We start from the raw sequence: 55,026 nt of genomic DNA on the forward strand, positions 1-55,026 counted from the left end.
CTACACCCATCACATGCCCCTTTCCAGTTTCTCTCCTGGACCGTGTTCATAGGATGACCAGCTAGCGAGTGTGAAAAATTGTGACACTTTTTTTCACGGTGTGCAGTATAGTTCTCTATAGAAGATGAAGCCCCAACTATCAGGTCCTGTTGGGACGCCTGGTCACCTTAGCTTTCCCCAGCTGGGCACGACGTCTCCTGTCCTTGCTAAGAGGCCCTTGCCAGAGAGGAGTGTTGGGTGGCGGGCGCACTCTTCTCTCGTCCCACGGCAGGATTTGAAAGTGCCAGTGGGTGGGGAACATTCGGGGTCCCCCCTTCTAGCCCTCTCCCCTCCCCACGGGCGAGATGTCTTCTCTGGAATCCAGCAGCACCGTCACTTGAGATTCCTGGCCAGAGTTACCCCGGCTCATGAGGGTCATTTGTCCTTCCTCCCAAGATCTGCTGTACCCCACCTCCAGAGTTCTTCCCACCCTCACACTAGCCCACCATAACGTCATCCCCCCCCTTAACAATGTCCCTTCCTCTTCCATTCCCGTGTCGCCCCTCCGGGGGCTCTGACCTGTTCTCCTCTCCTGCACAGCCTGTCTCCCAACTGTCCCATGGCTGGTCTCACCCGCAGGTAATCGTCTCTCCTGCCTTCCTGAGATGCTGCCTCCAGGGTTGGGGGAGGGTCTTGGAGTGGGGGAACCTCCCCTCTGATCACGCTGCAGGGGTTGCAGGTGTTACACAGAGGTAGGCCTGTTGCATTTTCCTGCGATCTGACAGATGCAGCTCGGACCCAGCCTCCGGTGGACGGGACTAGAGAGCATCCCTGCCTGAGGCCTGTTTGGTGAGATGAGTTTGTGGGATGTCAGTTCCCAGTGAAACAGGGGCTCCCCAGGGTCGCTGACTGCTCCCTGCACTGACGGCCACAACAGAGGGCCTTGGAATTCCATGGGGAAAGATTGGGGGAGGTCCCAACAAGCCCCCTTCTCAGCATCTGTCTCTCCTTTAAGCTGCAGTTCTTCGGCTTCCCCCCCAGCGTGCTCCACTGGCCAGAGAAGTTTGCAGACACGGAGCTGTGGGGCGAGGGGAGCGAGTGGGGTTGGGATTTGCCAGTGAGATGGGCTGACTGAGCTACAGGACTGGGGAGGGCCCTACTGGGTCTAACCTGGGCCAGACTCCAGCACTGGCTGTCATAGAAAGCCCTCCGTGATTTCAGATGCCAGCCCCATCACTGACTGCAACCCCACAGGGCCCCCCTTCCCCACTGGAGGGTCTGTGACCCTCGGCCGCGCAGCGCCTCCCAGCAGCCCTAGGCCAGTGCACTCAGCATGACCATCTGCCCAGCCCCGGCGTGCTGAACGCTGGGTTGTCCGGCTGGACATGCTGGGCCCGCCGAGCTGGGCAGATGGATCCATCCAGGCAGGGCCAAGCCATGTCCGTAGCTGTCCATGGTGCAGGGGATACTTGAGAGCAACGGGCCATGGAACTTGGGCTCCCCTCTCAACGGACGAGTGGTCCATTCAGGGCAGGGGATGGCACATTTTGAGGGACCCTTTGGGGGGCACATGCCCGGGCTGCCCACAGAGCCGCCAGGCGCTGCAGAGCCGATACCTTCAAGCAACAATTGAAAACCAGGCTGCAAAGCCCACCCCAGTCATGGAGGAAACCCATCCCCCTGCTCACATCCGGCAGCACTTCTCACCATCCTCTCTCACCCCCAGCTGCAGTTCTGCACAGACGCTGTCTCCTGTGAGCCACACAGCTCAGGAGAGGGAAAGGGAGCTGGTTCACATGGGCAGCACGTGAACTGCCCATTTGGGGAGGCTAGTCCCCAGCCCACCCCTTCCACCCCCCTTCCCTGCCAGACTCCCAGCCCCCCTCCACATGGTCAGAGGAGCCCTGCCCCAGTTGCCCTCAGTCCTGGCCTAGTCTGGGGCCATGGGGGAAGAGTACAGAACCATGAATGGGCCTCGGGGCAGAGCATGGGCAGGGCCACACCTGGCAGTTTGGGGAGCCTTAGCCTCCCCTGGCCTGTGATAGCGATTTCCCGTGCTGGTGGGGCTGGGAGGACCAGCGTGGATCACGCGTGGGGTGAGCCAGTGGGATCGGCCTATGAAAGAGAAACACAGTTGTGCCCTGGGGGCCGTGCTGGGCGCTCCGGATTCGGACAGATTGGCAGCACTCGGAGCTTTGTGGAGACCGCTCACAGACAGGTGGGAATGAGCCACCCAAACAGAAAGATCCCGTAACCACCATGTCCTTGGCTTTCCTTCTCTCCCACCTCCACAGAGTTTCCAGACGTGGCTCCCCGGGCCCTGGCGCTGTCTGCGAACCCCCACAGGCCCGCCTACCTCCCCGGGGAATCCCTGAACCTCACCTGCTCCGTGCCCAGAGGGGACCAGGTGGTGCAATTCCAGCTGTGGAAGGACGGGGAAGCACAGCCCCCCACGGACAGCCGTGGGCAGCGGGTTCACAGCTTCCCTCTAGCACAGCTCAGGATGCAGGACGCTGGAACGTACACCTGTCTGTACTGCTTACGGCAATCCAAGGGACAGAGGCAATCCTGGAGGAGTAACCCCATCTCCATCTCTGTCTATGGTACCGTGAGCACCTGCTCTGGGGCTGCGGTTCTGCGGGCTGGTTATTAAAGATTGAGGGGGAGGAGGAGAGCAGTTTCCTTTTCTGTGAGGTGGTCACAGGCTGGGAAACTGAGCCCCGGGGTGGACGATATTCTCCCCAGCAGATGTCGGGGCAGAGATGCAACCTCCAATGGGTTACCAGCGGATGGGGGGGATGTTCCCACTGGGTTACGAGGGAGCGTAAATTTACCCGTGGTTTATCACAGGATATTTCATAGATGAGGAGCTCAGTCCTGGGTTGGCAGATGGGAGGAGAGTATACTGTATGTTCCTATGCTGGGGTCTTGCTACCACCTATTCCCTGCTGCCCCACTCCCCTGCAGCACTCATCCCGTCTCTAGTCCAGACCCCTCCAGCCGAGCAAGAGTCATCTCCTCCACCCAGCGTTGTCCAGCCCCTTTCCAGGCCTCCACCTCTCCCTAAATCTCCAACCCTGTCTACACATCACCCTCACCTGTTCAGCTCCCGTCAGGGTACAGATTCCCCACCCAAAACAGGGAGCGGACCTGGGAAGGGGACCCCAAGCCGCATGGGGGCTGCCTGGTTGGAACTGATGGTGGACATGGAGACAGGTTGGGTGTACAGTTGTAGGTACTGGTGAAGGGAACTTGGGTGACACATCCTGCCCAGACAGAGCAGTGCTGTGCGGATGCCAGTGAAGCGGGAGTTCCTGCCTCCATCACTGGTGATTCCATTGGGCTGCCAAAGCTTTTGGCAACTGTGTGATTGCCAGCCATGGCCCATCAATTCCTTGCTAAACACGGCATCGGAATTTGTCGGTTTTCCACCCAGCGGAGGAAGATGGGAGACTCAAAACCGGCAATCCTCTGCTTTTCAGCCTCCCTCGGCACCCATGTTTCACTGCCACACAATAGCTCAATAGTCCCTGTTGTTCAAAGGGGGGAACAAGGAGATCCAGGGAATTACAGACCAGCCGGCCTAGCTTCAATACCTAGAAAGATACTGGAGCAAATTATTAAACAATCAATTTGTCAGCACCTGGAGGATACTAGGGTGAGGAGAAAGAGCCAGCAAGAACAAATAATGCCAAACCAACTTCATTTCCTCCTTCGGTAGGGCTCGTGACCTAAGGCATAGAGGGGAAACCGTAGACGTGATATATCTTGATCTGAGTCAGGCTTTGACACAGTGCCACATGACATTCTCAGAAGCAAAGCGGCGAAATGGGGTCTAGATGAAATTACTATGAGGTGGTTGCACAACTGGTTGAAAGAGCATACTCCGAGAGTGGTTATCAATGGTTTGCTGTCAAACTGGGAGGGCGTATCTAGCGGGGGTCCCACAGGGTAGGTCCTGGGTCGGGTACCATTCAATATTTTCATTGATGACTTCAATAACGGAGTAGAGAGGATGCTCATAACATTTGTAGATGACACTAAGCTGGGAGGGGCTGCAAGCACTTTGGAGGGCAGGTTTAAAATTCAAAATGACCTGGACAAATTGGAGAATTGGTCTGAATTCAACAAGGTGAAAGTCAATGAAGACAAGTGCAAAGTACTTAACTTAGGAAGGAAAAAACTCAAATGTGCAACAAACTGGAGACTAACTGGCTAGGAGGTCGCACTGCTGAGGGGGATCGGGAGGTGATAGTGGATAACCTGCTGAAGATGAGTCATCAATGTGATGCAGCAGCACAAAAGGCTAATTTGATTCTGAAGTGTATGAACAGGTGTGCTGTAGGTGAGTCCTGGGAGGTCTTTGTCCCATTCTACTTGGCGCTGCTGAGACCCCAGCTGGAGAACTGTGTCCAGATCTGGACCCTGCACTTTAGGAAAGATGTGGACAAATGGGAAGAGTCCAGAGAAGAGCAACAAAAATGATCAAAGGTTTAACAAACCTGACCTACAAGGAGAGGTGACAAACCCTGGGAATGTTTTACACTTGAGAAAAGAAGACGGAGGGGGGACCTGAGAACAGCCTTCAGACATGTTACAGAGAGGACGGGGATCAATTGTTCTCCATGTGCACTGAAGGCAGGACAAGGAGTGATGAACTTCACCAGCAGCAAGAGAGATTGAGGTTAGATATGAGGACAAACTTTCTAGCTCTAAGGGGAGTTGAGCTCTGGAATCCGCTTCCAAGGGAGCTTGTGGAATCTCCATCACTGGAGGTTTTTAAGACCAGGCTGGACAAAGCCCTGTCAGGGCTGGTCTAGGTTTACTAGGCCCGGCTCTGCACAGGGGGCTGGACTAGATGCCTTTTTGGGTCCTTTCTAGCCTGACGTTAAATTCCCAAAACATGCCGTGGCTGCTGCTCTCTGAGTGTCCGTATTTCTCACAGCCACACACACAAATTCAACTGCAGCCATGTGTGGTTTCATCGCAGTCTCTCTCTGTCTATTATTCTGGTGCTCCCAGGCCCCTCTCTCTCCCCAAAACACTTCTCCCTGGTGTAAGGGGATCGACACCATGGGAAGCCCTTTTCAGTGGTGGCCGGCTGAAGTGTAACCAGAGATGTGAGGTTTTTGTAGGGTGAGTCTGGAAACTTACGCTGGGTGATTCACAGACTCGTCGATTCCCAGGCCAGAAGATCAGGCTAGTCTGATCTGTCCTAGGATGGAGAACGTCCTGTCCTAGGAGCTCATGACTGGGAGTCACGGAGGGCTCTCCAGAGCTTGGGGAGAGGGCATGGGGATGCATATGAGACTCTCGTTCAACATTGCCCATTGAACTTTGTGTTCTCCAGACCATCCCACAGCCCCGTCCCTGTCTGTGAGCCCTCGGCACCCCGTGTACCTCCCTGGAGAAGCTGTAACCCTCCAGTGCATGGCTCCCCCTGGAGCTCACCCAGCTGCAGGATTCCAGCTCTCCAGGGTTGGTGGAAGGAACCTCTCATCTGGAAGCAATGACACCCAGACCCTGAGCATCGCGGGGCTGGCTGATGCTGGGTCCTTCACCTGCCTGTACTGGATATGCACATCCACACGGTGCATCCAGTCCTGGGAGAGCCACCCCATCTCCATCAATGTAACAGGTGAGCTCTACGCTGACTCTCACACGTTTCCCCCTTGGGTGTAGGGATAGTTTATTTGGCCATCTTGCAGTCATGGATGCGAATTTGCTCTTGGTCTTGTTCTCCTTTTGCTGCTGTGTTGAATTTGACTCACTTTCTAATCAAGTTGCTCAGTTTTCCTCATCGAACTGGCAGCATTTCTCTCCTATTCTGTGGATTTTTTTCTTCATTTATCTTCCCTGAAGTCTCTCATCCAATTGGATTGGGACTAAGGTGGCTGCCCATCTGCTGTCAATATGGCAGTCCAATACAGCCACCCAACTGCCAACAACATGGCAGCCCAACTGCCAACAAGGCCTCCCAACATGGCCACCCGACTGCCAACAACATGGCTACTCAACTGCCAACAACATGGCCACCTAACTTCAGGTGAGATGGGTATTTAACTATCAAAGCCCCTGCTGACCCCTCCCCATTGGGCTCCCCTCAGATCTGCCTTCCCAGCCATCGCTGAGCATAGATCCCCCATCCGAAGCAGTGAGTGAAGGGCTCCCCCTGCTCATCAGCTGCATGGCCCCCGGTGACACCAGCGACTGGAGATTTCAGTTCTACAAGGATGGAGACGAGCTTGTTCCTGGGAATGTTGGGTTTGAGATCAGCACGAGAGAGCCCGGCACCAGCTCTGTGAATGTCTCCATGCTCAGCATCCCCAGGGCCAGTCTCAACAACACCGGGGAATTCACCTGCGGGTACGAGGAGAACGTGAGCGGGAGGTGGGTCCCGTCCCGCAGGAGCCAGGCTGTGAATATCACCGTGAACAGTGCAGCGACAGGTGAGTTTCCCTCTCCAGAGTGTCTGCTCAGCTCCGATACATAGAACATCCCTCTTGGTTCCTGACCAGTCCCTTGTCCCCTTTTCTCTTCTGTCACAAGCAGCCTGGGCCCAACCTAGAAACAAGCTGCTGCCATGTGGGATCCTCGTGGTTCTGGGCATGGCTCTGGCTGCCCTCGTCTGCTACCGCACGAGGAACAAGAGAGGTACGTCAGGGAATTATAGCCACCGGACACTCCCAGAGCTCTAGGTATTTGACTCTCCCTTGCACCCCAAAACTAAGCCAAGACCGGCATGAGTCTCCTTCTCTGCACCCTGGTGAGTTGTTCCTTAACTGGCCACATGGCGGGTGTTGAGTGACATTATCAGAGTTTCAGAGTAGCAGCCGTGTTAGTCTGTATTCGCAAAAAGAAAAGGAGGACTTGTGGCACCTTAGAGACTAACCAATTTATTTGAGCATGAGCTTTCCAGTGAAGTGAGCTGTAGCTCACGAAAGCTCATGCTCAAATAAATTGGTTAGTCTCTAAGGTGCCACTAGTCCTTATTATCAGAGTTGAGCTAGCTGCCCCCGTGGGGCTCCCAGACCGCTCACCAGCTCCAGCGAAGGAGAGACTGGGATGGGAAATGGGATTGGCGTGGGAGCAGAAGACTCGAGCCAAGTCCCTGTAATATTCCTAGCTCACGAGGAGCGGGCAAACGCCTGCTGAAATATCTAGGGTTCCCTCCAGCACAGGACTGGTGGCTCATCAGCGTGTGAACACGTGGTGGAAATGGCAAAGCACCTATAATAAGAAATGGTCATAGTCCTTGTTAAACTAAAAGACCCTTCTCTTATTCACTACAATATTGTAATGCCATTAGCAGCATCCAATACTTCAGTAGTGAGTCTATGGGGAACCAGTGTAAACACTGACTTGAAATGATGTTCTCTACCTCAAAATGAGAACCATTGAGGGGCAGGTCAATGAAAACATGTACACCCTACCAAGCATGAATGACTGTAAATAACAATGTATATACATTGGCAATCAATGGGTTGTAACCTGCACATTCAGGTGGGGGGGGGACCTGTTAGGAGTGTTCTGCAACATTTTATACATTCAAAAATAGGCCATTTTATCCCCCATTTTATAGTTGGGAAAATGAGGCACAGAGCGAGGACATGGCTCGCCTAAGGTCCACAGGAAGTCCATGGCAGAGTCAGGAATTGAACCTTTGTCTCCCAAGTTAAAGGACGATTCCCCAACCCCTAGAATATGCTTTCTTTCTACAGAGGGTCTTTTGCAGCTTGTTATGACTAAAAATAGTTTTAAATGATTTACAGGGTAGGGGATATGGTCTGAGTTCAGATCAAGTGTTAGGCTTTAAGGGTAAGACTAGGTATTAGGCTTGTTAGGGGTTATGGTTAAGGTTGGGGGAAAGGTTATGGACATGGTAAAGATTATGAGTATAATAAAGGCTAGGGGGTAGGATTAAGTCAGGAATTAGAACTAGGGTTAGATGTTAGGGTTAAGATTAGGTTTTATGATTGGGATAAAGGTTAATATTGGATTTCAGGGTTAAAATTAGATTCAGATCTTAAGGTTAGATTCATAGATTCATCGATTCCAAGACTGGAAGAGACCACTGATAATCTAATCTGATCCCCTGCATAACAAAGACCAGAGTACTTCCCCCAAATAATTCCTAGAGCAGATCTTTTAGAAAAACATCCTATCTTGTCTTAAAAATTGTCAGTGATGGAGAATCCACACTGATGGCAAACTCTTCCAATGGTTAGTTGACAAATGTATGCCTTATTTCCAGTCTGCATTTGTCTAGCTTCCACTTCCAGCCCCTGGATCAAGTTAGAACTTTCTCTGCTAGACTAAAGAGCCAACTATTAAATATTTGTTCCCCAGTAGATATTTATAAGTAAGTTTGAGGTTACAGGATAAGCTTATGGTTAGCGTAAAGGTTAGGGGTTAGTTTTAAACTCAGGTGATAGGACTACATACAGATTCAGCAGTATGGCTAAGGTTAGCTTTTAAGATTATGATAAAGGTTAATGTTTCCTCGTGGGGTTAAGGTTCATTTTAAATGTAAGAGTTATGATAAAATTCTCTCTGTAAAGGAGTCACATTTACTGCTAAGAATAAGGTTAGAAATTAGAGCCAGCTGCTAAGATGAATGCTAAGAAAAGATGATGGGACTAAATTTCAGTATTGGAATTAATGTGAAGGTCCTGGGTTCAGGTTAAGTTTAGGGAATAAGGGGAAAGATTTCAAAAACCTCAACTGTCTCCTAATTTCGGGGGTCGATGTTTCGTCAGTTCAACAAAAGTGAACCAATGAAATCTGAGCCCCCACGCCCTGGTCAGGGCAGTTTTCTCACCATGCTCTTCGTCTATCTGCGGTTTAGTTCCAGAGCCTTTGCAATATCTGAGGGGATCTGAGCCCGGGGAAGGCGATGGGGGATTGGACCCCAGGAGGTACTGTGAGGAATTGAAACCCAACAGTGTCAGAGTTGAGCTACCAGGAGAGGTAACCAGGATCTCTTAACATCAGAGTTTCAAACACCTCCACAATCCAGAGCCTCCTTGAGCCTGCAAATTCCTTGCAGAGAAAATAGTCGGGGGGGGGGGAAATGAGAGTAAATGAAATGCACATTAGCTCCATCAACCTGCCATTCCTGCTGGGGCCATAACCATGGGGGATAACTGTGCAAACTTCCACAGCTCCATCAGTTCCCTTCTATTCCACCTTCACCATAGTCACACTGAGCAGCACTTTGGGACAGGAAGTGCAGGAGAACCCCGTATCCAATAGACGCCGCTGGAGGGACTCAGACAGGCAGGGTGGATCAGCTGATTTGGGGATGTGCTCCGCAGCTAGTTGGGGGAGTTCTGAGGAAACATCCGTGAGTGGGGGAGGCAGTTTTGAGTGTGGAGATTGGGGCAGAAGTGGGATGTTAGAAACTGAGAGTGGTGGAACAGCTGCAAAGTAGGGGTGACATAGAGCATCCCCTAAGCAACAGAGCAGGGCAGAATGGAATAAAGAAGGGGTGCGGGCGGGACACGAGGGTTCACAACATGACTCATGGGGGGCAAGCACCAGGGGATAGTTAATGATCGGGATCAGGTTGAGGGGATGGTTTGATATCTCGTTAGCACCCTCTTGGGAGGAACTGTGAATTCACCTCTCCCCTCATGGCTCCCCTGCTGCCCCATTCCCTGTGTCCCTTCCCTCCTCAGGGCTCCGATGTGTACACACTCCTGACCTTCCCCTCCTCTGCACCGCCCTGAGCACCGGGGAAGGGGAACGGAGCATCAGGAACAGAGGGGTTGCTTCGCCACAAGGGGCTGCCCCAGGACGTCCAGGGAGCCACTCGGAGAGGGGCAGGGAGAGAACCCAGAAATCCAAATCAGGGGCCCTTTAACAATCAGGGCTCAGACACCCCAGCCTGGGCGTCTCCCCCAGTAGCCAATCATCCAGCTGCCCTCATACACACATGGACAGGGTCCCATCTCCTCCAACAGGGGGCAGCAGGGAAACACACACACACACACACACACGGAGAAGGTCTCATCTCCTCCAGCAGGGGGCGACAGGGACACACACATAATAGGTCTCATCTCCTCCAGCAGGGGGCGACAGGGACACACACACACACACACACACTTCCTACCATTCTTAATCTTTATCACTGTCTCTTTATTTTCGCTGCATTTGCTGTTCCATTAACATTCATTCTCCAAGGACAGAGAATAAACTCAATTTCAATTAGAAAGGCATGGCTGTTTCTGTCCCAAACTGTGCGGTGCTGTTGCTGGGAGGAGAAAGGAAACTCCGAGCCCCAGGGAGAAGCGGATCAGGAAGAACATCCTTCCCACCTAGGGGAGTTGGAGGGAGCTGCCCATTGGCGTTGGTGATCACATCAAGGGGAGACTGAATGGAAGGTTCAGCCAGGCCAGACAGCTGCTGTGGGGTCTGTGGCAGGGTTACCCCCTTTGGAGAGACAGGTCCAAAATGCAAAGAACCAAAAGGGAGATCCTGGGGAAAAAACAAGACTTTTTTTCTGGGCTCCGGGCTCCCCGGGAAAACTGTAACAGAGACTTGACAGCAATGAAAAGGCATTGACCCAGTTGTGAGTCTGATGCTGTGACATCTGAAATGCCCCACCCTCCACCCCCGCACCCTCTCCCTTTTGGATGTGCCACACCCACTGTTCTGCTGCTGAGATCCCAGCTCACTTCCCTCCAACCTCTACTCTGCACTTCACTTCCACGTTGGGGCAGGACCCTTCTGCCTCCAGCCCCCACCCCACCGGGCACAGCCCTGGCTGCAACTCCCGCTGCTCAGAGACTCATAGACTTTAAGGTCAGAAGGGTCCGTCATGATCATCTAGTCTGACCTCCTGCAGAACCTCACCCACCAACTCCTGTAATAGACCCCTCACCTCTGGCTGAGTTACTGATGTCCTCAAATCATGGTTTAAAGACTTCAAGTTACAGAGAATCCACCATTTACAGTAGTTAAAACCTGTAAGTGACCCATGCTCCACGCTGCAGAGAAAGGTGAAAAATCCCCAGGTCTCTGCCAGTCTGACCTGGATGGAAATTCTTTCTTGAAGCCAGTTAGGCTTTTTCCCCACCACTGCTCCCCTTGGGAGGCTGGTCCAGAACTTCACTCCTCTGATGGTTAGAAACCTTCGCCTAATTTCAAGCCTAAACTTGTTGATGGCTAGTTTAGATCCATTTCTTCTTCTGTCCACATTGGCACTTACTGTAAATAACTCCTCTCCCTCCCTGGTACTTATCCCTCTGATGTATTTACAGAGAGCAATTGTATCTCCCTTCAGCCATCTTTTGGTTACGCTAAACAAGCCAAGCTGTTTGAGTCTCCTACCATAGGGTAGGTTTTCCATTCCTCAGATCATCCTCATAGCCCTTCTCTGCATCTGTTCCAGTTTTAATTTATCTTTCTTAAACATGAGACGCACAATATTATAGATGAGGTCTCACCAGTGCCTCGCCTGATGCATCCTGGGACTGCATTCGCCTTTTTCATGGCCACATCACATTGGTGGCTCATAGTCATGCTGTGATCAACAAATGTACCCATGTCTCTCGCCTCCTCTTCCAGCTGATAAGTCCCCTCCTTGCCTACCTCTTGGCTGTCTCCATAAAGCACCAGGCCCTTGAAAATGAATGATGCAGCACCAAGAGGCAGCCGGCCTTGAATGGGACATCAACCTTCACTCTAGAGGCAGCGGTGGGTGACGAAGAAGATGAGGGCATTGATGATGAAGAAGGAGCCTCCCATTGCAAGATCTACGGCCAATGGGAAAGTGACGCACTGCGCTGTGGACAGAAGGGATTCACTCCTAAAATTTCAGGTGTGTTGGGATCTCTCCAAGATACAGCCAGCTGGAGATAATTCCCACTGCTTGACTTGGTAGGGTTCAACTGGCACCTCTCCAGCCCCCAGTCAGGCTCCTTCCCTCTCTGTCTATCCCACAAAGGTGGTGGCCTGTGCTATACAGGAGATCAGATTACACTGATCCAGGGGTCCCTTCTGGCCTTGAACTCTATGACTCTTCCCCATGAGGGGTACTGGGCTCCAGACATGCCACTATCCTGGAAGCCAGACACAGAGGGGCTGGGTTATGTGTGATAGGGCTGGAGACTATGAGTTCACCTGTCACTGTGACATTCCCGGTGAGTCAGAGCCTGGCTCCTGGTGGACGGGATCCATCTCCCACTCATGTTCTCCTAGTACCTGCAGGTGAATTCCCGAGTGCTGTTGGGACCGGCCCACAAGACGCTGAGCACAGAGACATTCATAGATCAAATCCCGGGCTCCACAGTGCCGATCTCAAACTCTACGTCCACAGGGACAATCTCAACTCTGTCCTGTAGAATTGAAACCTCCTCTCGCTGGCATCCCTGGGGGCTGCACCGGTGATCACTCACTCACCACTCTGGATGGGGGATCCATGCTCAGTACTGGTTGGGGAGGGGGATCTGAGGGGAGCAGCAACAGAGAGGAGTCAACAGGGGAACGACAACGCTCAGCATGGGGAAGAGGACACTGGGGGCAGCAGAGGGTGGGGGTGGGGAAGGAGCGACTATACTGTATAATGGGCAGTAAGGCAGCAGGGGCGGGGGAGGGCTGTCTATAATGTAGAATGGGCGCTGTGGGTGTCCGTAGCAGTCACGCCGAGTTGCACCGAGTCACTGGGGGGTGAGCGGAGGTGGCGCCCGTGGAGCTCTGAGCTCTACCCACACCAGTAGGTCATGTTGTCGCTGGGGGTGACATTCAGGACAAGCCAGGGCCCAGGCTACCCATCTCGCAGCACCCAGGGGACCTGGGGGACATAGGGCCCAGCAGAGACGATGCACTCAGCCATCACCATCTCCCCCTTCATGTAGAGTGGGTGGGGCAGGCTCAACTGGGAACTTGGAGACAGAGACAGGGTCACTGGAATAAGAGAGTACTTCCCTCCCCTGGGTCAGCTGCACATAGACGCAGGAGAAGGACTGGGTGGCATTTCCGGTGCCACTGGCTTCAAGGCGTGTCCGCCAAGTTGGCGCATCTCATACAAGTTGCCCAGGGGGGAGCTGGGGATGGTTGGGTCTTTGCCCCCGCTTCTGCCAGAATCTGGCCCAGGGCATCCCACCCCCATTGTCAGAAACCTTCTCCCTATGGTCAGAAACCTTCTCCCCATCACCAGCCTCCAGCGAGCCCTGCCCAGCTTGTCTTTTTGTTCTCCTGCTTCCTTTGGCCTCCATCATTCAGCCCCTCCCCAACCCCTCCCTGAATGGAAGCAGGCACCATCAGACCCCGCGTGCCTGGTGATTGGGGTGAACCAGCCCAGCTCCCTGAGTCCCCTCTGGTGGGACCAGATCCCCATGCCCCTGGCGCCCACCCACCCCATCCCTCAGCCCTTCCCTGCCCCTGCTACAGCCACGATCCAGCATCTCCCAACACGGGTGCCCAGAACCGGAGTCAGGCTTCCAGCTGAGCTTGGCCAGCCCCTGGGAACCCAATGGGGTCACCTTCCCCCGCAGACCTGGCCATGTTGGGGATTGGTGGGCCTTAATGGAGGACAGTTCCCACTAACCACTCCAGGGTGTGGCATGCAGGGGAGTGGGGGATGGTGTGTAGGGGGACAGGGTGCAGGGGCAGCAGGGGCTGGGGTGGAAGGGGCTGGGGTGTGTGGTGCAGGGATGATGGGGTACAGGGTTCAGGGGTGCAGGTGGATGGGGTGGAAGGGGCTGGGGTGTGTGGTGCAGGGATGATGGGGTACAGGGTTCAGGGGTGCAGGTGGATGGGGTGCAAGGGGCAGGGTACAGTGGTGCAGGTGGATGGGGTGGAAGGGGCTGGGGTGTGTGGTGCAGGGATGATGGGGTACAGGGTTCAGGGGTGCAAGTGGATGGGGTGCAAGGGGCAGGGTTCAGGGGTGCAGGTGGATGGGGTGCAAGGGGCAGGGTACAGGGTGCAGGGGGATACGGTGCAGAGGGACAGGGCACAGGGTGGCAGGCAGAGGGGGTATGGCAGTGCAGGGGGACGGGTATCAGAGACCGGACTGAGCTCACCTGTCATGGACATGGTGATGGGCCGGCTCTCCCCAGATGACACCTCTTGCCCGGAGCGCAGTGTCCAGTACACAGACATAAAGCCCAGCTATCCCCGTCAGCAATCAGCCCCACTGGCTGCTTGTAGAATCTGTACCTGGACACACCCTCGCCCCGGGGAGCTGAGCGCCTGAGGGTCACCCACTCCCCTGGGACGTACATGGTGTGCGTGAGAGGCAGAGCAAGCCAGGGGCCAAGGGGCAGCTCTGGAGTAGATGGACAGAATGGGGTGGGAAAGGGGGAAAGAGACAGCTTAGATGAGAACCCCCCCCAGATCATTTGCCAGTGAGCCCAGGGATGGGGCCCTGCCCCCCCAGTGAGTCAGTGCCCCCAACCCCTCCCCCATTCACTCCCTGCAGCCCAGGCGGGCCCAGAGTGGCAGGTGTCATGGCGCATGTTAGATCACCACTGAGAGCCCCACTTGGCCCTCATCCCCCCCAGTGCCAGCCTCACCAGGCCACACGCAGAGGTGGGTGCCTCCAACCAGCACTGCCAGCCATGGGTCAATCTGTGGAACCCCTGGATTCAGACCCCAGGGTCAATCCCCACTGCCCAGGACCCACCCGTGAGCATCATGTTGCACCAGTGCTTCCTGCTGGTTGGTTACGGGTCCATCACAGGGCAGATGGGGCAGGCTGGGGAGTGGTGGAACCAGAGGAGGATGGTTCTGGGGTCCCACAGGGCTCCATGCGGGCTGAAATGTCATGGTCGGGTTCACCTGAGGGGTAGGAAGAGGAGATCTCAGAGCTGACATTGGGGTGGGGCTATGGTAGCAGGGTCAGACCTCCATTCAGCCTGAACCAGCTGGCTCTTTCACTCCCCCGGTAATACACAGGGTACAGGGAGCTCAGAGAGAGTGTAGGGGGTGGCCAGGAGCCTGGAACAGAGGCAGAGACGGAGACATCTGGGGAGGGGAAAGGGGCTGGTGACACCCTGAAAACAGTGATAAAAAACCAGCCACATTTCCCTGCCTCGTGCACTCTCCCAGCCTGTGAACAGCAGATGGCAGGTAACCCACAGAACAGATCATCCTTCACCCTGACATCCTGCTACAGCTGGAGGCTGCAGTACCGCCTGCTGCCACTGGGGGATCCTGGTGGGACTGGGGGCTGCAGTACGTCCTGCTGCCACTGTGGGGATCGTAGTGGGGCTGGGGGCTGCAGTACCGCCTGCTGCCACTGGGGGGATCCTGGTGGGGCTGGGGGCTGCAGTACGTCCTGCTGCCACTGTGGGGATCGTAGTGGGGCTGGGGGCTGCAGTACCGCCTGCTGCCACTGGGGGGATCCTGGTGGGGCTGGGGGCTGCAGTACCGCCTGCTGCCACTGTGGGGATCGTAGTGGGGCTGGGGGCTGCAGTACCGCCTGCTGCCACTGGGGGGATCCTGGTGGGGCTGGGGGCTGCAGTACCGCCTGCTGCCACTGTGGGGATCATAGTGGGGCTGGGGGCTGCAGTACAGCCTGATGCCACTGGGGGGCCCCGGTGGGGCTGGGGGCTGCAGTACAGCCTGATGCCACTGGGGGGCCCCTGGCGGGGCTGGGGGCTGCAGTACCGCCTGCTGACACTGGGGGGATCCTGGTGGGGCTGGGGACCGAATACTGTCTCCTGCCACTCGGAGTATCTTGGTGGGGCTGGGGCTGCAGTACCATCTGCTGCCGCTGGGGGCTGGAGAGGAAGTAAGGAGATGGGTGAATTTTGGGGGGTGTCTGTCATCTGCAGCCCCCCCATTTACATAAGGCACCAGCTGGTGCTTGTGGGAGACCTGAGCAGAGACACCCCCCCAGCCCCCTCGTCCCAGGCACCACAAGAACGGGGCCTCACCGGTCCTTGCGATGGAGACGGGGTGGCTCTCGGGGGATTCTCAGCACCTGTTACACAACCCCTCCTCCCCCCCAGCTTCTAACCCCTCTGGGTCCTCACCCACCCTCTTTCCCCCCCATTCAGCCTCCCATTCCATCACCCCAGGTGGTTTCATGACCCCCAGACAAGTCGTGAAATCTCCATTTCCCCCATCTCCACAGGGAGACCTAGGGCCCCAAATACCTGCCCCCACCCCACACCGAGCTCCCCCCTGCCCTATCCCTGGCTGCAGAGGGGTGGACTCAGGGGGACCCCATATGGCGAGGCTGGGAAGCGCCAGCCGGGAGATGCAGAGCCCCACAGGGTCTGTCTGTGCCCAGCAACCCCAGGAGAGTCTGCTCAGCCAGGGCCTGGCTCTGCGGGGAGGGAGCAGCCCACCCAAGGTCTGTGGTCAGAGCAGACAGCTCCAGTGAGAGACAGGAAGTAGAGGAGGGGACAAAAGGCAGCAACAGCCCATCTCCCGCTCCCCACAGCCAGCCAGTTCCCCACTCCAGGGAGCCATGGGAGCCAGCGCCCCCTACAGGGGAATAGGCCCCGTGCCCATTTCCCACCCCGTGAGCCATCCAGGGCCCCCCTTCCAACTACACTGTACAGACCCCCGATCACAGACCGGGGATGAATCCAACCACACCAGCCGGGGGAGGATCTGCAGCCAGGCTGTAAGAGAGGAGGCAAGAGAGGGGTGAGAGCTCTGGGGTGGGATGGGTCATGGGGGGCAAGATCGAGGGGTGTGGGGCAAAGGACTCAGAATACTGGATTTACAGTTCATCCCAGTATGTTATGGGGAGGGTGAGAAAGAAAGAAAGAAAGAAAGAAAGAAAGAAAGAAAGAAAGAAAGAAAGAAAGAAAGAAAGAAAGAAAGAAAGAAAGATTCATTCAGTGTCTTGGCTTGGGACTGGACATGGAGGATGGTCAGCGGATGGGGCCAGGGCTGGACACAGAGGAAGGTTGGTTGATGCAGCCGGGGTTGGACAAGGAGGAGGGTCGGCAGAAGGAGCTGGGGCTGGACACAAAGGAGGGTCGGCAGATGGGGCCGGGGCTGGACACGGAGGAGGGTCGGCAGATGGGGCCGAGGCTGGACGTCAGGACACCTGGGTTCTGGTCCCGCAAGAGCTGGGCCTGGGAAGGTCTCAGGTTCGACAGCCTGTCAGTGGGTCGCAGGCCGGGCTCCTGGCAGGCTGCAGGGGATCCTGGGCTCCCAGGCCTGCAGATCCGGGCAGCCCTGCCAGGCCAGGCCTTCCCGCTGCCTGCCAGGGAACCAGCCGGCCCTGAAGCCCGGGATCCCTGGAGGCAGACTCTGGCACCTGGCAGAGCCCCCAGACCCTGGCAGCCGCTGGGTGAAACTGACACGATTCTTGTCAGTTTCAGTGTGTGTATTCACTAGGGGGGCCCTGATCCTCCTCTGGGCAGCACCCAGAGCAATGGGGGGCTTGATCTCGGCCAGGGTCTGGGCAGAACAGAGCACGACAGGGACGGCTGTCCTGGGAAACTCCCCATCAAACACACTTAGGCTCCGTGCTGCAGCTCCCTGCACACCAGCACACACTGTGCTGCAGGGCAATGGGGAAACTGAGGCAGGGCTTCGCCCAGCGGAGAATGACCAGCTGCAGAGCTAGAGCCCAAGGAGATACCGAGCCTCCACAAGCTGCCTTTGGGGAGCCGGGAAAAGCCCAGGGGAGGGGGACCCAGGCAGGTGTGAGGGGCGCCATCCGGAGTCTGCCTGTGTGGAACTGAACCAGCTGCAAATAGACTCCGGTCCTGTTAATTTCTGAGGAACCCAGGCGTCCGAGGTGCGGAAAGCTGATGGAGGGAGACAGGCAATGAGAGGGGCTGAAGGAGGAGTGCAAAGGGTGACTAGGAGAGAAAGAACAGACCCAGAGAGAGTGAGACAGGAAAGAGGAGGAGTGCGGAGGTCGTGTGGGATTTATTTATTGTTTCGCTGACACAGTCTGGTCAACCAAACCACAGCGTCTTAACAGCCTCGCTCAAGACGCGAAGACCCGCAGGAAACGGAGTCATTTTACAGCCCTCACCGACGGAAAGAAGAAGGAGACAAGAGTGAACAGGCCGGAGTGGGGAGAGGGGTGAGGGGTGTGAGTGGGAGGAAGAGATGGAGAGCGAAGGAACGTGGGCGACGGAGGAATAAGACAGAAACAAATTGTAGAGTGCAACAAAGAGCAGAGAGTGAACTAGGCAGGGGCTGAAGGAGGGGGGCAGAGGGGAAAGGGGAACTGAGGCAGGGCTTGAACCCGGGTCGGCGTGTCACTCACCCAGCACCGGGAGAAGGCCAGTTAGCTCCACACTGGGTTGAACTGGCCGAGCCTGGGAGCTGCATCCCCCGCGCCCGGCCCTGGCTCTCTGCTGACAGCAGCCAGGGCCCCGGGGCCGCTCTCGGTGCAGCGAGAGGAAGTACTGTCCGAGGGACGCAGCCACCGCCCTGCCCCAGCACCGAGGCGTCAAGCGCTGCGGGCTCAGAGCCAGGCCAACCGGCCCAGCCTCGGGGCTCCCAGCATGCCTTGCAGTGAAGAGGGCTTTGGGGGGTTGGATCCTGTTACATCCTGTATCCCAGAAATGCAGCCAGCTCTGGGGTGGGGCAGCTGGGGAACAGCCGCAGGGTAACACTGTCTAGGGCCCCCTCATTCCGGGGAGCAGGCGGTGCTCCCTAGTGCCATGCTGGGGCACAGACGGCAGCACTGACTCCAAGGGGACAGTGCCCCCTACTGAGCCCCTTGCCCCTCCCCACAGCACGGCCCCCCCCCCCCGCCGAGACCCCCAGCCCCTCCTCCAAAGTGCCAGGCAGGGTCTCAGTCCAGCCCCGCTCCCCACTTCCTGCAGCATTTCCAGGAGCTGCTATTTGGGGCCAGGGGGACAGTACAGGGGTGACGAGCAGCAGGTCTCCCCAGCGCCCAGAGCCTGCAGCCGGCTCAGCTGAACTCTGTGGCTTGAGGTCGGCTCTCAGCTCGGCCACGGCTCCAGTAACAGCCATGTCCCCTCGGCCCGGCCTCCGCGTGTCCCCAGGACGGGGACTGCACCGGCCACAGCCCGGCCCCTGGCCCCAAATAGCAGCTCCTGGAAACGCCGCAGGAAGTGGGGAGCAGAGCTGGACTGAGACCCTGGCCAGCGCTTTGGGGGGGCACCGTGCTGTGGGGAGGGGCAGGGGGCTCAGTAGGGGGCACTGTCCCTTGGAATCAGTGCTTATCTCAGTGCCGCAGTGTGGCAACGGGGGCGCTGTCTTGTCCACAGGAATGAGGCGGCCCTAGGCAGTGTCGCTCTGCGGCTGTTCCCCAGCCGCCCCACCCCAGAGCCGGCTGCATCTCAGCCCCCAGTGAGACAGCCTGTCCGGCGTTCTGTGTGGCTGGAGCTGTCAGCCCGGGCGGTGCAGAGCGGCTGGTCACTGCAAGGCATGCTGGGAGCCCCAAGGCTGGGCCGTGGTCAGCCTGGCTCTGAGCCCGCAGCGCTTGACGCCTCGGTGCTGGGGCGGGGCGATGGCTGCATCCCTCGGACAACACTTCCTCTCGCTGCACCGAGAGCGGCTCCGGGGCCCCGGCTGCTGTCAGCAGAGATCCAGGGCCGGGCGCGGGGGATGCAGCTCCCAGCCTCAGCCAGTTCAACCCAGTATGGAGCTAACTGGCCTTCTCCCAGTGCTGGGTGAGTGACCCCCCGACCCGGCTTCAGCCCCTGTCTCGTTCCCCCTTCCCCTCTGCCCCCTCTTCAGCCCCTGCCTCGTTACCCCTTCCCCTCTGCCCCCTCCTTCTGCCTCTGCCTCGTTCCCCCCTTCCCCTCTGCCCCCGTCCTTCAGCCCCTGCCTCGTTACCCCTTCCCCTCTGCCCCCTCCTTCTGCCTCTGCCTCGTTCCCCCCTTCCCCTCTGCCCCCATCCTTCAGCCCCTGCCTCGTTCCCCCTTCCCCTCTGCCCCTCCTTCTGCCTCTGCCTCGTTCCCCCTTCCCCTCTGCCCCTCCTTCTGCCTCTGCCTCGTTCCCCCTTCCCCTCTGCCCCCCTCCTTCAGCCCCTGCCTCGTTCCCCCTTCCCCTCTGCCCCCCTCCTTCAGCCCCTGCCTCGTTCCCCCTTCCCTTCTGCCCCCTCCTTCAGCCCCTGCCTCGTTCCCCCTTCCCCTCTGCCCCCTCCTTCAGCCCCTGCCTCATTCACTCTCTGCTCTTTGTCGTACTCTACAATTTGTTTCTGTCTTTCTCCTCCTTCACCCACTTTCATTCTCTCTCCATCTCTTCCTCCCACTCACACCCCTCACCCCCTCCCCACTCCGGCCTGTTCACTCTTGTCTCCTTCTTCCTTCCGCTCTGGTTCCATCCCCCAAACCAGGATACACTTTGGTGAGGGCTGTAAAATGACTCCGTTTCCTGCGAGTCTTTGCACCTTAAGCATGGCTGATAAGACTCTGTGGTTTGGCTGGACCCGACTGTGTCCACAAAACAATCAATAAATCCCACGCGACCTCCGCAGTCCTCCTCTTTCCTGTCTCACCCTCTCTGTGTCTGTTCTTTCTCTCGTCACCTTTGTTACCAGTTTTGCCTGTTACTTTGCGGTACACTCATTTATTAGGGTTACTTTTTTTGGGGGGGGGGGCGTTCTGTATTTCTATACAAAGCTCTACTTCTCCCTGCTGCAAGTCCCCTCGCAATGGAGCCATCCTGCAGGACCGAGGTTCCCCAGGGCTGGGTTCTTCCAGCCCCAGAATCAGATGAACACACACACACTAACAGAGCGCATCTGAGAGGACCCGGTTAATCAGCACTCCCGAGCTGACCCCTTATATGTCCCTGGACTCAGCAGGCTGGGTCGAGCAGCACTTCCAAGCTGCCACCCTCATACGTCCCAGGCTCAGCACGTTCCTATCTCCACTTTCACGTTACAATCGTTCTGGCAGGAACCCACTTGATGAGCAAACCCCCCAGGATTTGTGGGCACTACAGGGATCTTTCAGCTTAGGTACGAGGAGCGTTGCTGCAGAGCAAATGAGGAAACCAAAAAAAAAAGCCACCCATGAGGGTGTTGCCGGCACCCAGTGCCGAGAGGCTGAACAACAGCTTGAGTTGGTTTGTTACCCGGTGTGCTACACCCAATAATTACAACGGGGTGGAGAAGCAGAAAAGTTTATTTGAAGCTTTAAAAAGGTACAGGGAGATTTGAATTTCAAATCCTGTACAACAGAGCAGGAAGTTACACAGGCTTTTATACATTTTTTTTTTAGCATACTTATTTAATAGCAAGCTCCTTCAAGTAAGTATTCATATAGCCAGCCAATCCAGTTTCCAGCTAGTTTCCTGATTCTTTGTATTATTTGTTAAACTATACATAAAGCTGCTTTATTCAGCATTGTTCTTCCATATCTCCCCTGTTTGGCCTTGCTTAGTTTCAGGCAGTCTGACTCTGCAACATACTGTTGCAGATTCTCAGCATAACTGCTGTGTGTGCCTCCAGGCGGGGGGGCCAAGGACACTTGGGCCTAGTACGCAGAGCTGCTGCGAGTGCCTCCAGGCGGGGGGGGGCAAGGACACCGGGGCCTAGTGTGAGGGGGCTTCATCGACACTTGTGGTCTTCCATCCCCTCGAGTTACCTAGTGGCCATGCCCCAGTGTCCCCAACAACTCCCCCCTTTGAGAACACTCAACAGCCTTGGCTTTGAGTTTTCTTACTTGGGTTACTTATTTTTTTATAATATGATTTTGCATAAGCATTTTGTGATAGCCCTGAAGAGAATGGCTTATTAACTTTTGCAAAAGGGCCCTGACACATGATACTGCACAGCATAATACCAGTAATACAAGCAGTACAGAAAAGAGAAATTTTAATAGCAGGCTAAATAAACCACCAAGCCAAGACGACAAACCCCAGCCTGAAAACAAGGTTTGCAACCAATTGTTTTCTGGGGCAGTATAGGCAACCTGTGCTCCGGCTCGGGCATGGGCCTTAGCTTGTACCATTTTTTTATAGATTTTATAACTGCTATTATTTATATATATATAATATTGGGGCCCGATGAGGGCACAAACCCCTTTTTGGGATGCTAAGAGATAGTTTAAAGCCAGCCTGTTTTGGAGGGAAAACGTTTTGAGCTGCTGTATTTTTTTATTTAATGTTTTTATTGTTGATTTTAAATTATTAATTGTGTTTTTTAATTTTAAGGCCATTTTTTTAAGTATCCTTTGCAGCCTTACAGTATAGCGGCCTATGCATGCCAGGGCTGGCCCGGTAAATAGTGGTGCTATTTTTAGTACAGAGCACCCTACCAGCTTTTTGGTTGTGAGGGGATTTTTTATATTGCCCGCTAATGTTTTAGTTAGTTGTTGCAGGGTTTTTTTTTGTGACTTAACAGAGGTGTTTTGGGCATTTTTAATTTTTTTTTTGGGCAGTGTGGCAGTTATGGAAAGATGAGGAACTTTATGAGCTATATAACAGCTATTTGTTTAGTTGGCTGGCAGCACTGGCCGGATTAGGCCCTTTGGTAAGAGGACCTTCCCTTCTGGGGAATGGAGCCATCCCTCCTTTTCCTGGAGACCGAGTGTGTCAGTTAGCTGTCTCTCCTCCCCAGAGTACTGAGGGGTTGGAAGCTCCCCTGCTGATGGGATAAGGGCATGCATATGGGCATTCTAAGCCTGAGGGGATGGCAGGGTGGCAGCATGCTTAGCCTCTCTGTCTGCCCGGGCGTTACCTCTGGCCACATCTTGATCTTCCCTTTGATGGGCTTTGCAGTGTACCACTGCCACTTCCGAGGGAAGTTGTATGGCTTCTAGGAGCCAGAGGATTTGGGGCCCGTACTTGACTGGGGAGCCTTGGGCTGTCAGCATTCCCCTTTGCTTCCACAGGCCAGCATGAGCATGCAGCACACCAAAAGCATACTTTGAATCAGTAAAAATGTTGACCCGCTTTCCTTTTGACAGTTCAAGTGCACGGGTCAGGGCTATCAGTTCGGCAAGCTGGGCAGAGGTCCCAGCAGGCAAACCTTCAGCTTCCACAGTGTCATGGAGCGTCACAACAGCATAACCCGCCCTCCTTTGCCCATTTATTACAGTACTGCTACCATCAGTGTACCACTCATAATCTGCATTTGGGAGAGGTACATCCTTTAAATCCGGTCGGCTGGAGTACTGGACATCTATGATCTCTAAACAATCATGTTTCTGTTCCTCTGTTTCTGGCAAGAGAGTGGCTGGGTTAAGGGAGGGGCAAGGCTGTAGGGTGACTTCAGAGTTCTCTAACAGCTTAGCCTGGTACCGAGCAATCCGAGCCTGGGTGAGCCAAAGCCCTCCCTTTGCATCCAATAAGGCTCGGACCATATGGGGAGTATAGATTTGCATAACCCCTTCCAATGTTAGCTTCTTGGCTTCCTCAAGCAATAGGGCAGTAGCTGCGACCGCCCGTAAACATGCCGGCCAACCCTTTGCAACCTGATTCAATTGCTTAGAAAAATAAGCCACAGGACGCTTCCATGCTTCTAACAGCTGTGTAAGCACTCCTAGGGCCACCCCCCTTCGTTCATGTACATACAACTGAAACGGCTTAGAGAGATCCGGCAGGCCCAGAGCTGGGGCTTTCATCAATTTTCTTTTTAGGATTTTAAATGCTTTGTCAGCCTCTGGGGTCCAATAGAAGGGGTCATGATTTGCTCTTTTTACACAGTTGTACAGGGGTTTAGCCCACAGTCCAAACTCTGGGATCCATATCCTGCAAAAGCCTGCCATACCCAGAAATGCCCTGAGCCGCTTACGGTTACTTGGGGTAGGAACTTGACAGATAGCTTCCTTTCTTTCGCTTGAAAGCTGACGCTCCCCTTGCCGTATGTGAAACCCGAGGTACCGTACCTCTGGGAGGGCAATTTGAGCCTTACTCCGTGCTACACGATATCCCCGGAGTCCAATAAAATTCAGGAGGCTCACGGTGGCTTTAAGGCAGGGTTTTTGGCCCACAGTGGCAATTAACAAATCATCTACATACTGCAGAAGGAGAGCCTCCTTATTATCCCACTCCTGTAGGTCCCTGGCCAGAGCCTGGCCAAAAAGGGTGGGAGAGTTTTTAAATTCCTGGGCCAACACTGTCCAGCAAAGTTGCTTTTTAACCCTTTTTGGTCCTTCCACTCGAAGGAGAAGATCTCCTGTGATGGGGTGGCAACTGGGATGGTAAAGAAAGCATCTTTTAGATCAAGGACTGAAAAATGGGTATACTGTCCCCCTATAGAAGCCAATAAGGTGTACGGGTTAGGGACAAGAGGGTGCAGAGTCTTAACCCGTTCATTGACTGCCCTTAGGTCCTGTACCAGCCGATACGTGCCATCAGGCTTCTGTACGGGTAGAATGGGAGTGTTCCAGGCTGACTGACATTTCCGGAGAATACCATACATTAGGAATCGATTTATAGTTTTTTGTAAACCTTTTCTGGCTTCCCTCTTGATTGGATACTGTTTTACTTGCACTGGGCCTTTCCCTGGTATGAGCTGAATAGTAATAGGGGTCTGGTGGGTGGCCTTTTCTGGAATCCCTGATGCCCACACGAGGGGGTACACCTGGTCTTCCCACGGACTCCATTCTGGGGCTTGCATGGCTGAGGGCTCAACTGCAAGGGTCATGATCCAGGCATTCTCAGGGGGTAAGGTAAGGGTTATTTTGTCCTCAGTAAAATGCAGGGTGGCACCGAGGCGACAAGTAGATCCCGTCCCAGCAGAGGTGTTGGACACTCAGGGAGGTATACCAGCTTGTGGGATATAGTCCTGTCTCCCAAAGCACATTCCGCTGGGGCATACACTGGGCACTTGGTGTCCCTGCCTGTGGCTCCCACCACAGTAAGGGAATCTGCTACTGGCAACTGAAGAGGCTGATTTACGGCAGTTCGGGCCGCTTCAGAGTCTACTAAAAAATCTATTTTTGAGCTTCCCACCCGCATCTTTACTCGGGGTTCCGGGGGTAGGGTGGTCCGTCTCTCCTGACACCCCTATTCCTGCTCCACCATCGCCATCATAGGGGCACCCCCCTTTTCTTTCCTCTTTGGGCACTTATTTTTTTAGTGTCCCTCCTGTCGACACAGGGCACACTGGTTGCGACCCAATCGTCTCTCCTGCAGGCCCGGACGGTCGCGTCCACGGCCCCTTCCTCCCCGGCCACTTCTCTTAGTGCCGGCCTGTACCGCTGTTACCATCAATCTCACTTGCTTTCTCTCCTTCTCTGTCTCTCTCAGACTATAAGCTCGGTTTGCAGTCTCTAAAATTTGTGCCATGGTCATACCCATTAAATCCTCCTTTTTTTGTAACTTTCTCTTAATATCAGGGGCTGCTCTGCTCATAAAAATTCCCTTAATAATTGACTCAGTTGCCTGATCATCGGGGTCTGCATTAGTGTTCTGTCGAATGGTGTCCCGAATACGCTGTAGAAAGGCCCCTGGGCTTTCTTTTAAATCCTGCATTACTTCATATGGCTTTGCCCAATTATTATGTCGGACAGCCGAGTGACGGAGTCCATGCAAAAGCAACTCCTTATAGGAGGTAAGGCGGGTCATATCCCCATGATTATTTGGATCCCACCTGGGGTCTGCTCGGGGGACTTGTGCATCCGGGTCAGGGACATTAATACGATCCCGGTCGTACCGTTTTTGCGCCTCCTCCCTTGCCTTGGACACAACCTGTTGTCTTTCAACCTCAGACAATAGGGTTCGCAGGAGGACGTTACAATCATCCCAGTCCGGCTTGTAACTACTGAGGCACCCCTCAAAGACTGATATAAACCTGCTTGGGTTGGTGGAAAACTCTCCTGCCTGTGCTTTGAAAGCAGCCAAATCCACAGGATTAAAGGGCACATGAGTATAAACCTGCATAGTTGTGGCAGGACGCCTGTCTGATCCAGACCGGGCGACTTTAGTTTCAGTGATTAAGGGGTATAGGCCAACCATTGGGGACTTACAAGGTGTGGGTGTAGGGGCCGAAGGGGACACCGGCTCTGCCATTACAGTGGGGGTGGGGGTCTGGGGACTAACATTAGCTGCTACCGAACCAGTTGGAGTCAGATTACAGCGCTGTAAAATATCTGGTCAAGTACATAAAGTCAGAAACAAATGCGCATACATATGTTCATTCCATTTCCTTGTTCTCTGACAGAACAGGAGTAACTGAAGGATCGTGTTGTAATTAATTGACCCTCCTGGTGGCCACCACTCCTGGTCCTCTAGTTGATATTGAGGCCAGTCAACTGTACAGAATCGTTTTAATTGGCTCTTAGTCATCGGATCCGCACCAAATACCTTTCAGTTTGCTAGAATGCACTCTAGGGGCGTACACCGTGCCCTAACCTCTGAGCTCTGTCCCTGTCCCATACCTACAGGGTAACTCTGGGCGTCCCCAGGTTCCAACAGAGCATATAATCCGGATTTTAAAAGGTTCCTACCTTATCCAAGGGACCGGTTCTTCACCGCCGTCCTGCAGCTGCTCCTCCCCCACGTCTAAGGGACCGGTTCTTCACCGCCGTCCACAACTGCTTCTCCACTATATGAGTGCGTTGCACCGTTGTGCCCTCTGGGGTCGATCAAATCGCGTCTCCTCCGAGGCCCCCGATGAACTCACCGGTGCGCGCTGGGCGTCAGTTCTCGCCGCAATCCTCGACCTCCAGGAGGGGTCCGGGCAAGGCTAAATTGCAGCCTCGTCGCCCACCCAGGGACGCCAAAAGCTGTTGCCGGCACCCAGTGCCGAGAGGCTGAACAACAGCTTGAGTTGGTTCGTTACCCGGTGTGCTACACCCAATAATCACAACGGGGTGGAGAAGCAGAAAAGTTTATTTGAAGCTTCAAAAAGGTACAGGGAGATTTGAATCTCAAATCCTGCACAACAGAGCAGGAAGTTACACAGGCTTTTATACATCCTTTTTCCCAGCATACTTATTCAATAGCAAGCTGCTCCAAGTAAGTATCCATATAGCCAGCCAATCCAGTTCCCAGCTAGTTCCCTGATTCTTTGTATTATTTGTTAAACTATACATAAAGCTGCTTTATTCAGCATTGTTCTTCCATATCTCCCCTGTTTGGCCTTGCTTAGTTTCAGGCAGTCTGACTCTGCAACATACTGTTGCAGATTCTCAGCATAACTGCTGTGTGTGCCTCCAGGCGGGGGGGCCAAGGACACTTGGGCCTAGCACGCAGAGCTGCTGCGAGTGCCTCCAGGCGGGGGGCGGGGGGGGGCAAGGACACCGGGGCCTAGTGCGAGGGGGCTTCATCGACACTTGTGGTCTTCCATCCCCTCGAGTTACCTAGTGGCCATGCCCCAGTGTTCCCAACAAGGGGAGAGAGAGACAGAAAGAGAGAGAAGCAACCAGCTTAATCATGAGAGTTATTTACTGCCAGGTAATAACCATCGGGGAGCCAAACAAACAAAACCAGGAAAAAAATAATATTAAATCTAACTTAAACTTGATTATAAAAATCATGTTTAGAAAACTATAACTGGTCACACAAGTCAGGGTCAGAAGGCTACACCTCGAGAGAGAGAGAGAGAGCTGGGGTCTCACCACTCCATGAAGCTGGAATGGATCAGGGGTCCCAGGTGTTGGTGGTAGCTGAGGGTCCGGAGGGCTGGAGACAGGCAGAGCCCCCAGCACGATCAGTCCGGAGAAGATGAAGTCCCAGTGGAACTGCTGCAGAGTTTGGATCCAGGCATCAGAACACTTACTTGAGCGTGGGTAGGGGGGTTTCTAGGGAAAGAACAGTGGTTCAAGGGAGAAGATTAGATTTGTTTGTGTGTAAACTCATGGCTCAAGGGAGGATACCAAAGTTGTTTTGTTCAGGCTAGACAATGGGAGCTGATCATTCCTTGCTATGGGCGGTGTTCCTCGGAGGGAGCTCACAATGCAATTAGGGAGCTTTGCTATTTTGGATACCAATAAAGGATTGATTACTAGAATTGGTCTGATAACCACTGAGCTGGGTGTGTGCAGACATGGGTCCATTAACATCTGGAGCAGAGATCCCCCATCATGCAGTGCGCTTCCCTGGTTTTCTGGTCCCAGCGTTCAGTGTGGTTCTTGCCTTGGAATCTCCGTTCTCCATTCTGTATGCTAATGGAGATGCCTCCTTGTCCCATCTTCCACGCAAATGAGCCTAGGGGAGTTTCCCTAATATTAACACCCTTTCCCCAGGGGTTTAGGTGTGTCTCCCACTGCCTTTTCATTGCTTTTTGTAAGCCTTTCTTCTGATGCACATTTGGTTCAAGCAGAGGCTGGGGGGTGGTCATTCGTGTGTCAGACGGGCTGGGTACTGCGCCCCAGTTCCCCAAGAACACAGAGCTGCTAGGTAACACCTTCTGCACCCCTCCTTCGGCACCTGTTTGATTCCCTCTTGTGTCTGTTCTTTCTCCCCTAGTCACCTTCTGCTCCCCTCCTTCGGCCCCTGTCTCATTCCCTCTCTCCCTCCATCAGCTCTCCGCACCTCGGACGCCTGGGTTCCTCAGAGATTAAGAGGACTGGAGCCTGTTTTCAGCATGTTCAATTCCCCACAGGCAGACTCTGGATGGTGCCCCTCACACCCACCTGGGTCCCCCTCCCCAGGGCTTTTCCCTGCTCCCCAAAGGCAGTGGTCCCTTCCTTGAGCTCATGGGGGCTGGCACCCCCTTCTGCAGTTGGTTATTCTCCACTGGGTGAGGCCCTGCCTCAGTTTCCCCATTGCCCTGCAGCACAGTGTGTGCTGCTGTGCAGGGAGCTGCAGCATGGAGCCTAAGTGTGTTGTTTGATGGGGAGTTTCCTAGAGCAACAGACCCCATCAGACCAGGCTCTGCCCAGACCCTGGCCACAATCAGGGACCCCACCTTGTGCTGCGCTCTGCACAGACATGGATCAGGGCCCCCCTTGTGAATACACATAGTGAAACTGACAAAAATTGTGTCAGTTTCACACAGCAGGTCAGGAGGCCCTGCCAAGCAGGGGACTCTTCCCCCAGAGCTCCTGGGCTTCAGGGCCAGCTGGTTCCCCGGCAGGCAGCGGGAAGGCCAGGCCTGGCAGGGCTGCCCCACATCTGCGGGCCTGGGAGCCCAGGATCCCCTGCAGCCTGCCAGGAGCCCGGCCTGCGACCCCCTGACAGGCTGTTGAACCTGAGACTTTCCCAGGACCAGCTCTTGTGGGACCAGAACCCAGGTGTCCTGACGTCCAGCCCCAGCCCCATCCACCAACACTCGTCTGTGTCCAGCCCTGGCCCCTTCTGCTGACCCTCCTCCGTGTCCAGCCCCAGCCCATCCACCGACCTTCCTCCATATCCAGCCCCAGACCATCGGCCGACCTTCCTCCGTATCCAGCCCCAGTCCCTTCCGCCGACCCTCCTCCATGTCCAGCCTCTGCCCATCCACCGACCTTCTTCCATATCCAGCCCCGGACCATCCGCTAACCCTCCTCTGTGTCCAGCCCCAGCCCATCCACTGACCCTCCTCCGTATCCAGCCTCTGCCCATCCACCGACCTTCTTCCATATCCAGCCCGGACCATCCACCAGCCCGCCTCCATGTCCAGCCCCAGCCCCATTCACTGAATCAATCAATCTTTCTTTCTTTCCCCTCCTCCCCGTAACATACCGGGATGGACTGTAAATCCGGTATCCAGAGTCCTATGCCCCGCACCCCTCGATCCTGCCCCTTATTACCCATCCCACCCCAGAGCTCTCACCCCCCTCTTGTCTATTCTCTTACAGCCTGGCTGCAGATCCTCACCCGGCTGGTGTCATCCGAGGGGACCGAGGAACCCAGTTCATCACCTGGTCTGTGCATGGGGGTCTGTGGGTGTCATTGTTGGACTGGCTGGCTCGGGGGGGGATGTGGGGAGGGAGGGCATGGGGCCTTTCCCCTTTAGGGGGTGTCATGGAGTCCCCAGGCGATGCTCTGGAATTGCTCCCTATGAAGCCAGTCAGGACTCTGGGAAAGTCTCCTTTCTGGGAGCAGACTGTCTGCAGGACACACGGCTCACACAGCTTCCACCTTCCTGGGTCTGACCTCGGAGCGTTCAGCATCCTCTCTGCTCCTCCATGCGCTTCCCACAGCGAGTCTGCCCAGGCGGGGTCCTGGGGGGGCCACAGAGTCCTGCCCCCCAACTCCGCAGTCAGATGGGACTCTCACCCAGCCAGTAAAACAGAGGTTTATTAGACGACAGGAACATGGTCTAACACAGAGTTTGTAGGTGCAGAGAACAGGACCCCTCAGCTGGGTCCATTTTGGGGGGCAGTGAGCCAGACAACCACGTCCGCACTTCACTCCATGTCTCCAGCCAGCCCCAAACTGACTCCCCCTCCAGCCCCTCCTCCCCTGGGCTTTGTCCCTTTCCTGGGCCAGGAGGTCACCGGATTCCTTTGTTCTCCAACCCTTTAGCTCTCCCCTTGCAGGGGGGAAGGGCCCAGGCCATCAGTGGCCAGGAAACAGGGTGTCGGCCATTGTCTGTGTCCAGACCCCTGCACACACCTGCCCTCTAGGGCTCTGCAAGGATCACACCCCCTTATCCCACCCCCTAGATACTTAAGAACTGCACAGGGGAAACTGAGGCACCCCCACACTATTCAGAGGAAACATTAAGAGCAGTCCCGCTTCGTCACATCGAGCACCAACTCCAATATGACCCCATGGGGGGAACTGGCTGGCTGGGGGAGTGCCATCTCTTGTCCCCTCCCCCCATTTCTCGTGTCTCTCTCTCCTGCTGTCTGTTCTGACCACAACCACAACGGCTCCTTCTCTGGGACTCCCAGGTCATGGGGTGGGGAGTGGGGCTGGGGCCCTCCCAGCAGAGCCAGGCCCGGGATGAGCAGACTCTCTCCTGGGGATGCTGGACACAGACAGACCCTGGGGGTCTCACCATCCCCCAGCCAGCAAATGGCTGGGACCCCTGTCCTGGGGGGGCCGTACCAGGACTGCAGGCTTTGGCACTGACTGGGTGGCGGCCTCTCGCCATTGGACCTGGCACCACCCACAGGTCGTGAGTTCAAGGCCCGTCCGGGAGGAAGGATCCCCTAGGAGCAGGGTGGGGGGCCAGGGCAGAGAGCTCAGACACCGGGTGGAGATCCGAGGTGATCCTGCCAGCTGGACTTGAGGTGTCTGCCTTGGATTTACCTCCACCCACACCCGCTCTGTGCCCACAGATCTAACCGCATGCAACCCTTCTGCCCGTCAGAGTTGGCAGCAACAAGGGCCGGGTTCAATATCTAGGGGATCCATTCCAATAACACAATGCAAACCGGCTCGAGCCCCCACCCAGTGACCTGGGACAAATATATACCACCCCTGTTGGGCGCCTCCAAGAGGCAATACTTCCCCTCTCCCAAGCACAGAGTCTGAGGGTAGCAAAAGCCTTTTAATAACAGAGAGAAACAATGTGACATTATGTTGGGGAAACACCACCAACAGAATTCATAACACAACCCATGAGCAAAAAAACCCACCCCAAGCAAATTGGTGCGTGTCCTTTCCCTTGGGTTCTTGAGTCCAGCAACCCCAAAGTCCCAAAAGTCCAATGACCCAAAAGTCTCTGTCCCTGGTCAGGGCAGCCCCAGAGTTCGAAAGTTTATCTGCGGAGCTTTACCTCCCAACCTGGGTGCAGATGGGACGGGGGTAAGAGGCACCTTACATGATCTGAAGCTGACTGCCCCATAGCTCCATAGCTGCGCTCCGCTCCGCTCCGCCAGCCGCCCCACAAACTCCTTCGCTCAGCTGCGCTCCGCTCCGCCAGCCGCCCCACGAACTCCTTCACTCAGCTCTGCGGCCCACAAGCAGCTCCTGCCATCCACGAACTGCTCCGCATCGAACTGCTTCACCAGCCTGTCCACAAGGCACTCCAGCCGCGGCAAACTGCTCCACAATATATCTTCAGGCTCCCCCACTACTTAACACAACACTCAGTGATTTCAGCTCTTAGGTGAATTCAGCTAGTGCTGGTGCACTGTTAGCCCCAAGTGAGCTCAGCAACCTATAACTAGACTCCTAATGAAATCAAAATTAGCTCTGATATTCCACAGTGGAGAGAGGAGGAAGTGCAATCAGCATGTAAGGCCCTCACCAAGGGGCCCATACCACCAAGTATTAATACTTGTCCCCAGCCTCTCTCCATTCACAGAGTTTTGGAACCCATGACCCTTGCCTAGCGAGTGCTACTTAGTTGATGGTGAGTCCCTCCATCATAACAAAAGGCCACGTACAGTTCCAAGCACAGTTCCCATAATCAGGGTAATAACAATTTATTCTTCCTGCCCCAATAACAGAGACACTGGGGATCCCACAGCAGCCAAAGTGACCATTTGGGCAGCTATGGTCTCATTCTAGGCGGGGTGGGTGTGCCTATGCAAATGAGATCAGCCCCTGAAGTTCTTTTCCACAACTTGCCACACCTCACCACCAGATGTCAGGGTGGAGCTCATCCTGACACTGCTTACACAAACATGCCAGGCCCCCCCACCCCCACCCCCCAGACTCCTCTGTTTCTGAGGAAACCTTACGGCCAACTCTGCGGCTGCACCCACCGGGTCCCTGGTACCTGACAGGATCCTCCGTCACCCTGACGTGCTCGGCCCCCCTGCAGGCCGGGCGGCTGGGATTCTGGTTCTTCTATCATATAATGTCCGTGTGTGATCTAAGGGCCACCCCTCAGGCCTCCCACAGATACCAGATCCCCCGGCTCGGCCTGGAGCAGGCCAGCACCTACACCTGCAAGTACTGGGCAGAGAAGGACGGCCAGGAGAGCCCATCCCCCGAGAGCCGCCCTGTCTCCATCACAGTGACTGGTGACGCCCTGTTCTCCTGGCATGTAGGGTGTGGGGGCTAGGAGGTCTCTGCTCAGGTCTCTCATGCCCACAAGCACCACCTGGTGCCCTAGATAAATGGTGGGGCTGCAGATGACAGACACCCCCTAAAACCCACCAATACCCTCCCTTCCACCCCAGCCCCCAGTGGCAGCAGGCAGTAATGCAGCCCCATCCCCACCAGGACCCCCCAGTGGCAGCAGGCTGTAATGCAGCCCCATCCCCACCAGGACCCCCCAGTGGCAGCAGGCAGTAATGCAGCCCCATCCCCACCAGGACCCCCCAGTGGCAGCAGGCAGTAATGCAGCCCCATCCCCACCAGGACCCCCCAGTGGCAGCAGGCTGTAATGCAGCCCCATCCCCACCAGGACCCCCCAGTGGCAGCAGGCAGTAATGCAGCCCCATCCCCACCAGGACCCCCCAGTGGCCGCAGGCTGTCATGCAGCCCCCAGCGGCAGTGGGATGTCAGGGTGGGGAGGGATGATCTCTTCTGTGAGTTACCTGCCGTGTGCTGTCTCCTAGGCTGGGGGAGTGCAGCGGGCAGGGAAATGTGGCTGGTTTTTATCAGTTTTCAGGATCTCACCAGCCCCTTTTTCCCTCCCCCAGCTCTCTCCCCCTCCGCCTCTGTTCCAGACCCCCTGCCGCCCCCCACACTCTCTCTGGGCTCCCAGAACCCTGTGTATTACCAGGGGGAGCGTGTTAGCCTGACCTGCTCAGCTCCCAGCGGCGAGGCAGTGACGGGATACAGATTCTACAGGAGAAGAGGGGACCAGACCCCAGAGGAGCTCCAATCTGCCCCCGGAGCATCCCGGCTGGAGCTCAGGGCCGAGACGGGGAACCAGGGGCCCTACACCTGCCAGTACTGGAGAAAGGAGTCTGGGTTGGAGATCCCATCCACGGAGAGTAACAAGGTCTATATAACCGTGCAGGGTGAGTGCCCTTTGGCCAGGTATATAAAGGGATGTTTGTTACCCTCGCCCAGGGGAGATAGGGCTGGCGGGGCTGATCCAAGGGGAAGGAAGAGAGGGGGCCAGACCGGCTGAGCAAGGCTGATCTGGATTATGGTGGGGCCCAGTGTTTATACCAGAAGGTGCCTCACGCCAGTCTTAGACCTTGGAACCGGGGCCTGGGCCCCACAGCCTGGGCCCCACAGCCTGCCCCAATGATCCCCAGGTTCCAAGGTCTCCCCCACAATTCACTTCTGAGCAACGTTCAGCCCCCGCCAGCTATTGCTCTCCACCAGCCCCTCAGCTCTGCACCCTGCTGCCCCGCAGCATGGCTGGCACCCACAGCCCAGTGGGATGCTGCACCCCAAGTGCAGTGACTGAGTGCTTATGTCAGGTACACGTGGGGGGCCGGGTGTGAAGGGGGTTACGGGACGGTCAGTTGGAGGCACGGGGGTGGGGGGCAGACTCACTGTGGAAGGGGGCAGCTCCCTCAATTGGGGGGGGCCATTGGCTCTTCAGCTAGGTATTTCTCACTCCAAACTCTTCCTCATTTCCCCTCCCCCTGTCATCTCCTCTCTCCCTATCTCAGCCCCCCTGGCAGCCCCCACCCTCTCCCTGCACCCCCCACACCCGTTCTATCTCCATTGGGAGCGTGTGACCCTCAGGTGCTCAGCTCCAGGGGGCAAGAGGCTGCAGGGATACAGGTTCTACGGGGAACAGGAGAGGCTGATCCATGAAGAGGTCCCCGCCCCAGATGGGGGTGCCAGGCTGGAGATCGTGGCTGAGATGGGGAAAGCCGGGGTGTATACCTGTGCGTACTGGACCCTGCGATCTGGGAGACATATCCTGTCAGAAGGAAGCCGGCCAGTGTCCCTGTCAGTGCAAGGTGAGGCCTCTTTCCCCGGGAGGGATGTAATGGGATATAGGGGGTATCCTCTCCCCTGGGGTCTCTCCCCACCTCCCTAGCCCTGGATCCCCCATTCCCTACAAACCTCACCCCCAACTAGCCACCTGGCTCCCTCTGCCCCCCATATGCTTGGCAAGGTGTCCCCCTTTCCCCAAGGCAGCAGTCCCCCCAGCAGGAGCCACTTTCTCTCCTGGACCCTCTCTTTGTGCTTCCCTTCCTGGCAGAAGTGCTGCCTAGTGGTTAGACTGGGATCTGCTCCACTCTCGGCTGCATCACATGCCCCCCACCCCCCAGAATCGGGACAACGCCCCAACGCCCCTCCCGTGTCCAGTGCTGAGAGCTCTGAGGCTGGACGCTGAGGGCAAGGAATTGTTCCTCTCTCTTTCAGCCCCCCCGGCAGCCCCGTCCCTCTCCCTGAGCCCCCTGCACCCCGTGTACCTCCCTGGGGAGTCCGTCACGCTCACATGCTCCCCTCCGTGGGGGACGCCGGTGGCTGCCGGATTCCGGTTCTCCAGGGATGGGGGACGGAGGATCTCATCCGGAGGCAGCGATGCCCAAGCCCTGAGCATCACGGGGCCGGAGGACTCCGGATTGTACACCTGTGCATACTGGATACGCCTGTCTGGGCGGGAGATCCAGTCCCCGGACAGTCGCCTCGTCTCCATCACTGTAACAGATGAGCTCCATGTCCCCCTCTGACTCCTGGGACATGTGTTATGGGGAGATCCCCTTTCCAGCAGGGACTCCAGTTCCTCAAGCTCCTGGGAGGGATATTGACCCCCATACAGCCCCCTAGGGAGCCCCGGTGATCTAAAACTGAGCCGGTTGGGGGTGGGAGCTCTGGGCCGGGAGTCAGAAGGGTCCTCACATCTGCACAGGGAGCTCCCCAAACTAGTCCCTGGGGGACTAGAGCAGATGCCCTCAGAAACCCAGCAGGCTGGATTGAAACATGGCCAGGGATGGAGAAGCCCCTGCACCCCTCGATCAAACCCCAGCCCTAAAACCTGCACCGTGGTTCCACCCTAAACTCCTGCCTCTTCGACCTCTCTTCCAGCCCCCCTGCCAGCTCCCACGCTCTGGCTGGACCCCCCGCACAGCGTGTATCTCCCAGAGGAACGGGTCAACCTCAGCTGCTCGGCTCCCAGGGCCCAGGAAGTGACAGGCTACAGATTGTACAAGCGACAGCCAGAGCAGGGCTCTGAGGAGCTGCCAGCGTCCCGGGGGGGACCCCGGTGGGAGATCCTGGCTGCGGTGGGGCACGAAGGACCATACACCTGCCGGTACTGGAGGAGGGGGCCCGGACGAGAGCTCCCCTCAGGGCTCAGCCAGCCCATTGCCATACGCGTGACGGGTGAGGCTCTCCTGCTGGGTGCTGTCGGGGAGAGCGGGTGGTACCCAGGGTCTGCATGGGTCCCCCCTCGTGAGCTCTCCATCTGTCCTTCCATCAGGCCATGGCTGATCCCCACAAATCAGTGGTGAGGCTGTAGCACCAGAGACCCCCCCTTGAGCCACAGCCCTTCCTTCTCCCCCCCGCTCCGACGTGACAGGGTGGGCACCCAGCTCTCGCGAGCCCCCCCCTGTGGTTGGGTGTCTCTGTGCCCTTTCAGTTCTGGTAACCCCTTTCGGTGGTTCTCGGGAGGTGTTTTCAGCCACCCAGCCCTCCGGCCACGTCATGCACACGGTCTGCATGTTTACCAGAACAGATCCCTTCCGGGGTCCACCGTCCACCAGGGCCTGTCCCCGTACCCGTCTGGTGGTGTCTCTCTAGCCCTCCCTGGGCTCAGTCTTTAAGTAGTCCCAGCCCTGGTATGGGGCTGTAGCCCCAGGGCTTCCTCCCTGGAGACATGATCTTCCTGCGGCCCTCCCCAGGCTCATTCCCCACTCAGGCCCCGCAGCCAGCCAGGAGCTCCTTCTAGGGCTGCCAACTTCCTAATCGCAAAAAACCGAAACCCCCTGCCCCACCCCCTGCCCCACCCATTCTGCTAGGCCCCGCCCCCTGTTCGCTCCATTTCCCCCCTCCCTCCGTCACTCGCTCTCCCCTACCCTCACTCACCTTCACCAGGCTGGGGTGGGGGTTGGGGTGCGGGAGGGAGGTGAGGGCTAGGGCTGGGGATCTGGGCTCTGGGGCGGAGACAGGGATGAGGGGTTTGGGGTGCAGGAGGGTGCTCAGGGCTGGCGAGCAGGAGGGGGGTGAGGGCTCGGGCTGGGGGTCCGCACCCCAACTCCTATCACCCCTGCACCCCATGGCCCCTGCACACCTGTGTCCCTGCACCCTGTCCCCAGGCTCCCCTGCACGCTGTCCCACTGGGCCCCATATCCCATACCCCTGCACCTCTGTGCCCTGTCCCCCATCCCCCCTACATCTCATCTCCCATCACTTCTACACCCCATCCCCCATGCCCCCATGCCCCCACACCCCAACACCAGTCACCCCTGCACCCCATCCCCCATTATCCCTGCACCTGTTGCCCTGTACCCCCTGGGTTCCTGCATCCCATCCCTGGCTCCCCTGCACCCCATCCCCCTGTACCCCTACACACTGAACCCCAGAGAGGCTGGGACGAACCGCCTCCCCCGCCAAGCTCCACCGAGCCAGGTCTGGGGGGAAGGTGACCACATTGGGCTCCGAGGGGCTGGCCGAGCTCAGCTGGAAGCCTGACTCCTGTTCTGGGCACCAATGTTGGGAGACGTGGATCCCGGCTGGAGCTGGGATAGGGAAGGGCTGAGGGGGGGGGCACCCAGGGGCACGGAGAGCCGGTCCCAGCAGAGGGGACTGGGGGACCTGAGCTGGTTCACCCCAATCGCCGGCCGAGCGGGGTCTGATGGTGCTGTAACCATGAGGGGGAGGGGGCGAGCGATGGTGGCCAAAGGAGGCAAGAGAACAAAGGGAATGAGATGAGCCGGGCTGGGATCGCTGGAGGCCGGCCATGGGGAGAAGGTTTCTGACCATTGAGGGTGGGATGCCCTAGATCGGCCTCCAGTAGGAGCAAGCAGGGCAAAGATCCACTGTCCTCAGCTCCCCCCTGGGCTGCTCAGAGGCTGGGGCAGGAGGCCGAGATTGAGGTACGTTTTCCCCTCAGATCCCCCCAGGAGGCCCTCGGTGTCCCTGTCTCCGGACTATCTGGCCTATGTGGCTGGAGAACGGGTGGAAATTAACTGCTTGGCTCCCCCCGGTGCCTCCCCGGTGGAGTACGGGCTCTACAAGAATGAGGAGCCGGTAGGATCCCTGCTGGGAGACGCTGGGACTTGGCTGACGGATCTTCAAGTCAATGGCACCAGAAACGCCACCCACTCCTTCTCCTGCACCTACACGGAGCTGATCCAGGGGAGGGCAGTGCCCTCCTATGCCAGCCACTCCGTCTCTGTCTCCGTGTTCCTGGCGCTGGTCTCCCCATCCCTCCGGCTCATCCCGTCCCTGCCGCTCTACGTGACGGGGGAGACGGTGTCAGCCGAGTGCATCATCCCCAATGGGACCTATGTCCCCTCGGCCCACTGGGTGCTGCGAGACGGGGAGCCCCTTCCAGAACCGCCAGAGCCCCAGCTCCCCCTGAACGTCACCCCCAGCGACAGCGGGACCTACCGGTGTGGGTACAGCACAGAGCTCCATGGGCGCCACCTCCGCTCACCGCCCAGCAACCCGGTGCCACTGAGCGTGACTGGTACGGACCCCCACAGCGCCCGTTCTACATTATACTCAGCCTTCCCCTGCACCCTGCTGCCTTACTGCCCATTATACAGTATAGCCGCCCCTTCCCCACCCCCACCCTCTGCTGCCCCCTAGTGCCCATTATACAGTATAGCCGCCCCTTCCCACCCCCACCCTCTGCTGCCCCCTGGTGCCCATTATACAGTATAGCCGCCCCTTCCCCACCCTCTGCTGCCCCCTAGTGCCCATTATACAGTATAGCCGCCCCTTCCCCACCCCCACCCTCTGCTGCCCCCTGGTGCCCATTATACAGTATAGCCGCCCCTTCCCACCCCCACCCTCTGCTGCCCCCTGGTGTCCATTATACAGTATAGCCGCCCCTTCCCCACCCCCACCCTCTGCTGCCCCCTGGTGTCCATTATACAGTATAGCCGCCCCTTCCCCACCCCCACCCTCTGCTGCCCCCTGGTGTCCATTATACAGTATAGCCGCCCCTTCCCACCCCCACCCTCTGCTGCCCCCTACTGCCCATTATACAGTACAAAAAGAACAGGAGTACGTGTGGCCCCTTAGAGACTAACCAATTTATTTGAGCATAAGCTTTTGTGAGCTACAGCTCACTTCATCGGATGCATCGGATGTAGCTCACGAAAGCTTATGCTCAAATAAATTGGTTAGTCTCTAAGGTGCCACAAGTACTCCTTTTCTTTTTGCGAATACAGAATAACACGGCTGCTACTCTGAAACCTTACACAGAACAGCCGCCCCTTCCCACCCCCACCCTCTGCTGCCCCCTGGTGCCCATTATACAGTACAGCCGCCCCTTCCCCACCCCACCCTCTGCTGCCCCCTGGTGCCCATTATACAGTACAGCCGCCCCTTCCCCACCCCCACCCTCTGCTGCCCCCTGGTGCCCATTATACAGTACAGCCGCCCCTTCCCCACCCCACCCTCTGCTGCCCCCTGGTGCCCATTATACAGTACAGCCGCCCCTTCCCCACCCTCACCCTCTGCTGCCCCCTAGTGCCCATTATACAGTATAGCTGCCCCTTCCCCACACTCAGCACTGTGGTTTCTCTGTTGACCTCTCCCCTGTCCTGCTTCCCTCAGATCCCCCTCCCCAGCCAGTGCTGAGCATGTTTCCCCCGTCCAGAGTCGTGAGCGAAGGGCTCCCCCTGCTCATCACCTGTTTGGCCCCCGGAAACACCAGCGAGAGGAGGTTTCACTTCTACAAGGACGGAGCTGAGATCATCCCTGGGGACACAGGGTCTGAGATCAGCACCATGGAGCCCAGCACCGGCTCCATGAACTTCTCTGTGCTCAGCATCCCACGGGCCGGTCCCAATAACGCTGGGGAATTCAGCTGCGGGTACGAGGCGAACATGGGCGGGAGGTGGATCCCATCCCCCAGGAGCCAGGCTGTGAACGTCACTGTGACAAGTGAGGCCTGTAATCGCACCCCGCAATAACCCCTGGACCCCAACACCTGCTACCCCTCAGGGAGACCCTGGAGCCAAGACACTGCATGTGTTAGCGGGGCGGGGGGTGGCGACAGAACCACATGCGGCCCCAAGGGTGCACTACCTGAGCCTGACACCAGGTGGCAGCATTTCACCACGGGCAGTACCAGGAGCATCTGGCAGGCAAAAAAATTCCCTCCTTAAAGGGGAGGGCCCAAATTGTCCCCTGCCCTAGCTGGGGTCTGGAGCAGTTAGTGGGTCCCCAGACGCTGCCCTTCCCTTGTTCCTGGCTGTTAACTCATCCCCTCCTTTTACCAGCCTGGTCTCTGCCCATCCCCATGGTGGCTGGGAGCGGGGGGGCTGCCACGGCTCTGGCTCTGCTGCTGCTGCTCATCTGCCTCTGCAGGAAGAAGAAGGCAGGTGCGTGAGGCGTAGGGTGGGGAATGGGACCCAGGCATCTGGGACGGCAGCACAGGGCGTTCACCCCTAGGGGGCACCGCAGCTCTCCATGCCTGTGGGGGAATGGGACCCAGGCGTCCGGGACGGCAGCACAGGGCGTTCACCCCTAGGGGGCACCGCAGCTCTCCATGCCTGTGGGGGAATGGGACCCAGGCGTCCGGGACGGCAGCACAGGGCGTTCACCCCTAGGGGGCACCGCAGCTCTCAGTGCCTGTGGGGGAATAGGACCCAGGCATCTGGGACGGCAGTGGTCTCACCTTGGGGGCGCCTTCAGCGCTCTCAGCCCCCACAAGGAGTGATGTGGGATAGCAAGAGCCAGCTGCAAAGGACTGTGGGTATCTGGCTAGAGCAGGACCGCCACACAAGGGATCATGGGTAGTTGGGTACCACAGGACTCTGGTGCAAAGGACTGTGGGTAACTTGGCACAGCAGACTCCTGATACAAAGGACTGTGAGTGATTTGGCTTTTGGGGGAGGGAATCCCAGGATGGGGCTGAGACCCAGCCAACTTCGGGTGGGGGCAGGATGGGGGATGGGACCCAGGCATCCAAGAAGCAGGACAGGCACCTGACCCCTGGGGGAGCCATTCACCTCCCAGACCCGGGGGTGGAGAAACTGGGAGGGGGGCTGGGACCCAGGCGTCCGGGATGGCAGGGTGCTCCCCCTTAAGGGGCACTGCAGCTGGGGAGAGATGGGGACGAGAGACTCTGTGGAATCTGGCTTTAATTCAGTCTCTTTCCCTTCCTTCTCCAGCTACCCGCCGGCTCTCCACGTAAGTTCCTCCAGGTCCCCAGGCCCCTCCGTGGGGCCGGGAGCCATTTGTCCCTGGAAGGGCAAATCTGTTCCAACAGGTCCCTCCATCCCCTGAGATAGAACTCAGGAGTCCTGGCTTCTCCCCCACCCTCCGCCCCATAGGGCAAAATTCTCCAATTCCCCCCATTCTCTCCTCCTGTCCCTCGCAGCCCCCTGGTGGTCACATTGGGAATTGCAGCCACCACCCCCTGCGCCCAGCTAATCCCAGCAGTGCCCCCCCTCCAGGCCAAGCTCCATATTGACCCCCCCACACCCCCATTTCCCTTCCAGGTCCTACTGGAAGAGCCAGGAGCTGCGCCAGTCACGGATAATGACACGGTATGTAAGGGTCACATCCACAGTCCTGGATGGGAGCTGGGTGTTGAACTCAAGTGATAGGGGCTCCGGTCCATGGATCCAGGTGGCCGGGGGGTCAATCTATGGGGGTACATGGCCCATAGAAAATAAAAGGGGGGATTTCTGTGGCTGGGACACTGTGAATGATAAGTGGGGGCTGGGGCCCATGTGGGGCATTGGATCTGGGCCGGGTTTTGTTCAATATCTTCATAAAGGATCTGGAGGATGGCGTGGATTGCACCCTCAGCAAGTTTGCAGATGACACTAAACTGGGAGGAGTGGTAGATACGCTGGAGGGCAGGGATAGGATACAGAGGGCCCTAGACAAATTAGAGGATTGGGCCAAAAGAAATCTGATGAGGATCAACAAGGACAAGTGCAGAGTCCTGCACTTAGGACGGAAGAACCCAATGCACTGCTACAGACTAGGGACCGAATGGCTAGGCAGCGGTTCTGCGGAAAAGGACCTAGGGGTGACAGTGGACGAGAAGCTGGATATGAGTCAGCAGTGTGCCCTTGTTGCCAAGAAGGCCAATGGCATTTTGGGCTGTATAAGTAGGGGCATTGCCAGCAGATCGAGGGATGTGATCATCCCCCTCTATTCGACACTGAGGTGAGGCCTCATCTGGAGTACTGTGTCCAGTTTTGGGGCCCACATGACAAAAAGGATGTGGAAAAATTGGAAAACGTCCAGCGGAGGGCAACAAAAATGATTAGGGGACTGGAACACGTGGGATAGCTCAGTGGTTTGAGCATTGGCCTGCTAAACCCAGGGTTGTGAGTTAAATTTTTGATGGGGCCATTTAGGGATCTGGGGCAAAAATTGGGGACTGGTCCTGCTTTGAGCTGGGGTTTGGACTAGATGACCTCCTGAGGTCCCCTCCAACCCTGATATTCTATGATTCTATGACTTATGTGGAGAGGTTGAGGGAACTGGGATTGTTTAGTCTGCGGAAGAGAAGAATGAGGGGGGATTTGATAGCTGCTTTCAACTACCTGAAAGGGGGCTCCAAAGAGGATGGATCTAGACCGTTCTCAGTGGTGGCAGGTGACGAATAAGGAGTAATGGTCTCAAGTTGCAGTGGGGGAGGTCTAGGTGGGATATTAGGAAACCCTATTTCACTAGGAGGGTGGTGAAGCACTGGACTGGGTTCCCTAGAGAGGTGGTGGAATCTCCTTCCTTAGAAGTTTTTAAGGTCAGGCTTGACAGAGTCCTGGCTGGGATGATTTAGTTGGGGATTGGTCCTGCTTTGAGCAGAGGATTGGGACCTCCTGAGGTCCCTTCCAACCCTGAGATTCTAGGATTCTGTGGCTACAGACACCCAGGGGCTGATCTCAGTGGGGAACATCAAGGGAAGCAGGGATCATTTGGAGGGTGGGGGAGACTGGGGTGGATCTCAGGGGAAGATGGGGGGCAGGGAGACCAGGCTGGGGCAGAAGGGGGTCAAATAATGCACAGGACAAGAGGGAGGTTGGGGGGGAATCGGGGGGAGGATAAGGAAAAGAGAACAAAGGAGGGAACTGGAGTGTGACCAGAGGGAACGAGAGAAGGGAATGGAGCGAAGACAGGAGAAATCGATGGAGGAAATAGAGAGGAAAAGGAGGAGAGAAGGAAAAGGGGGACAGAGGCAGGAGAGAGAATGAAGGAGACGGAGGAGGACAAAAAGGATGAATGGCTAGGAAAGGAGGAGAGAAGAGAAAGTAGTGACCCAGAATCCTTTGCAGCAGCGTGGGGCATTGGGGGTCGTATGAGCTGACCTGTCCCCACCCCCATAGAGGACAGGGGACCCCAGCAGTCTCCCGCCCCACCACTGACCCTCCGCTTCTGCCTTTGCAGGTCGACCGACATCTCCGGAGTCAATATATGTGAGTAACGACTGCCCCACCCCCACTGAGGGCAGCCCCCTCACCTCTGGGCCTGGTGCCAGGGCCTCGGGTGCCCGTCCCAGCATCGACGGGCACGGTGGGGGAGGGAGGGAGGCACCGCCAGCCTCTCCTTTAAGAGGGGAATTTCTGACAGCCACGCCCTGGCTTCAGTGGGATATGATGTTGCCACCTAGAGGTGAAATGTGAGAACTGCACCCAGAGGAGGGAACATGGTGTCACATCCATGGGGAGACCCCAGGGTAAGGGGGGACCAAGCTGGCTGGGCCAAGGGACCGATATGGGGGGGAGGGGAGAGACAGGGCCAAGAGGCCGAGCCATGGGGCAGAGACGGAGCTGAGGGGCTGATATGGGGAGGCAGAGATGGGCCCAAGGGGGCGATATGGGGGTGGGCAGGGGGGAGCTCACTCTGACCCCCCCCTTGTGATTAGTTCTCCAGCAGACGACCAAGGGGGGCTGGCCCCAGGCAGCGTCCCAGGACTGGGGGCTGCTCCCCAAGCTCCCAGCGGAGCGGCCCAGGCCGGGGCGAGCGGCTGGGGGGGCAGCGCCCCTTAAAGGCCAGGAGGAAGACGACGCAGACTCCGGGGCTGAGTTTGAATTCCCAGTAAGGACCACCCCCACCACCCCTCTGCCCAGCCCCTCACTCCCTGCTCCTTGTCCCATGGCACCCCTTGCCCAGACTCCCACTCCCCAGCACCCCTCTCCTCAGCCCTGCTCCCTGCCCCATGGCATCCCCTGTCCAGCCCCACACTCCCTGCCCGATGGCACAGCCCTGCTCAGTGCCCCACACTCAGCCTGCTCACCACCACACAGCGCCCCCTACCCACTGCCCCACCTCCAGCCATGCTCTCTGCCCCACAGCACCCCCCTGTCCAGCCCCCCACACCGCTCCCCACCACACAGCACTCCCTGCCCAGCCCCCACCACAGAGCGACCCCTGCCCAGGGCCCAACCCCCCACCCTGCTCCCCATCTCATGGTGCCCCATGCCCAGCCCCCCAACCCCTACCCCTCTCCCCATCCCACAATGCCCCTGGCCAGTCCCCACTCCCACCCCACAGAACTCCCTGCTCAGCCTCCCACCCTGTCCCGCTCCCTGCCTGCGGCACCCTCTGCCCACACTGCCCAGTGCCCCACCCCGCTCCCTGCCCCATTCCCCACCCTCTGGTGCCCCCTGCCTCCCCCCACCCCACAGCGCCCCCTGGCTGCCATAACAGATCCACCTTCTCTCCACCCTTCCAGGACATTGATCCAACGTACACGCAACTCACGTTCTCCTGCTCCACCTTCCGCCAGGGCCAGGGGCTCTCGGCCTCCCTGGAGCACGTGTGCAGCACCCCCGACCTGTGACCACGGCACCCCCCAGCCCCAACCCCTGCCACTGGGGATCGCTCTCCAGCAACCTTCCTTCTGCACCCCCACCGGCCGCCTAGAGGTTACAGCGGCTGGGGGCCAGGACTCCTGGGTTCTATCCCCGGCTCTGCAAGGGGAGTGGGGTCTAGTGATTAGAGCAGGGGGGCGCCGGGAGTCAGGACTCCTGGGTTCTATTCCCAGCTCGGGGACTGGGGTCTAGTGGTTAGAGCGGGGCAGGTGGAGGGGCCAGGACTCCTGGGTTCTATTCCCAGCTTGGGGAGAGGGATCTAGTGGGGGGGGGGAAGACGTCTGAACTGTTGGGGTCTCTTCATCCACCAAAGGGGGCATAACTGAGTTGTTATCCCCACCCGCTGCCTTTCCTGGGGGAGCCGTTCATACTCCACTGGCCCCTTGTAACTAAGGAAGGAGCCCAGAGATCCGAGGATGGTTCGGGAGCAGACTAAACGGCTACGCCCCCAGCTGCCCCGGAAGCCGGCCTGGGGGGCCACTAATAAAAGTGTCTTTGCAATTTGATCTGGTTCCTTCCGCAGCTCCATGAAGGATGGGGGGGGGCAGCGCACGGGGTGCACCCAGCCTGTCCCGGCACTGGGGGATAGAGCTGCCTGCTTGCACTCCAGAGAGCAGGGGGTTGGGGCTGGGAGCCAGGATGCCTGGGCTGCATCCCTAGTTTGGGGAGGGAAGCGGGGTCTAGTGGTTAGAGTGGCTGAGACTGGTGGGACTGGATGCCAGGACTCCTGGGTTCTCTCCCTGGCTCTGGGAGGGGAGTGGGGGCTGGTGGTTAAAGGGGGGGCGGGTCTGGGAGCCAGGACGCCCCTGTTCCATCCCCAGCTGTGCCTCAGTTTCTCCCCTTATAGCACAAGGGGGAGCTGTGGGGTCTAACACATCACTGGTGGTGGTGACCTCACTTCCTGTCCCAGTACCCACCTCCCTCCCCGTCCTGCCCTGGGGGACCTTGGAGTTTGCCCCCCTCCCCGCCATGTGTCACCCTCCCCGCCTCTGAGCTGTGGAGTCCAGAGTCCAGGCTGGCTGGCGGCGGATGGACGGGGAGCCTAACGCCGGACAGACGCCCTGACCCCTAGGACAAGGACCCCCCCAAACCCTGCTAACGCCATGGACTACATCAGCGCCCTGGCCCCCTCCTCCCTGCTGCAGTGAGTGGGCTCAGACCCCCCAAACTGGAGGGCCCCTCCCCCACGACATAGGGTGTCAACTCCACCTACCCCGAGGAATGGGCCATTCCACCCTGACACCCCCCATTGGTGTGTCCCCGCCTGACCCACCCCACAGAAGAAGCCCCCCAGCAAGGGAATGGTTTCTCCCCCCTCCCTCCATGGGGGTGAGCTCTCGCCTCCTGCCCCCCCAAGGAGAATGGTTTCTAGGACCCTGAGAGGTAGCCTGTGCCCCCCAGGAATGGTACCCCAGAACAGGACATTGGACCCCCCCACCCCCTCCATATCCCACCAGTAGGACAGTGGGTCCCCCACCCCCTCAACCATGAGAATTGTCTGCCCCACCCCAAGCACCCCCTCACCCCACATGTTGTCCCACCCCAGGACAGTGCCCCCCACTCACCCCCTCATCCCCCAGGTCGGTGTCCAGCGCTGGCTCGGAGCTGACCCGTCGGGTCTTGGCCCCCCGTGCCCCCCCCCAACGGCCCTTCCGTGTCTGTGACCACCGGCGGGGGGGCCGCACAGGGTTGATGGCCGGGACCCTGCAGGAGCTGCTGGCCAAGGTGAGCCCCCCCATGCTCCCCCTAGTACCCCTGACTACATCCCTCCCTCTCCCCCCCCCGACCTCCCCATACTCCCTCCACTCCCAACTCCCCCACCCTGCCACCCCGACCTGCCATATTACCCCCACTGATACCCCCTGCTTCCCCTCCCCCAACTATCCCACACTGCTACCCCTGACTGCCTCGCTCCCCCAGACCCTCACCACTCCCCCTGACCCCACCTAACTCCTTGTTACCCCAACTCCCCCACCCTGCTACCCCCAGACCTCCTCGCTCCCCTCACTCCCCCGACCCCCACTCGCTCACCCTCAGCCCCCCATGCTCCCCTAACCCCACTCCCCCAGCCCCCCCATACCACCCCCCAGGCCCACCCTGCTGCAGCTCACCCAGCCCTGCCCCACTGTCCCCCAACAGCCAGCCTGCTCCTCCTCCCGCCCCCCCCCCTCAGCAACCTGCAGGACCTGGTGGCCAAGCTGAGCCACCCCCACCTTCCTGCTCCCCTCCCCCCACCTGCTCCCCCCTACAGCTCCTTGCTCCCCCATCCCCTGCTCACCACACTGACTCCTCACTGCTCCCACCCCTTTCCTGCTCCCCCATCCACCCGCTGCTCCTGTGCCCTACACCCCTCATTGCTTCCCCCCCACACTCAGGGTGCCCCCCCTCACCACTCTGCCCCCCCAGGCGATGGAGGCACTGCTGGTGGCGGGGCTGGCAGGGCTCGTGCTGGAGGAGGACGGGACGGCAGTGGAGAGCGAGGCCTTTTTCCAGGCGCTGCCCCCCGACACGGCCCTGATGCTGCTGGGCCCCGGGCAGAGCTGGAGCCCCCCACGGGTGAGTGAGCCCAGCCCTGCCCTCCAGACCCTGCAGGGGAGACCCCACAAACACACCCCAACCCCCACAATGGAGACCCCATAAGCCCCCACACACACCCTGGTCCCCCGTCCCCCTACAGGGGAGATGCTCAACACACCAACCCAGTACGTCCCCTAAGGAGACACCCCCCCACATACACCTCCAGGGGAGACCCCCACCTGCCCTGACCCACACACACACACACAGACCCACCACCCATCCTGCCCCCCATACAGCTCTGCAGGGGAACCCCCAAATCACCCTCTCCACGGAGACCCCCCCCATACAGCACACACAGGAGAGACACCCCCCCTCCCAAAGATCCCCCACATCCCTACAAAGAGAAACTCCCTATGCACATACACACCCCCGGAAGACCCCCCCCAGGCCCTCCTCCACCCCATGAGACACACATCACACCTGCCCAAGATGATACCCCACCCATAGGACACCTGAGCCCCCCCACCCACAATGCCCTTCCCCAAGATCCTCCCCATATACCCCCAAGCCCTAGATACAGCACCCCAGTGATACCCAACCCCATAGCACACTCATCTTGCCCCCACAGGTGAGATACCCCATATGCACACCCCCACCCAACTTCCCTCCCCACCCCAGGATCCTGCCCCAGGGGCAGCAAAGGGGGATGGGCACCGCTCACCCCCCTGGGGCAGGGGAGCCCCACAGAGGGAGGTGGACAAAGGGGGGGGAGGGATCCTGGGAATGGAGTGGACTTTGGGGGGGGGAAGTGAAAGGGCATGGCCAGAGCTGGAGGGGGGATTCTGACATCACTACCCCAAGGGGTGTGGCCAGAACTCAGGGGGTGACATCACTACAGCTAAGGGGTGGAGCTAATGGAAGTGGCCCACCCAGGGTGCAGGGAGTGCTGACATCACTAGCCCCACCCCCACAGTACCAGTGGTTGGCCGGGAGTTGGGGGGCCGCCGGGGGTCCCCTCGCCCCCTGACTCCGCTGTGCCACAGGGAGGGGCCCAGGCCTACAGGTGGAGCCGGGATCGGCCGCGCCAGGGGCAGGACATCGCCCGCATCACCTTCGACGTCTACAAGCTGGGCCCCCGCGACCTCTTCGGGAGCCTCAACGTGAAGGCCACGTTCTACGGGCTCTACTCCATGAGCTGCGACTTCAAATGCCTGGGCCCCAAGAAGGTGCTGAGGTGGGTGAGAGCCCCCCCTCCAGCCTGATCTCCCCAGCACCCCCCACTGGCAGGGACCCCGCCCTGCTCCCCCTGCACTCCCCCCTGATCCCTCCCCCACCAGCAGGCACCCCATCCCACAGCAGCCCCCCCATGAACAGAGCCCCCTTGCCTCTGCCCCCCCCCAACCCTCTGCTGGCAGAGCAGGCCACCCACCCCACCCCACCCCCCACAGCGCCTCCCACCCTGTGAGGTCGCTCCCCCTTCCCACCCCAGGACATCGCCCATTGGGCAAGGCAGGGGCGGCACAAATTTGGAGCCCCCCGCCCCCCCCCCAGGCAGCACCACCTCTCACCCCCTTCTCCCCCCCGCAGGGAGGTGTTGCGAGTGGCCTCGGCCGTGATGCAGGGAATGGGGCAGCTGCTGCTGGGAGCCTCCAGTTACATCCGGCGCCTCCTGGAGGGGGTGGAGACCTGGCACCAGCCCGCCCGGCTCAGCCACTATGAAGACTGAGGCCTGGGCCCGGCCCCATCCCTACCCCGTCCCGGTGAACTCAGTGCACCCGCGGAGCTGCTGCTATTACAATAAAAAGGCGATTTTAGTCCATTTCTAGTCCCCCTCTCTTTCCAGGCAAGAACAGGAGCCGAAGGGGGGCAGCTAAGGGGATAGGAGGGTTACCGTGGGGCGAAGGGGGCTGTCTCGGGCACGAGAGTCCCCCTACTGACTAACCGCCCCCACACACACTGAACACGCAGCACAGCATGTAGGGAAAGAGAAACCTTCCTAGAAAATCAGGGCTGTACCCCCCTCCGGGCAGTTGGGAGCAGACAAGAGGGAGAAAGGGAGTCCAGAGCAGCCCCTAGTGGGGGTGAGTCCTCCAGGATCTCTATGGTTCAGAACAAATGGTGGGTAGGGGCAAGGACCCCAACACAAACACCCCCCCCACTCAGTCCTCCAATCTCTCTATGGTTAAGCGCCAACAGGGACATCTGGCATTCAGTGCTCCAGGATCTCTATGGTTAGGAGTCAACAGGGACATAAAGAAGCCTACAGCATCCCCTCTGGTATTCAGTCCTCCAGCCCCTCTTGTCAGAAGCAGATGAGAGCATAACACCCCCACACAGCACTCCTTCTGGTACTCAGTCCCCCACAGTCTCTATGGTTAGGAGCCAAGAAAGGCATAAAAACGCCACAGCACCCCCTCATCTTCCACAATCTCTATGGGTAGAAGTAGATGGGGGCAGCACCCACTCTGGTATTCAGTCCTCCAGGATCTCTATGGTTGGAAGGCGAGTCTCTCCGGGAGCCAGAAGGGTTCCTTCAGCAATCCCACTGCCACCCCCCAGCGTTCAGTCCTCCAGAATCTCAGCGAACAGCTCCTTGCGCTTGGTCTCCGCCTCTTGGTGCCGGTCCCAGTCTCGCCGGCGCTTCAGGAAATGGGTCAGGGCGAAGTTCCGCACCAAATGGTGCCCAAAGGGGTCATTACGCAGTTGCGTCTCCTGCTCGGCTGGGGGAACAGATGGAGTGGGGTGAGAGATGGGTGGGGCACGGGTGCTTTTAACAGGACAGGAAGAGATCAAGGATCCTGTATCCAGTCCAGGGATTAGGATGGACTGGCCTAAACTGGGATTCAACCGGGACGCCAGGGTGGGGAGAGAAGCTAGGGTTGGAACTGGGGTGATGGGAGGGAAAGGGAGCTCCTACCCAGTTCCTGAGCAATCTGTCTCTTGGCTGGCAGGGTGGCCCGGCTCCAGATAGCGTCCAGGACTCTACTCCCGTGTTTGTTGCAAGCCAGAGACACGTAGTGACCCTGAGGACAAGGGAGGAGAGTCAAATGCGTAGCCCGGGTGCTGCAAGCTTCCCCACAACAGTGCCCCCAGCCCTGCACTCACCTGGAGCCCACGCAGCACCTTGCGCCTGGGCTTGCGGGGCACGGAAGGGCTGGCCAGGAGGGCGTCATAGACATGGCTGCCGGCAGGGCTGCAGGCCAGGGTCACCAGGTCACCGGGGGGGAGGGCGGCCAGGCTGCGCAGCACGGGGGAGGGGTCGTCGAAGTGCAGCAGGTGCTGGAGCAGCAGGGAGCCATGGAGGGAAACCGAGGCCAGGGCAGGTGGGGGATCCGGCTGAGAGAGAAGGGGGGAGAGCATTCCAGCCAGCCCCCACCCTCCAGTCACTGCTCCAGCAGTAATCCACCCCCTCCCCGGTTTCCCTCCTCCCCTTATAACCCAGTCCCTCCGAGAGCCAGCCCAGCCCCCCACAACTCCACCACTGCTGCTTGATCACTGCCCAGGGGAGTGACCCCTGCCCCCCCATCTTTCCCCATACTCACCTGCTCTTCCAGGGGGGGCTGTACCTCCTGCCCCTCCCCCAGGGCATAGTACACCTCGTAGGGCAGCAAGGAAGCGAAGAGGGGGGCGCAGGCCACCCGCCGGGTGGGGGGCTCCCAGCAGTGGAAGGCCTGTGGGCAGGAAGGGGGAGCCTGAGATGAGAACCAGGCGAGGGAGGAGAGGAGCAGGAGCGGGGGGAGGGCGGCCACTCACCTCCATGAGCAGCTGCAGCACCTCCTGCTGGCCAGCCCCACACCGCCGGCAGGCTCCCAGCAGCGCCGTGGCCACGCCCGTGTGCCCCTGGGCCAGCACCTCCTCCAGCCCCGGGCCCAACTCCGCCAGCACCTTCCCGAGCTGGGAGGGAACAGAGGGGGCATCAGGGGGCGTGGTCAAGCCCCACCCACTGGCTGCCCCCCATCAGGTCCAACCTCCCTCCATATGACCCCCCATTCACTCCCCTCTACCCCTCCCTACCCCTCCACCCCACTCCCCACCAGCCCCTGTGGCCCCACTGACCAGCTTGGGGGGCGCAGCCCCGATGAGGCGCTGGAGGGTGAAGTTGGCCACCCCGTGGCCCGCCAGCGCCCGCAGCTGGCCCCGGAAGTGCTGGCGGTACAGCGCCCGCAGCGCCCGCCGCTCCGACACCTCCAGCACCTTGTCCAGCACTCGGCTGCAGACCGGGTCCTTCAGGAACACCAGCAGGGGGCTGCAGGGATGGAGGGGGCGTTAGCCAATCCCCCAACCACCTCACAACCAATTAGAGTACTGCCATCCCAAGCACAGCCAATCACCAGCCATCTGGCTCAGTTTCCGGCGAATGTGAAAGCAGCTGCTCACAGCCTCAGCCAATCATGATCCAGGTAGGCACAATTACAAACCAGAACCAGATCACCCATCACAGCCCACTTGCCCTTCTCCTGACCAAACAAAAAACTACACAGCCAGCTTCTAGCCATCCACAACCCACCTAAGACAGCTGCTGACCAATGAGAAAGCAGCCTCTGTGCCCCATCCTGACACACCTTGTAGCCAATCACAACTTGTTGGACTCCATTCCTGACCAATCAAAAAGCACCTGACCTCAACTCAGCCAATCACAACCCACCGACCCAAGTAGAAAGCAGCCACCTTACCAAGCCACACACCATTCCCCCATGGCCAATCAAAATGGGTCCAACCCACAGCCAATCGCATGTTCCCAAGCCTACCATCCAGCCAATCAGGAAGTACCCACTACTCTGAGGAGGGGAGGACATACTCATCCCACAGCCAATCACAAGCCACCTGCCCAACCCCCCCCACCACACTAAGCACCCCCCAGAACCATCCCCACCTCCACACCCAATCAGAGCCTACCCAAATAGTCCCATAGCCAATCAGAGCCCTCATGGCCATAGCCAATCAGAAGGCTCACCTGCATCCAGCAGAGGGATTCCGCGAGCTCAAGTAGCCAATCACAGAGCTGCACAGCTCAGCGCAGGCCTCCGGCAGCTTCCTGTGCAAAACCTCCAGCGCCACCTGCAGGCAGAGGCTGGCGACTCTGTGGGTGATGAACTCTGGGCAGGGGACAGATGGACAGGGTGAGTGGGGGGGGACGCCTCCAGCAACTGTAGCCCTGGCCTCTCCCAGCAGGGGGCACTGTGGGGAGCGGGGTAGGAGTGCCAGCGGTGGCAGGGGTGCTCCCAATCCCATGGGGGACGCTGGGGTCAGCTCACCTGCAATGTTCTCCTGGAAAGCAGCAATGAACTCCTGCAGGAGGGCCAGGAACGAGTCCGGGACCTCAAACTCCACCGGCCCCTCGCTCTCGGCTTTGGCCCGTTTCTTCCGTAGAGCAGGGAGCCCTGGAGGGGCAAGATAGGAAGAGCAGGATGAATGGGAGCATCAGGCAGCGAAGGGGACGATACAGTGAGTCGTTAACCCGTGGAACTCACGACCACTGGATATTCAGAGGGCAGAAACATGAAAGGCCAGGGATGCGGAGGATCAGTTCCCCCATTCTTTCTACACCCCCCTGTGCTGGACCCTCATACCCCTCACATCTCTGTGGGGCATCCTGCCACCCCTCTTCTCAGTCTCAAACCCCCACACACATAACAGGTCCCATCTTACCTTCCCCCTCACAACCTCCCCTTCCCACCTGGACCCCACTGTCCCCCGCAGCTGCTGTACATCTCCTCGCTACTGAGTCCCTTGTCGCCTGCCCCATCATAATGTGCCCCCCCCATGTTTGTTCTCTCTCCCTGCCCCCCAGGTCCTTTCCCCCACAATCCCCCAATCTGCTTCCTCCAGTCTCTACCTCCTCTTGATTCTCCACCTGCCTCCTCATCCTCCCTGCCCAGTGCCTCCATCCTGCTGCCCAGTGCCCCAGTCCCGTCCCCCGCAACAGTACCCGCCAGTGGTGGTGTGTGGAAATGACACCGGCCCTGATCGATACTCACCTGTCCCCGAGAGCCCCCGGGCCGCATCAGAGCCGACACGGACCCCCCCAAGTACCTGCAGCATGGTCCTCACCACAAAGCTGGCATGGGGGTCCCGGGCAAAGGTCCCCAGCTCCTCTCTCACAGCCCGCCCCAGCTGCAGCACCAGCTCCTCCAGCGTCCCAGCATCCTCCCGTCCCAGCAGCCGGGGAGCCCGGAGCAGGGCAGCCTCCAGAACGTGGGCTCCACAGGGGTGGCAGGCGGCCTGGCGCAGGGCGGGCAGCAGGGGGCACAGGAGCTGGGCCAGCTGGGTGGGCGAGGCCTCGGGCAGCAGGGCCTGGAGCAGCAGGGAGCCAGAGGGGTCCAGAGCCAGGGGCAGCGCGGAGCCCACTGCCTCCTCCAACACGTTGGTGACGAACAGATCTGGGGGGCAGGTGGGGAAGAACAAAGTGAGACGTACAGCGCCGCGCACCCCGCAGCGACCCCACTACCCCCGTCGCCTCCTCCAGCGCCTTGGTGACGAACAGACCGGGGGGGGCACAGTGAGACACGTGCAGCGCCGCGCACGCCGCAGGGACCCCACTCACCCCGCTCGCTGCCCGGCCCCAGCCCGGCACGGAGGCTCTCGGCGGCCCGGCGGAAGTAGCCCGCGGCGTCGGGATCCAGGCGGGGCCGCGCCCCCAGCCCGGAGGGGTCCGACCCGGCCCGCCGCCGCTTGCGCCCATCGCCGCCGCCTCGGGGTGGGTCCGCCATAGCCGAGCCCGGAGCGCACGTGGATCCCGCGAGAGGGGCTCGGCTACCCCGGCATGCCCCGCGCCCAGTCCCACCCCCGTCCCGGCATACCCCGCGCCCAGCCCAGCCCCGCCCCTGTCCCGGCATGCCCCGCACGCTAGACCCATGTCCTATGGCTCGGGGCGGGGCCTGAGCTCCGCTTGTCAACTGTCTCGTGAGACAAACCAGAACGCGCTGCCCCGCCCCCCGCCCTAGGCCCCGCCCCCGCCCCGCCCCTTTCCTGCCACCCCGCCCCCGCCCCCGCCCGCTCCATCGCCCTCCCTCTAGCCTTCGCTCTCCCCCCGCCCTCGCCCAGTTTCACCGGGCTGGGGCAGGGGTGCGGGATCTGGGCTCCGGCCAGAGACGACGGGGCTGGGGTGCAGGAGGGGGCGCTGGGCTGGGGGGGCGCTGGGCTGGGGTTGGAGAGCCGGGGGTGAGGGCTCCGGCTGCGGGTGCAGGCTCTGGGGTCGGGCCGGGGGTGAGGGGGTTGGGGTGCAGGGTGGAGGGAGTTTGGGTGCAGGAGGGAGCTATGGGCTGGGGCAGGGCGTTGGGGGGCAGGGGGTGAGGGCGCCAGCTGCGGGTGCAGGCTCTGGGGTTGGGCCGGGGGTGAGGGAGTTGGGGTGCAGGAGGGGCACTGGGGTGCAGGGGGCGGGGGTGCAGGGTGGAGGGAGTTTGGGTGCAGGAGGGAGCTATGGGCTGGGGCAGGGCGTTGGGGGGCAGGGGGTGAGGGCTCCGGCTGTGGGTGCAGGCTCTGGGGTCGGGCTGGGGATGAGGGGGTTGGGGTGCAGGAGGGGCACTGGGGTGCAGGGTGGAGGGAGTTTGGGTGCAGGAGGGAGCTATGGACTGGGGCAGGGGGTTGGGGTGCAGGGTGGAGGGAGTTTGGGTGCAGGAGGGAGCTATGGACTGGGGCGGGGGGGGTTCAGGGTCCAGGCAACACTTACCGCGGCTCCCAGAAGTGGCCGCCAGGGAGGCTCCACATGGTGCCCTCGCACCCACAGGCACCAGCCAATGGGAGCTGTGGAGCGAGCCCTTGGGGAGGGGGCAGCATATGGAGCCTCCCTGGCCGCTGGGACCTGACAGCTGCTTCCAGGAGCCACGTGGAGCTAGGGACCCTGCCTTAGCCCCGGGGCCCCCTTTGGAGCCACCTGGGTCCCTTTTCGACCAGGCGTTCTGGTCAAAAACTGTCCCGAGAGGCGGGACAGGGCCGGGACCCCGGGACCCACAGCCACGCCCCGTGCCCTGGGAGCACCTGAATGACTCTGGTCTCTGACATCACCCAGCCTTTACTGCATTGGCTGTGCAAAGCT

At 58.5% G+C, this 55,026-nt stretch overlaps 3 protein-coding genes across 3 annotated transcripts; 2 read left to right on the top strand and 1 right to left on the bottom strand.

Moving 5' to 3' along the window:
- The first annotated feature begins 19,473 nt into the window (after positions 1-19,473).
- Positions 19,474-44,771, top strand: LOC311530071 (Fc receptor-like protein 5). The gene is made up of 13 exons (XM_084646420.1): positions 19,474-19,550; positions 29,559-29,624; positions 33,249-33,572; positions 34,179-34,475; positions 35,551-35,847; positions 37,577-38,155; positions 39,253-39,582; positions 39,921-40,022; positions 40,815-40,833; positions 41,145-41,192; positions 43,048-43,076; positions 43,526-43,698; positions 44,336-44,771. Exons 1-13 carry the CDS (start codon positions 19,520-19,522, stop codon positions 44,441-44,443), a joined length of 2,403 nt encoding a protein of 800 aa, XP_084502546.1. The 5' UTR covers positions 19,474-19,519; the 3' UTR covers positions 44,444-44,771.
- Positions 44,772-45,457: 686 nt separating this feature from the next.
- On the top strand, positions 45,458-48,810 carry CIDEB (cell death inducing DFFA like effector b). The gene is made up of 5 exons (XM_084645821.1): positions 45,458-45,618; positions 46,055-46,199; positions 46,881-47,030; positions 48,035-48,225; positions 48,579-48,810. The coding sequence occupies exons 1-5, from the start codon at positions 45,578-45,580 to the stop codon at positions 48,715-48,717; spliced, it is 666 nt and encodes a 221-aa protein (XP_084501947.1). The 5' UTR covers positions 45,458-45,577; the 3' UTR covers positions 48,718-48,810.
- A 158-nt stretch (positions 48,811-48,968) lies between these two features.
- Positions 48,969-53,773, bottom strand: NOP9 (NOP9 nucleolar protein). The gene is made up of 10 exons (XM_084645820.1): positions 53,536-53,773; positions 52,970-53,371; positions 52,247-52,372; positions 51,946-52,087; positions 51,048-51,237; positions 50,745-50,885; positions 50,534-50,662; positions 50,097-50,327; positions 49,909-50,014; positions 48,969-49,711 (listed from the first exon to the last, which is right to left on the bottom strand). The coding sequence occupies exons 1-10, from the start codon at positions 53,699-53,701 to the stop codon at positions 49,554-49,556; spliced, it is 1,791 nt and encodes a 596-aa protein (XP_084501946.1). The 5' UTR covers positions 53,702-53,773; the 3' UTR covers positions 48,969-49,553.
- Positions 53,774-55,026: the final 1,253 nt, after the last annotated feature.

The sequence above is a fragment of the Lepidochelys olivacea genome, assembly GCF_965140295.1.
Source record: "Lepidochelys olivacea isolate rLepOli2 genome assembly, chromosome: 13".
Taxonomy (NCBI): domain Eukaryota; kingdom Metazoa; phylum Chordata; order Testudines; family Cheloniidae; genus Lepidochelys; species Lepidochelys olivacea.

What these genes read in the sequence shown, in the direction of transcription:
- LOC311530071 (XM_084646420.1), top strand. Translation starts at nt 19,520, where the DNA reads ATGGAGCTAACTGGCCTTCTCCCAGTGCTGG. An exon ending in TGTGAACGTCACTGTGACAA is followed by an intron (nt 39,583 to 39,920) that starts GTGAGGCCTGTA and finishes TCCTTTTACCAG; the next exon opens with CCTGGTCTCTGCCCATCCCC. An exon ending in GGGCTGAGTTTGAATTCCCA is followed by an intron (nt 43,699 to 44,335) that starts GTAAGGACCACC and finishes CCACCCTTCCAG; the next exon opens with GACATTGATCCAACGTACAC.
- CIDEB (XM_084645821.1), top strand. Translation starts at nt 45,578, where the DNA reads ATGGACTACATCAGCGCCCTGGCCCCCTCCTCCCTGCTGCA. An exon ending in GCCCCCTCCTCCCTGCTGCA is followed by an intron (nt 45,619 to 46,054) that starts GTGAGTGGGCTC and finishes CTCATCCCCCAG; the next exon opens with GTCGGTGTCCAGCGCTGGCT. An exon ending in GGCCCCAAGAAGGTGCTGAG is followed by an intron (nt 48,226 to 48,578) that starts GTGGGTGAGAGC and finishes TCCCCCCCGCAG; the next exon opens with GGAGGTGTTGCGAGTGGCCT.
- NOP9 (XM_084645820.1), bottom strand. Translation starts at nt 53,701, where the DNA reads ATGGCGGACCCACCCCGAGGCGGCGGCGATGGGCGCAAGCGGCGGCGG. An exon ending in TTTCCAGGAGAACATTGCAG is followed by an intron (nt 52,088 to 52,246) that starts GTGAGCTGACCC and finishes TCCCCTGCCCAG; the next exon opens with AGTTCATCACCCACAGAGTC. An exon ending in AGCCCCCCCTGGAAGAGCAG is followed by an intron (nt 50,328 to 50,533) that starts GTGAGTATGGGG and finishes CTTCTCTCTCAG; the next exon opens with CCGGATCCCCCACCTGCCCT.